Source organism: Gopherus evgoodei, chromosome 1 (genome assembly GCF_007399415.2).
Source record: "Gopherus evgoodei ecotype Sinaloan lineage chromosome 1, rGopEvg1_v1.p, whole genome shotgun sequence".
NCBI classification, from domain to species: domain Eukaryota; kingdom Metazoa; phylum Chordata; order Testudines; family Testudinidae; genus Gopherus; species Gopherus evgoodei.
This window is the reverse complement of record NC_044322.1, coordinates 325,852,958-325,925,046: the sequence shown is the minus strand read 5'-3', so window position 1 is coordinate 325,925,046 and position 72,089 is coordinate 325,852,958.

Here is a 72,089-nt window from a genome sequence, read left to right as displayed (position 1 = left end):
ACCTGTTGGAGTTTTTCTTTAGTGGGGAACTTCAGGGAATTGGGTCTGCAGCTCACCAGGGAATTGGTGGGAGGAAGAAGTCAGGGGGGGGTCTGTGTGTGTTAGATTTACTAGCCTGATTTTGCATTCCCTCTGGGTGAAGAGGAAAGTGCTTTTGTTTCCAGGACTGGAATTACAGAGGGTGGACTCCCTCTGCTTAGATTCACGGAGGTTGCTTCTGTGTATCTCTCCAGGAGCACCTGGAGGGGGGAAAAGAAAAGATTTATTTCCCTTTGTTGTGAGACTCAAGGGTTTGGGTCTTGGGGTCCCCAGGGAAGGTTTTTGGGGGGACCAGAGTGCCCCAAAACACTCTAATTTTTTGGGTGGTGGCAGCCGTACCAGGTCCAAGCTGGTAACTAAGCTTGGAGGTTTTCATGCTAACCCCCATATTTTGGATGCTAAGGTCCAAATCTGGGACTAGGTTGTGACAATAGCCTCCACTGATTTCATTTGCAGCTGTGAGTGCTCAGCAATTCTGCAAATCTGACCCCAATTGTTTGAAGTTGAGCACCCAGAAAATGAGTAAAACACAAGTAGTGACCATCTATGAGAAGTCTGGTGCAAGTAACTTGCCCAGCAGCACACAGGAACTTTGCAGCAGAGGCAGGGATAGAATCCACTTCACCAGGGCAGCCTTCAAATGCATTCACTCTGAGATCATCCTTTCTCCTTCTATAATCCCCTGCTTCCTTCATGATGCATATCCCAGCTCCTGGAACAAACAAGGCAGTGATCCTACAGACAACATCCAGTTTCTCTAAACAACCTCCTTTGCACACAGTCTATGCAGTGAATGATGCAGGAGTCCTGTGGAAATAACAGTATGTGATCAGATTAAAGATATAATAGTTCATACACAAAAGGGGGCCAAATTAAGATTGCATGTGCAAGCATTTCCTAGATTTTTAATGCTTGACTTTGCTACCTTTTTAACATAATTTTGTGATGGGGTATACAAAATCCACACTGGGCAACAGGAGGTTAAGGAGCTGCTCTAAACTCCACCAGCCCCTCTTTGCCACACCTATAAGAGATTACAGACTACAGGAGGAGCTAAAAGGGAGCAGAACATTTGGGGGAAGGACAGAGAAGAGAAAGGACCTTTACCTTCAAGATCCTGGGGAAAGGCAGGAATTCTCCCATCAACAACAGCCTGAAGATCCCTTCCTGAGTGAAGGACTTGCTTCTGACAGAACCTGAAAAGGAGGCATTTCTCCCTCTCACACACTAACCCAGTTTATCTGTGTTGATTCCCTGTGTCTTGTCCATAGACTACCTCTGAAGGGGAGGGACTTGGAACTGACCTGGCCAGAGGGCCAAGGCACAAGAGAAAGCAGCTTCTGTCCCAAGAGGGAGAGAAATATCACATGATACCTCCCATTTCCAGGCATGAAGAAGTCAACTGACCCTCCTCATACCCTCCCTTTACAGACTGAATTTTGGACAATAGCAAGGTTGTAGGAAGTAGCCCAGGGAGGATGGCATTAAGGTGCTCCTCTGTGTCACACCCTTTCGTTGCCCTCATGAGGACCTGGACCAGAACCCAGTGGAGTAGGAGGGCCAGAGCTCCCCTACCAAAGTCCCCCCTCTGTATGTTGAAGGGCCTTGACCACTAGGCAATGTTCTGCACGAGGAAAGACCATTACTAATTTCTAGAGTTTTTTAAAAGAGCAAGTGAAATAACAGATTCCCATATAGAATCATAGAATATCAGGGTTGGAAGGGACCTCAGGAGGTCATCTAGTCCAATCCCCTGCTCAAAGCAGGACCAATCCCCAACTAAATCATCCCAGCCAGGGCTTTGTCAAGCCTGATCTTAAAAACCTCTAAGGAAGGAGATTCCACCACCTCCCTAGATAACTCATTCCAGTGCTTCCCCACCCTTCTAATGAAAATTTTTTTCCTAATATCCAACCTAAACCTCCCCCACTGCAACTTGAGACCATTGCTTCTTGTTCTGTCATCTGCTACCACTGAGAACAGTCTAGATCCATCCTTTTTGGAACCCCCTTTCAGATAGTTGAAAGCAGCTATCAAATCCCCCCTCATCCTTTGCCCCTCATGTTATTCTCCCAGGGGATCCTGCCCATCAGTTTCCTGAGGGAGTCAAACTCTGCTTTTCTAAAGTCCATGGTTCATCCTCAGGCTTAGCATCTTTTGGATCCAACACAGACCTTTTTCCACTTGAGCTAATGGAGTAACTCATAACGGTAGTAGGCTGTCATCCTCTGTAGGCCACCCACTAGAGGGAGATAAGGCACGCATTTGGCCAGTTGTTTTCACAGGTATTTGCAGACCTTTAAGAAGTGTTGGTACATGGATTTCCCTGGGTACTGTTCCAGGTTAAGGTTGTGTACTCATCAGCCATATCATCCTCTTTGCTCAGGGTGCAATGGTGCAAGAAATCCTAGTCTCCAGCATTTCCTGCAGGGCATCTGCTTCTCCCTGCCCCTTCTGTGGCTCCACCATCAAAGCAAATCCCAAAGTTCATTCATTCATTTTGTTACCTATTCCAGGGTAACAAAAAGGTCCAACCAAAAGCTCATAAAACACTTCAACACAAGATAGCTTAAAAGGGGAGAGCAAAAGCTATTTCACAGCCTTTCTTTGGGATCAGTCATCAGCCCCACCCTGGGCTTCATTTTCCTTCCACTGGCTTTGCATAGCTCTTCTCAGAAACTAGTAGAATAACCCAAGCCCACTCTGGGTTCCAGTCCCGGGATCTTGTTTTAAGCAGTTAAATATGTTTCTTCAGACATACTTTTGTTTCCCTGGGCCACTTGCTACCTCCTAGTCCCCTCATGCTGCTCCCCCACAGCTTCTCTTTGCATCTCAGGCCGCTGGCTTCTACCTAGATCCTCCCCTCTGCTCCTTTCTCTGCTGAACTAACCACTCTTCCATCCCTCCTGGCCTCCACTGAAGTACTTTTAACTGGCCTTCCCTCAGAGGAGCCTAACCTACTGTCGATCCTTCTATTTGGTTTCTTGCCTCCATCAGGCCTCTCTCCAGGCTTACTCCAGAAAGGAGCCTGACCTGCTCTCTGTGGGATTTTTCTCCACAGGCAAGTCTCATCTCTTCTGAAGTCTCCCTCCCCACTGAGTTCCCTAATGATCCTGACCTAGCTCCACCCACTCCACCTCCCTGACAAGAGACAATCAATCACAGGTGAATTGGCTGGCTCTTAATGTCTTATAATGGGAAATGTCAAGGAACTTTAACTTTAGAGCATTGCAATGTGCATTGCCTGCAATAAATGTGAACCTTAATATTTCTTCTGCCATGGTTTCTTAATCCCCTCTTTCACTCTGTTTTTCAGTCTCTCTTATGTAGCCTTCAACCATGATTAAGAACACAAAACTTCAGCCAGGCCCTGCTTTAATTTTTGAGTTGCATTTCTGTGGCATGGTGAAATCTGCTTTCTGCCACTTTACACTCCTTACCTAGGTGCATCCTCCCTCCTCTTTTCCTGATGTGAAGTTTCTTTTCTTTGGCCTGTTCAGACTATTATTTTACTGATTTCCCTGCACACACTATAAAATACTTTGCTTCTCATATGAAATGCTGTTGCAAGGATCTATCTCATACCAGAAGGAACATGCTCAGGGTTTAGCTGGTTGCCATATTTGGCATCGGGAAGGAATTTTCCCCCAGGGCAGATTGGCAGAAACTGGGGGGAGGGAGGGATTCACCTTCCTCTGCAGCATGGGGCACGGGTCACTTGCTGAAAGGTTCTCTGCACCTGGAAGTCATTATATCATGATTTGAGGACTTCAATGGCTCAGACACAGGTTTGATACAGGAATGGGTGGGAGAGATTCTGTGGCCTGCATTGTGCAGGAAGTCAGACTAGATGATCATAATGGTCCCTTCTAACCTTAAAGTCTATAATTCTATGAACACACATATCCTAGTGCTGACTCAATAATACTGTTTGCCACTGTGATTCCAAATCAGCTTCACAGCTGCCTCTTGATTTATAAAGTATTTTAGAATCTTCACTTAATTTCTTTCTGCAGTCCAGTCACCTCAGGAGCCACCACCAGTATCAATACATCATTCATTTACCTTCTCTCTGAAAATGTCTGTCAGGAAAGGCCCAGAAGATGCTAATCTTTCAATCTTTAAATCATAACAGATAACCCACTTGTTTTTGCTTTGCTTCCAGAATTACTAAGCTTGGCACTGCAGACTGCATCATAAAATTATTGTGCCTCTTTTTTATGAAACACTTTGAGATATCTTGACCTGAAAAAGATTCTGTGTAAGTTGATGATGATGTGGTGTTAGGTAAGGACACATAATACATTTTTGTAACTAAGACCTCCAGTTAAAAATCAAAATACATAAAAAAAATACCAATGAAAGCTGACTGTCTACATATCTCTATGAATATGGGTTTAGAGTGAATGAATATCTGTTTCTTGAAACAATGGTTCCCAAAATTTTTCATGACCTGACCTCCTTTGGGCTTTGGGGAGTAGGAGGTCTTGAGGGGTCAGGTGTGGCTCCAGAGGCAAGGGAAAGCTGCAAAGTGATCTCACACCATACTCACCCTGCATTAGTAGTTCCCGAGGGCCTGGCTGGGTTTAACTCCCTGCTCTGGGTAGTGTGACCTGACACCGGCGCCCAAGTCATGTCATAGCACAGCTCAGGCTTGGCCCAGCATCCCTCTGTTTTTATGACTCCCATGAAGCTCATGATCCATAGTTTGGGAAATGTTGGCTTAAAATAAAGATTCTTCAGAAACCTGCCTAGCAATTGCTTTTCTTTATTCTAAATGCATATTTAAAATGACTTTACTGCCAGAGTGCCAGGGAACACAAGACTTCTCCCTAAAAGATTAAAGAGAAACAGAGAAAATGTTGTTTCACACCCTCAGAAGTATATTTACTCTTTGAATAGTTGGAAAGTCAGGGCTTAACCTCCCCCAGCAACTACCAATTCTGCCTCCTGACCTCAATCTCAGCCTTTTTCTACCCCAAGCCACTCTACTCTACCCTTAATAAGAGGTTCTTTTCCTACCTATCCAGGTTTAAGGAGGCACTGAAGCAACAGATCTTCTTATCCTCTCTCCCTAGTTTTTTGGGGGCTACATGGTGGGGTTCAGTTGGGATAGACTGGTGAGACTATATTCAGGAGGAGTTTGGCTTTTTCAGTTCTGGTTCTCCCCAGTCTCGCTCCCCTTTCCTCCTGATTCACTTCCCACCTCCCTTTTCCTAGGAGAAGCAGGTTCCCTCTATCTTAATGAAGAAGTTGGGTCAAGCTGCATCTGTCCCATCCTTCAGCTCCTTAATTAATTCTCACTGGACTGTAAGGCAGTCTAAAGCATGATCTGTGAGGCTTTGAACTTATGTGAGATAGATGCTATTTTTCAGTTGTAGAGCACAAGTATTATGTTTTTTAATGAATGAACAATTAAGTGTAAACAATTACCTACTTTTTTCCTGTATTAATTTTTTTTTGCTTTTGACTTAAAAAATTAGTACTAGCACCATTCAAGAAATGAGGATGCAAAGGGTGGATGAATTATCATGATCTGAGGACCATAGTCAAAATCCTCATTTCACAGCTAAAGAAAGTTACTTTTCCAGTGAAACCTGGCTTGAAGTCCAATCACTTGTACATTCAAACATTGAAAATCCCCAAGTTTCATTATAATATTTTTCTATACTGAGGTACAGATAAGTGAACCATTGTTTTTGTAGATGTGTGTCCTCCATATTTTTTCTTCTCTAGCTTCTTATATAACAAATAGCCTGTAGATAGTTTTGAAGCATTTCTGCCAAAGTGTCTATAAGCTCCATTGAAGTCTGTGGGCCAGTGCTAATTTACACTAGTCAAGGACTAGTACAATAGCATTTTCCAATTCTTATAACTTGCTTCTCCCAATTTAAAGCATCAGTAATGTCCATAAGAGTCTTGCAAGCGTCCACAAAAGCCACAGAAAAAGAAATGGATCTTAATTCATTTAAACTTTTCTGCCAGGGTTAACTGTTCATTTTAGGCATGTCTATTATAATAAAAATAGTACCCTGGAAGTAATCATATTATGTATTAATAAGCTGAAAAGTGGTACAGTTGTAGATTTTTAGCATGGTGAAAGGAAGACAAAGCTGACAGAATTCTGGTGTGTACTATGCACATACTGTAGTTTGCATGAAATTAGAACTCAGACATTTAAGTACAATATCCAGAGGATCTATTGACTCTGAATCTTTCACTTAGTTTGCAGGGTACTCTGCCTTCCTGATTCTATGATATACTATCTTCTCCTAAGTCAAAATGGTAAATACATTTTTGTTGCAAATGGGAAGACCTGATTTTTTTGTTATTCGGAAGCACTCTACAACCGCATACTTCGTGGTTTTGCTTCCCTATGACAAATTTCATTAGTACACGCAGAATTAGACTTGTCTTTAAAAGCCAAAGTGTCTGTATGACAGAAGCAAACTTACCTTGGAAATGACATTCCTCATTTCAGCAAGCTGAACTACTACAGCTGTCTGATAAGTTCCCTTCTTTTAAAGAAGTAATTTGTAAGAACTAGACAAGTGATCAACTTTTGTCCAAAAACTATTTTTGTAGGATTTCTGAAAGCTGGGCAAAAGAACAAAGGGAACTTTATATAAATAACTGACAGAAATGTTCATGCACTTCAGATTTCTATCTGGGTTCTTCTGAGATCATCATGATGTCTTTCATTTATTTTTTTCTGAAGTAATATAGTGTTGTCTTTTAAAACTAAAATATTTTGAACCAAAAACATAAGAATTTTGTAATAGTGCTGTATGTCTAACCACTTTACGAAGAAGAAGCAATGTAAGTGAATTTCAAACTTTATGTTTTAAAATAGCAGCATGGGCTTCATAGACGTATAAAAATGTAGGGCTGGAAGAGATCTCAAGAGGTCATGTAGTCCATCCTTCTGCCCTGAGTTAAGATTAAGTATACCTAGGTCATCAGTGACAACAGGTGTTTGTTTAACATGCTCTTAAAACCCTTCAAGGATGGTAATTCCATACCCTCCTGTCATAAACAGATAGCTAAGGGTTAATGTTCTTTTACCTCTAAAGGGGTAACACCAGTAACCTGAAACACCTGACCAGAGGACCAATCAGGAAACAAGACTTTTTCAAATCTGGGTGGAGGGAAGTTTTGGGTGTAAGTTCTTTGTTCTTTGTCTTGTGTCGGTGCCCTCTCGGCTATGAGAGTGATTTTTCTATCTCCAGCTTTCTAATCCTCTGTTTCCAAGTTGTAAGTACAAAGATAGGAAGACCATAGGTTTATATTGTTTTCTTTTGTATTTACATGTGTGTAGTTGCTGGAATGTGTTAAATTGTATTCTTTTTGGATAAGGCTGTTTATTCATTTTTTTCTTTTAAGCAAATGACCCTGTATTTGTCACCTTAATACAGAGAGACCATTTTTATGTCCTTTTCTTTCTTTTTTATATAAAGCCTTCTTTTTAAGACTTGTTGGAGTTTTTTCTTTAGTGGGGACTCCAGGGAATTGGTGGGAGGAAGAAGTCGGGGGGGAAATCTCTTTGTGTTAGATTTACTAAGCCAGACTTTGCATACCCTCTGGGTGAAGAGGGAAGTACTTGTGTTTTCCAGGACTGGAAACAGGAAGGGTGGAGTCCCTCTGTTTAGATTCACGGAGCTTGCTTCTGTATATCTCTCCAGGAACCCAGGGAGGGAACACCTGGGGGGGGAAGGGAAATGGTTTATTCCACTTTCTTGTGGGACTCAAGGAATCTGAGTCTGGGGTTCCCCCAGGGAAGGTTTTGGGGAGACCACAGTGCGTCAGGCACTGTATAGATTCCTGGCTGGTGGCAGCTTTACCAGGTCCAAGCTGGTAACTAAGCTTGGAGGTTTTCATGCTAACACCCATATTTTGGACGCTAAGGTCCAGATCTGGGAAAAATGTTATGACACCTCCCTAGTAAAAACTGCTTAAACTATCCTTATAGTAAAAAAATATTTCCTAATATCCAACATAAATCTCCTTTGCTGCCAATTTCTTCTTGTCCTACCCTCAGTAGACATGGAGTACAATTGATCGACCTTCTTCTTTATAACAGACCTTAACATATTTGAAGACTATTATCATATCTTTCTCACCCACCCTCAGCCTCCTCTAGGCAAAACATGTCCAATTCTTTCAACCTTTCTCATACAAAAAGTTTGCTAAACCTTTTATCATTTTTCTTGCTTTTCTCTGGACTCTCTGAAAGTTGTTCCCAAATTTCTTAAAGTGTACTGGCCAAAAGTTCTCCAGGTGATAGTTCTCCAGGTGATACCTTACCAGTGCCGAGTAGAGTTCTACTACAATTTCCAGACCCTTTTCGGCAGTATTGCTGCCTAGCCAGTTATTCTCCATTTTGAAGCTGTGCATTTGATTTTTCATTTCAAAGTGTAGTACTTTGCACCAGTCTTTATTGAATTTCATCTTGTTGATTTCAGACCAACTTTCCAGTGTATCAATATAACTTTTAATTCTAATCTTGTCCTCTAAAGTGCTTGAAACCTCTCCCAGCTTTGCTGCAAATGTTATAAGCATACATTCCATTCTATCATCCAACACATTGTTTAAAACATTCAACAGTACATCCTGATGTAGTTGAAAACTCACATTGACTTCTGTGTCTCAAAATCAGGGCCTATATGCATAAATGGAAAATACTATTATAAACTTTATATATTAGTGTATGCATCTTAGACTCAATTTACTTCAGTGTAATTAGAGTGACAACATTGATGATACCGGTGTGGAGTTTATAATGATATTTTTCTTTTATACATTGATTCCTCCAATGTAATGTAGATCATAATTTGGCCCATTGTGTTGCAGAACAAGTAAAATATTGGTATATTAATAAATGAAAGCATGAAAACAAGAAGTGGAGAGGATGGTCTAAGAAGGCAGAACCATGAACAATTAGATAACACTGAACAAAAAAGTTAGGGTGAGTTTCAGAGGCAGGTTCCTAATGGTGATAGATTTATTTAATCTATTTATCACATTAGTTCTCTTCACACATCCATTAATTCTGTTCATTAATGTCAATCAAAACATAAAAAACCTTCAGTCCACACTGACCATCACTACCTAAGGGTTTATACCATACCTGAAGGTGAACAAGCTTGGGCTCTGTTGAGCTAATTATAATGCACTGAAGTGGGGTGAGTGTGTATATTTTCATGTGGTGTTGCCCTGTACTGGCTGGCTGAGAGAGAGAGGATAAGGGACCAACTTCTAGTAATCAGTTAACAGGGATATCCTTTATCTCAGGTAGGAGAGACCTGTATTTTTGGAGTTTAAATCTACTCTCAATTCTGCAGATGTGTGTTTGGTTGATATGGCAAATATGTCAGTTGTCTACAGCACATGGCTTTTTTATCCATTAGTGGAAATAACCCTTTTCTGAAAATGTCCTACACCCAAATACTCAGCTCCTAGGGCTTGCAAGTGAAAACCTGGAGCTGAGAACAACTGTCATAGCAGCATGGGAGGAGAGAAGTGAATCCAGGATCCTGTGTATTTCGTGGCCACGTAATTTGCCTCAGAAGCCACCTCTTGCAACATTACAGTGTTTCAGAATCTCAGCTTTCATTTTTAAAACATAATTTTGAAAATGCGAACAGAGTATAAGCAATGGAATGTAATAGAGTGTAAAGTCTGTAACCAATGTGTTCCTACATTTGAAGACAACCTGAAACAATAGTTTTGAGTGTGTCAACAATCTCACTTAACTCATTCAGAGCCCTGAACACTCCATGATCCCATGGCTGCAGAATGTGACTGTAACCAGTCACCCAACATTTGTTTTCCATATATCTGTGCCCTGTTGGCAACTGCCTGATGCTGCTTCTCACTCTTTCTTGCTTTCCCCACATCCCTGCACTTTTCCACGTGAAATACTTGCTTTCTACCAGCTCTCATCCCACTGGGTTTCCCAAATATATACAAACCCTAGCCCTGCAAACCCCTAACAAATTTCAATTTGCCCTCTTGTGTATGCTGTGCCTATTCTGGAAACTAAATGACTTTCTCCATCCTTCAGTGCTTGAAGGAATGAGACATGGTCACAAGTATAATTCTGCAGGCTTTACTAGCATGCAGACAGCTGCCATGAGCACCTCGGCTCAGAGCTAGCTGGAACTCCTTAGAACAGCTCAGTTAAATACCTAACACCAGATCCTTACCTGATGCAAAGTGACTACTGGCAGCAACTTTGCTGCAGTGATGCCAATTTACAGCAGCCTAAGATCTAGCCTACATTAAGGCCTAAAAAGCATTTTCCAATTGAAAAACCATATATGTGTATTGTTAACATTAGACTAGTGGGACCAAAGGGTCAGTCAGGAAAGGTGAATTCTTATGTCATTCTCCATTAAGAATGTATCCCAGTTTTAACTGTTTTTTATTTAACAATTACAGAACATAGAATACTGATCCTTCTGTTCAATACTCTTCAGTCCTTTACTGCCAAAGAGATACAGCTCTTTCCCACCTTTTCTTTCTGGCATGTTCTTGTACTGTTCAAAGGCTGGTGAGATATCATTAGAGAGCATCCTGGGACCACACACTTAGCAACAGACAACATTCAGATGTGGGGTCTGCATTTCACCTATCTGTTGCCAAGGTAACAAAGGGTTTAAAATCAGTGATGTTCTGAAAGCCTGATCTAGCCTGTTATTCTGCACAGATAACTAACAGCAAAGTATGAGTTTGTTTTTTAATCTGCAGCATTTTTTAAACAGGGGCTGATACTAAAAATGCTAACTAATATTTAAATTATGTGGTAGAGTCACAAATAGGGATGGAAGAATATGCAACATCAGTTAATGGAGCCTAAAATTTGTTTAAAAGAAAATATGAACTGGTAAATACCTCTCGACAGTGCAATATAATGCTGTAAATGTAAGATTTAGAGGCTTTTGTTTATCTAATTTTATACTATTTCCCACCTCAGCATGAAATTAGGCAGGGTTGCAGATTCAAAGTACTGTAAGTAAAGACAATGATGTAAGTCAAACAGCTCAAACTAGATTATTTTTTTCTAGCAGCAGGGTGGTCTCTCCCCAATTCATCAGGTGTGGAATAATAATTTTGAGAGGAATTCAAGCAGATTATACATTACAAATGGGAACGCTCTGCATATCATTTTCACAAAACTTTTTCACTCAGAATGAAACACTTACACATGACAGTTTTGGTTGTAAACTTGAATCACAAAAGAACATTCCTGCTTCACAGAAAAAAAATAAAAGAAAATCTTCATATGTAACCCAGTCACCTCCTGGGTATGGTGTTCTGTCCCCTCTAGTGGCACCATGACCACTTAGAGATTAATGAGTCTGCTAAAGTCTTAGCTACCAGACACATAGCTTTTAGCTTTTAGCTCATGTGGTAGAAGCTCATGCATTTAGCACCAGAGGTCCCCAGGTATGATCCCGCTGATGATGATGGGGGTTTGTTGGTGTTACACATACATGGTTCTTAATCTTCACAGGACCAAGTTCCATTGATGTCAATAAGAATTTTTACCTCCCTCACTATTCCCAAAGCCATATGGCCACAAGAATCCAATCATACAAGGTAGTGATTGTCTCCTATGAGATACTGAACCAATAGGCAATATGCTGCAGTTCTAATTCATTCTGTCACATGCAAACATTTGCCTGGGTAAAGACTGAATAAAATCTCAGGACCAAATCAGCATCTACTATGGGAAAACCAGAAAACTCTATGAGGTTTCCCTTCATGGAATTCCCTCCAAATATTTCCACAAAGACCATGGACCTTTGAGATCTGCGTGAAATCATGGGATCTATAAGAAGCCCACGACAATTTACCTTGAAACCTTGTGACTCTGCAACAGCTCCAGAACTATCTGGGGCTTTTCTTGGTCCCATACATTGCAGGTCCGGTGAAGGTGTATTGCCAGGCCTTCTTGTATCTGTAACTGCACGCTGAAATCTGCTTGGAAGGGAAGTTCATCAACAGAGGAGGGGCTTCATGGGAAAGTTAATTCTCTGAGTCTGAAGTCAAAATCCCTGAAAATTACTCAGGATAAAGCATGACAAAATCACATCTTTTATCTGGACTCCCTTTCCCCATGCACAATTGTGAGGAGACACCATTGATTGACACAATGCTATGAAGCTTTAGGAGATCAACAGGTCTCTTCCATGCCTGGAGCTAATGGAGTACAACTTAGTCCAGAGCTTCAGGATTTGAGCTATTCAGCTAGATACTCATGATGCTCAGCAAATTCCAGGATTGAGTTTTAAATAACACTTGTACCAGAGATATGCAAAAATACCAGTTTTCATTACACAAATCTTTACCTGAAGCCATGGCTACACTGGAGAGTTGCAGCGCTGGTGATGGGGTTACAGCACTGCAACTCAGTCTGTGTCCACACTTGCAAAGCACAGCCAGCGCTGCAACTCCCTGGTTGCAGCGCTGGCTGTACACCTGGTCTGCCTCAAGTGTAGCGATTCCAGCGCTGGTGATGCAGTGCTGGTCATCAAGTGTGGACAGCAACAGGGCTTTTATTGGCCTCCAGGGTATTAGGAGGTATCCCAGCATATCTTTTCAGCCACTCTGCTCATCGTTTCACACTCCACTGCCCTGGGCTCAGGTGACCCCCCCTTTAAATGCCCCGGGAATTTTAAAAATCCCCTTCCTGGTTGCTCAGCCAGGTGTGGAGTGCAATCAATCAATCAATCAATCAATCAATCAGCGACCAGGCCTCCATGCCCCAAACGAGCCCCAGCATAGAACACTTCCGAGCTGCAGGACCTCATCAGTGTTTGGGGTGAGGAAGCTGTGCATTCACAGCTGCGCTCCAGCCGTAGAAATTATGATACCTATGAGCAGATATCAAAGTCCTTGCTGCTAAGGGGGCATGAACGGGACACGTTGCAGTGCAGGGTAAAAATAAAGGAGCTGCGCAGTGCCTATTGCAAAGCCCGTGAGGGAAATCGCCACTCAGGAGCTGCCCCCACGACCTGCCGTTTTTACAAGGAGCTGGATGCCATACTTGGGTGTGACCTCACTGCCAATCCGAGGAGCACGATGGAGAGTTTAGAGCAGGGAGAAGTGGGGGAGAGTGTAGAGGAAGCCGCGAGTGAGGCTACTGGGGTGGAGGGAGACAACCCAGAGTCCCAGGAGGCACACAGCCAGGAGCTCTTCTCAAGCCAGGAGGAGGCTAGCCAGTCGCAGCAGCTGGAACTTGTTGGTGAAGAAGAAGCAGAGGAGCGTATTCCCGGTAAGCAGATTTTATTTTTAGGATGGAAATATTTTGGGAGAGGAGGGTGGGGGTTATGGCTGCCTGCATGCATGCCTAGATGTGGAATAGCCCATTGATGTGGTCTATCACGTCTCTGTAATTGGCCTCGGTAATTTCTTGAAAAGTTGCAGCCAGAGCATGGGCAATGTGCTTGCGCAAGTTTATAGGGAGAGCCACCGTGGTCCTTGTCCCTGTCAGGCTAACTCGTCCGCACCACTGTGCCGTGAGGGGTGGGGGGACCATTGCTGCACACAGGGAAGCTGCATAGGGACCAGGGCAGAATCCACATTGCTGTAGAAGACCCTCCCTCTCTTGCCAGGTAACACGCAGCAGTGATATATCTGGCAGTAGAAAATCCTGTTGAGAATGTAGGGATAGTGTTCAGTGCAGGTCCCTGCTCTCTGCTTTCCCCAGTGCAGTTCCCAAAGTACCTGCTCTCTTCTTTCCCCAGTTCAGGTCCCTGCTCTCTGCTTTCCCCAGTGCAGGTCCCCAGGTCCCTGCTCTCTGCTTTCCCCAGTGCAGGTCCCTGCTCTCTGCTTTCCCCAGTGCAGGTCCCAGGTCCCTGCACTCTGCTTTCCCCAGTGCAGGTCCCCAGGTCCCTGCTCTCTGCTTTCCGCAGTGCAGGTCCCTGCTCTCTGCTTTCCCCAGTGCACAGAAACCCCAGTGAGCCCTCAGGCAGCTCCCCTTCCCAGGTGAAGTCACGGCAGAAACTCTCACCCTATTGCTCGCCATGCCTTCGCTGCCGTGGCCTCTCTGTGCTATGTTAGGTATGTGGGAATGATGCTACAAAAAGTCTACAAACTCCTTCACTGTGTGATAATAAACAATGTAGCCTCTGTGTATTAAATGTTTCTATTTATGTTTTTTTAAGTGACCTTGAATAATCCAGCACTATCACCACCTGCCCAACGGTTACAGAACTTGAGGAAAAATCCTCGAAAATCAAAAGAAGATTTGATCAAAGCAGTTATGAATCAGTACGCCAGAGAGAGTAAGAAGATGCAGGAATGGAGAGAGAAAATGCATGAGTGGAGGCAAACACAAAGCAGGAGAAAGGAATTGGCTACCAAGAAAAGCAAGAAGGAGCTGATAAGCCTCCTGGCTCGCCAAACTGACTGTATGCAGTCTCTCATAGCCATGCAGGCAGATCAGTACCGTGGTAACTCCCACCCCTCCCAAAGCTCTCTCTCTTGTTCCCCAGTATTTGCACAAAACACCTTTCTCCAGCAGCCTGTTTCTTACCACCCCCAGCTGCCCTCAACACCTGTACTATCATCTACCAGCCCTGATAACTACAACCCTTACCCTATGCACTCAACCCCCATCACGATGCAGCATATTAATCCTGAAGTGCAGCAGGCACTGAACAGCAATCCAAGCAGGATATATTCAAACCTCTGAATGTACAGTCCACCACCCTACCCCCCTGCCCTTTTATGTACTGTATTGGAATAAATGATTTCATGGCTTTTAAAACATTTTTTATTATTGCAGAAAGTGATAAATACTGTACCCCAACCAGCCCTGATAACTGCAACCCTTACCCTATGCACTCAACCCCCATCACGATGCAGCATAGTAATCCTGAAGTGCAGCAGGCACTGAACAGCAATCCAAGCAGGACATATTCATACCTCTGAATGTACAGTCCACCACCCTACCCCTCTGCACTTTTATGTACTGTATTTTGAATAAATGATTTCTTGGCTTATAAAACATTTTTTATTATTGAAGAAAGTGATAAATATTGTACCCCAAGGGAAAAACGAGCACAGCAAAGGCAGCAAACATTACTGTTGGCTTTCAGCCTCAGATTGCTCCCTAAGGCTTCCCTAATCCTTGAAGCCCTTTGCTGGGCCTCTCTAGTAGCCCTGCTCTCTGGCTGTGCAAATTCAGCCTCTAGGCGTCGAACCTCGGAGGCCCATTCCTCACTGAATCTTTCACCCTTCCCTTCACAAATATTATGGAGGGTACAGCATGCGGATATAACAGCGGAGATGCTGCTTTCCCCCAAATCTAGCTTCCTGTAGAGACACCTCCAGCGCGCCTTTAAATGGCCAAAAGCACACTCCACAGTCATTCTGCACTGGCTCAGCCTGTAGTTGAACCGGTCCTTGCTCCTGTCAAGCTTCCCTGTATACAGTTTCATGAGCCATGGCATTAAGGGGTAAGCGGGGTCTCCAAGGATCACAGTGGGCATTTCAACGTCCCCTACTGTGATCTTGCGGTCTGGGAAAAAAGTCCCAGCCATCAGCTTCCTGAACAGGGCACTGTTCCGAAAGATGCGTGCATCATGCACCTTTCCAGGCCATCCTGAGGAAATGCCCACAGTGATCCACAAGCGCTTGGAGAACCACAGAGAAATACCCCTTGTAATTAATGTACTCTGATGCCAGGTGGGGTGGTGCCAGAATAGGAATATGCGTCCCATCTATTGCCCCTCCACAGTTAGGGAAACCCATTTGTGCAAAGCCATCCACAATGTCCTGCACGTTCCCCAGAGTCACAGTTCTTCTTAGCAGGGTGCGATTAATGGCTGTGCAAACTTGCATCAACACTATTCCAATGGTCGACTTTCCCACTCCAAACTGGTTCGCCACTGATCGGTAGCTGTCTGGAGTTGCCAGCTTCCAGACTGCAATAGCCACCCGCTTCTCCACTGGCAGGGCAGCTCTCAATCTCATGTTCCTGTGCCGCAGGGTAGGGGCGAGCTCAGCACACAGTCCCATGAAAGTGGCTTTTCTCATCCGAAAGTTCTGCAGCTACTGCTCGTCATCCCAGGCTTGCAGGACGATGTGATCCCACCACTCAGTGCTCGTTTCCCGAGCCCAAAGGCAGCGTTCCACGGTACTGAGCATGTCTGTTACTGCCACAAGCAATTTAGTGTCTTGCGCGTCAGGCGAATCACTATCATCGTCTGACTCCTCACTGTCACTTTGGAGCTGAAGGAATAGCTCCACTGCCATGCGTGATGTGCTGGCAACATTCATCAGCAAGGTCCTCAGCAGCTCGGGCTCCATTTGTAACAGAAATCGCGCTGCAGACTCACAATGCTGCCAAACTGCTTGGAATGTGTAGCAAAGCACCACGGAGCGTTGGAACAGGAAGTGGAAAGACCCGCACCCTTCCATCCCCTTCCCACAAGCCACAGCGCCAAAATGGGACGAGGTGCTCTGTGAGATAGCCGCCCACAATGCACCACTCCCAACAGCGCTGCAAATGCTGCAAAAGTGGCCACACTGCAGTGCTGGTAGCTGTCAGGGTGGCCACGCTGCAGCGCTGGCCCTACACAGCTGTACGAACACAGCTGTAACTACCAGCGCTGCATAAATTAAGTGTAGCCATACCCTAAATTCAGGTAATATGTTGAACTGAAGAGTCATAACATTTTGCAATCCCCTCTAGAGAACAGAGCCCCTTTTTGCAGAACAAAAGTTGTGATTTTCTTTAACTTTGCCACAGTGTGAAATGTTACTAGTTTTTGCAGGAAAATTTTAGTATTTTCCTAGCAACATGGGAGGTTTTTGCCAATAGAACCTGTCTTACATTTCTACAGAAACAACAAAGTATTTGAGATGAAGATACAAAATGTTACATGGTTTTCCAAAGCCACTATGAATTCTTGCCTATTTGAGAAATATTGCCGCACTGCACTATTTAATGCATATTAGCCAGTGTAAGAATGGTTTAAAATGCAGACAATTTTACAGCCATATTATGAAGATATAAAGCCTTTTAAATATTTCATTTTTTTCATATTACTGTAATATTTTAGATTCATTTAATACTTTTCTTTTGGACAGGAATCACATTTATGTTATTTCACTAACCACTTTTTTGGGGAAACTTCTCTAAAACAATATTAGCAGAATTACATATTTTTAATAAAGACAAAGATAAGGAAGCAGAAAACACTTTAGGGTCAAATTTTGCTTTATTTGGGGGTGAGTTTCCTAATAAAGTGGAAATAAAATGTATGAAATGAATTGCATATATTATTTTTGAAGCTGCTTGAGATCTCCTCCAACCACTTTATCCTTTCACATCAAGGCCTGATTGCATCTGCTTCCAAATGTTGGCTCCAGTTCAGGTTCCTGGTACTCAGCTTCAGAGTTTTCAAAGGCATAAGGCCTATATACCAAAGGACCATCTGTCCCTCTGATGCAATCAAGAGAAACAATGAAGCTGAGAGAGACTGAATTGATTTGATGAATCTGGCCTCCAGGTGTTCACTGGAAGCTTCAAGCTAAACTTCAAGCAGGAAGTTCTATCCCAAGGGAAATTTCATATTTCAATAAATAAATACATAAATAAAACAAGTAAATAAATAAATAAAAGCTACACACTGGAACAAAAAGTCAGAAATGCAAAATTATTTGCAGAACAGAAATGGTTAAAAATATATTTTAGAAGACCTGAATTTTTATTTTATTTTATTTTATTAAACACTTATGGGCAGCTGCCAGCAGGTAGATCAGCCAGGAGAGTCAGAAGCCCACTCACCAGGCAGACTGCCAAGGAGACAGGGACCCCGGGGAAGAGGATGGGCAAGTACTCAAGCTGGTAGAAACCAGACAGGCTGGGTATCCAACAAGTTTTACAGTTTACAATAAACTGTAAAAAGTTTTGGCGGAATTGACACATTCCTGCTGTACATTTCAATTTTGTCAAAGCAGCATGTGCTGATGGAAAACTATTCTAAATGCTCAAACATTCACCCCTTCAAATCTGATAACTCAGAGAATCCATTTTCAGATGCAGGGGTCAGTACTGGCTTTCATTACCGTGCGTTTCAGCGCTGTACTCTAGCTTTGGCAGTCTCTTACTTTTCAAGGAGAAGAGGTCCCCTTTTCTTGAAAAGTGAATCATGGAAATACAAGGTGCCCACACATTTGTCTCTATTGAACTCTTTAAGAATGCTCCTCACTCAGATTACATCAATCCCCAGCTCAATTGACCCAGACACTTTATTAGTACTGGTTTCATCTGTTGGATTTTTCTAATTAAAACATTTCCACAGCATAGTTCGACATCTTAAAGTCAATTTTTTCAATTTTTTTTTTCAATAAACCCGATCTATATGCACATGTGTGATATAAACACATCTGACTGTATTTTTAATTTTCTAGGTAAGATACCTAGAGCCTGAATAGGTGTTAAAAATATTTTTATCATTATTCAGAATGTCTTGACACTGCCCTGGTGCTGGGCACTGTGCAAACACAGAAGAGGCGACGGTACCTGCCCGAGACCAGATGCTATAAATTGAAATATATGAGTAAATACAAATGTTTGCATGAGGAGTCCTAGGACTGGTTAACAAAACAAATTGCTGCTGCTAAATGGATGGTGCTGTCACAAAACTACCATGCAGAGAAGTCTGAATCTTCCTCTTGAAATAAAACTGTGGAATTTTTTCACTAGAATCCATTCCTGGTTGGTTAGCAAAATAAAATATTGTTGCCCTTTCTGGAAGAAAAAAAAAAAAGCCCAAAATAAAATCTTTCAATAAATTCCCTGCCTGCAGCTGATGTTTGTAGGATGAAGACTGGATAATTTACTGGCAGCTGAAAAGCCCAGGCCCTATAATCCAGTCCCACAGCCATCTAACCAGATCACCAGTGGCCAGCACATTCAAATTTAACAGCTTAGCCTCAGAGCTCAAACACAGCAGAGGCTTACACTCAGGCGGCATCAAATTGTGCTGCTGAGAGCTCCCTGGCCCTGCTCCTTTCCTGCAAGGCATTATGCATTGTGGCTGACAGCTTTCCCATAACCCTGGGAGCTCAATTCTGTTGCTGTTTTTTGGCTCATTCCCTGCTCCTGTACCTTCCCTCTGATCTCTGTGCTGCTGTGTCTGCCACTGACTTGGACAATCCCCATCTTCTCCTGCTGTTGTCCATCAGGCAAGAAACTTGATACTATTTGTCCAAATAGCACTTGTACTTGTCCTGGGCTACTAAGCAGTTAGCTTTCTCACAGATTTAAAATTTTTATTAAAGATAATGTTTAAAAAAAGTATATAATACATAGTTGGGGAAAGTGTCTGTACGTCTGGGTATAATGCTTAAATTATCCACAAATACAAAGTTTGTTTTTAAAATCATATGATACATAGAGTACATAATCAGCAATAACACAAATTTAGGTGAATACATTTAACAATACAGAAATTTGGTTGTGGAAAGAAAAATATATCAATGAGTGGAGATTGTCCCTCAGTAATTGAGAATTAGGTTGGTTGTCCATTTAGAAAATACAATCCACGAGGAAAGTATTTGTTCCTTTCCTGACTGCACTTCTCATCGGCACTCCAGCTCATCCATCCTGGTATTGCCGATGTCCAGTGATGTGTTCTATGTAGATGTCCCTTGACCACCTTATGGCATCCGACACCATGAGTTGCCACATCAGCCAAGCGTACCGTTGACTGATTCCACATTCTCTCAGCACTCGCTTGTTACACTACTAGAATCCATCCATTGCACATTCATTCCTTACATGAAGAGCCAGGAGAGGAGCTTGATATAAACTTGTGAGTGTGAAGGGATATGTAAAAGTACAGCTTCAGCTGAAAGGCTCCTCACATGCTCAAATTCCCACCAGCATGTTCCAAACCCCTCCATGCTGCCCCATCCCCAGAGGTCTGCCCTCCCATGCCCACAACAATATTGGATCTCCCATCTTATCTCCATTGCAAATCATTTTTCACTCTCAGTTGGGCCCTTACCTCCAAGTTAGCAAATCCTGATATCTTCTTACACCCTATGGGAGGAATGCAGAATGTTCTGCCAAGCAGCGAAAGTCTCCTGTGATTCCTTCTTCTCTCTCCTCACCAATAATGTGGGAAGTGACTTCTGTCCTCCAAGTGACAGATTATTTGAAAAGTGAGAGAAAAGAGGGAAGTATAAGAGAAAAGAAAAGTGATTAAGGAGGAAGGCTCCTTCTGTTGCAGTGGAATGGATGCAGAGCTTTAAAAATTGCTATAGCTCTTACCATGCTGCTGCATACATGGAGTGAAATCCGGGGAGAGCTAAGCCACTTCAAGCCACTGCTAAGACAGCCATTGTGAGATGATATCTTCTCTTGCATTCCTTGCTTCCACTTATTGGGTCTAATGACAGCCTCCCTATGAGGTCCTGTCATTTGCCCAGAGCTCAGCCCAGTAAAACACTTAAATATGTGCATAATTTTAAGCTGAACCTGGTTTTAGAATCAGTCTTCATCAAGGAAGTGATTCTTTGTGCTGTGTTTATACATACAGCAATAATAGATTGGTAGAATACTGTACATTTCATTGATACATATGATGTGTTTAGGAGTAAGTTATATATATAGCAACGCAACATCACGTTACAGTAACTGCTTAAGTATATGGCATGCCTTTGAAAATCAATGGGTCAGCCTTTAAAATTTCATCCCAGACATGCAAATTTATCATTTAATTGAATCAAATGAAAATTTTGGACTTCATATCAAATAACACAATGTCAAACTCATCGAGGCAAGGAAAAATAGTGGCACTGATTCAATTTTTTTAACTTAATCCTAATTTTTTTCCCTGCAGTTTTACAGCTCATTTCTTTTCATTGCTTCATATCACGTTTTCCTAGGATCAAATAAGGTCGTATTCAAATAAGGTCTATAAATCTATTAGGAGATTTTTGAAAGGATAAAAACTCCATTTCAAATGAATTTAAATGGGCTCAGACAATTCAAATTAGAGTGCAATTTACAGCAAATTAAATAGAATCTGAAACAGATTTTTCTGGCCAAAATAAATGGCCATAAAGTGATAATGTAGAACAATATGATACTATATATATGAATATATTATTTTAACATTTCAAAATCATTTTCAAGTGAATAGTGTTTTTAAAGCTTAAAAGACACAATTATATAAGAGCTAAAGTTCAAGAAAGAGCTTAAAAAATTTTCTGACAGACACAACCTGTCTTAATTTAGACAAGCAACAGAATACACACAAAGTCTCACATCAGTCATCTTTTGATTGGCATATTGGAGTGATTAAGAATTAAAAAAATGTCAGAAAGTGCTATCTGAAAACCCTACCCTTTTTGTCCTAAACAATATTGCAATGAATATTCTTCCTAATGTTTTAGCTATGTTGATTCATATATCATGTATGAAATATGAAGTGCAACTTTGGCTTTGAATATAGTGAAATAAAAAAATGGTTACAAAACAGTATTGATATGTTTATAGCTAGCAGACTCACTAGTGGTCAAATATGTATGAATGTATTGTGCTTATGGGCAGGATGCTTAGAAAAATCATTCCATGATTAGCTCAAAGTGAATGTGTTAGCTTGGTTGCAATTTCAAATAATATTTTATTAGTGTTAACCAGACTAGGATTGCTACAGAATCCCATACCTTTGTAAGTAATTCAACCTAAGGTAGAGTGTACATGGAATGTAGAAATATGAGCTTTTAATATCAAGTATTGGCAAGTACATACACACACTGATGATCCTAACTCCATTTTATATTCCACTCAAAACACTTTGTAGAATTAATAAAGGTTGAGAATAGAGGGAAGGATTCTTCCTTCACTATGGCCCTTTTATACAGCAGCTGCTAGAGCTCCAAATCCAGCCAACAGAAAATTCTCCTTGGCTCAGCGTTTGCACAAAGCTGTTTGTTACCCCATGTTCCCACTGCAAACCCCAGCATAACGGAGGTGGAGACCAGTAGTGAAGCTATAGTATATAGTCCTGAAGGGATTCCAGGCAACATTACCACCCATAGGCCCCCAAGGCCAGGCTGTTGTAAATCCTCCATGGCTGCCTAAGCTATGCCAGGGCAATGCTGGCCTCCGCAGCAGCAGACAATCAGGAAGGTACAAAGGTTGGTTAAAATCACCTCCCATCTCTGGGCTGGGTTCACCCACATTGCCCTTTAAAGCAGTTTAAGTAGAACATTATAGTTAAGACAAAAATTTCCATGGGCCTACAGAGCCCAGCTGCACATAGCATTATCCGTGCTCTCAGGTTACATCAATATGGTACCCTTACACAACTTCTTCTGCATGTATGCAGAGGAAAAACACCATATCAATACTTTTCTATATCTGATCTATCAGTCCTCATCCTCAAAAGGAACCTGCACACTTTCAGAAGACAAGCCCAGGAGCTTAAATCATAACTTTGTTAGACACCAACAATCATGAACTGAATAGAGACATTGCATTTATTGCTTATTACAACAATCTCTAAACCACTAACAACTCTCCCCCAATCGCTCCCCCCACCCATTCACCCATTCACTGGAGCAGTGTTAATGGGCCACTTCACTTTGAAGGGTCCCTTGAAATGTATGTTAACTACTTAGGCTAAACAATCTGTTCATTTTTTTTATTTAACAGTGACACTTTGAGTTAGCTTCCCAGACCTGAAGAAGCTGTCAGCGCCCTATCTGAAAAAGAGGTGTGGGTTGTTGTAGATAATCAGCTGAACATGAACTCTCTGTGTGACGCTGTGTCCAGAAGGGCTAACGCGATCCTGGGATGTATAAACACAGGAATATCTAGTAGGAGTAGAGAGGTTATTTTACCTTTGTATTTGGCACTGGCATGACCACTACTGGAATATTGTGTCTACTTCTGGTGCCCACAGTTCAAGAAGGATGTTAATAAATTGGCTAAGTTCAGAAAAGATCCATGAGAATGATTAAAGGGTCAGAAAGCACGCTTTACAGTGATAGAGTCAAAGAGCTCAATCTATTTAGCTCAACAAAGATAAGATTGAGGGTGACTTGATTACCTCTATGGGAAACAAATATTTGATAATAGAGTCTTCAGTCTAACAGAGAATACAAAGGTAAAATAACCTCTCCACTTCTACTTCAGATTCTTGTGATTATACATCCCAGGATCACACTGGCCCTTTTAAACGCAACATCAGACATGGTGCTCATGTTCAGCTTATTATCCACACAACCGCAAACAGTTTTTCAGAGTCAATGCTTCCCAGGATAGAGTCCTCCATCTGGTAAGTGTAGACTATGTTCTTTGTTCCTAGAGGTATATATTTATATTTAGCCATATTAAAACTTATTGTTTACTTGTACCCTGTTCACCAAGTGATTCAGATCACTCTGTATCAGTGACTTGTCCTCTTTATTATTTTCTGCTTCCTAGTTTTTGTGTCATCTCTAAACCTCATGGAGATGATTTTCTGTTTTTGCCCAGGTCATTGATAAAAATGTTAACTAGCATCAGGCCAGCAAAAGAGAGATGAAAAAATTTCTTGTCAGCTATATTTATTTCCAACTTCCAGAATTCAAACTAATGAGACAAGCCCTTTTGCCTCTTCATTGATGTGAAGGGGCAATTAACAAAGTCTTTGTATTGTGATGTCCCACAATGGCCCATTTAGTTTTGATAGGCCTTCTTGATGATCAAGAGATGATCTCTTCTGACAAGTTCACAGTTTCAGAACAAACATTTTTTACAGCTTGCACCTGGTTTGCCAGTATCACAACAAGGTAGATTACAGTACTGCTGCTAGTAGGTCAGGCTTCTGTAACAGATATGGATTGGCTACAGTGCTTACTTCCCGGAGAGATACAACAGTTGTGTTCACTATAAAATCTTTTAATGCACTGGTAGGAATGGGTATTGTGAGCTTATAAACACATAGTCTTTAAGGCCATAAGGTACTATCTCCTGCATATCACAGGCCACAGAACCTCATGCACCCACTCCTGCAATAGACCTATAATCTCTGGCTGAGTTACTGAAGACCTCAAAAAGTCCTGTGGCACCTTATAGACTAACAGACATTTTGGAGCATGAGCTTTCGTGGGTGAATACCCACTTCGTCGGATGCATGTAGTGAAAATTTCCAGGGGCAGGTAGCTTCTTGCTTGCATATATATACCTGCCCCTGGAAATTTCCACTACATGCATCCGACGAAGTGGGTATTCACCCATGAAAGCTCGTGCTCCAAAACGTCTGTTAGTCTATAAGATGCCACAGGATTCTTTGCTGCTTTTACAGATCCAGACTAACATGGCTACCCCTCTGATACTTGAAGACCTCAAACCATGATTTAGACGTCAAGTTACAAAGAATCCTTCACCATTTTACTCTAGTTCAACCCAGCAAGTGATCCATGTCCCACGATGCAGAGGAAGGCAAAAAAACTCTGGGATCTTTTCCAATATGACCAACCTTCCAGTCTGACCTGTTTCAGTGAACTGTTGTCCATTGACCATCAGTAGTTGTTTTGGAATACCAAAGTGAGCAAAAGTGCACTTCAGTTGCTTGATAATACTGTAACATGTTGTGTCTTTCAAGTACATTACGAATGTCTACTTGGAAAAATAATCCATTACGACCACATAACAATGTCCTCTGAATTCAGATGTATATGTCCAAAGTCTGTCTGATAGAGGTGGTGGTATTAAAGGGTTTTTGTGCAGTGTTGTTCTATTAGTTCTGCAATGTTTACGTGTAGACTTTTTTTTTTACCTTGCTGATGCCTACCCACCACCCTAATATTTTGGACCATTCATGGCATTTAGTTAGTCCTTGATGTCCTCCATGGATGAGGTTTCCTCATTTCATTTGCTATTACTATGCAATTGTCTTTAATCATGAGTCTTTTTAACTTGATTAATTGTCTCTGTACTTTAAAGTAGTCTCTTGTTACTTCTTTCAGAGACTTGAGCCAGTCAGCCCTAATGTAAGTCAGAACTTCTTGAAGTTGTGTGTCTGTCAATGTAGCTGGAGTAGTCTCTTTTCTGAAACTGGTCTGTATACATCCAGGATCCATGTACACCTTTATGTCACAGGTACTTGAGTGTGATGCTGAGTTTCATGATAGTGTGTCTGCTACTTCTAGATTTTTCCCAGAAACATATTTAGTAACCAGATTAAATTGCATGAATCTTACTAATAGACACTGCATCTCAGTGGTGCTTGATTCAGCTCTTTTCTGTTGATAAAGATTACAAGCAGTTTATGGTCTGTTAGTGTAAAAGACTCCAATCCCCTTGAACATCTATAAAAGTTCTCACATGCTCATATGCTTGCCAGGAACTCCTTTTTTCTGAAACCTGGACTCTGAAACCCGGTGAAGGGGGAAGCAGAAACTCCGCATGGATATAGTCCTGGCCTGGAGCCTTTCCTTGTTTCATGACCTATATGACATGGTCCTAGTCTTTGTCTGGAAAAGGAGCCATCAGGTTTCAATTCACACTAGCAGCCAACTACCTCTCTGCAGGGGCAGCTCTAGCTTTTTTGCCACCCCAAGCATGGCAGGCAGGCTGCCTTTGGTGGCTTGCCTGCAGGAGGTCCGCTGGTAACGTGGATTCGGCAGCTTGCCTGCAAGAGGTCCGCCAGTCCCAAGGCTTTGGCGTACCTGCCACTGAATTGCCACCGAATCCGCGGGACCGGTGGACCTCCCGCAGGCAAGCCGCCAAAGGCTGCCTGACTGCTGCCCTCGCAGGGACCGGCAGGGCACCCCGTGCAGCTTGCCGCCCCTGGAGCCACAGCTGCCTCTCTGTAACTTCAGTTTTGTTTGAATGGCTGAAAATTTATCCAAGTTCTCTGTATGGCCATTAGTCACTAGCTGGGATGCAATAGTATTTGTGTTTACTAGAAACTCCTTTTTATTGAGGCTTGAATCTCTATAAAGTCTTCTGATGATCTGCTAGGCTTTCCAGTCAGAATGAGTAAAGTCCAGGTTTGTAATTATCTCTCTCTATCATTCATGCCTGGTTTGATCCAGCAATTGAATATGTTCCTTGCTCTTATTAATAGTCTCCTGTTCATTACCAGAAGATTTGAATCCCTAGTAGAGCTTAATTGCCTCTGACGGCCATCTAGGGATATACTGTCAATGATAGGCTCCAGGGATTGATTTCTTAGCAGCTGCCTGAAATAATTTGCAGAAAATTTGGTAGGAGTCATTTATATTGGCTGGACATGTAAAGTCCAACTCAGGCAGTTCACTGACATATGTCTCCACTTCTGCTTGAAAGACCTCCCACTGAGCTTTCAGAAAACTCCATTGGGCCTTCTATAAGCTGTTAGTTGTTGCCATCCACAGGCCCGGGGTGATCAAAGATGACCAATGCTGAAACTTTAAGAAAGCTTCAAGCACCTTCTGTTCTATGATCACATGTGACAGTTGCCTGGAAGATGAAAAGGCAATATTGGGTGGAGAGCCTGCTGTCCATCTGCTACTGTGAAAGCATGGCATTTGCTTTGGTCATAGAGGGGTTGTAGATCAGTGGCTGATGCCCACTAGATTAGATTCTTTTCATCTGCATTGTTGCCAAGATATCACTAGTTAACATGGTAGGAATTAAAGTCACCACTTTAGATGTAAGAACCGGGAAAGGTGGGCAGATTGGGGGTTGGCCAGCTAGCTGTTGGAAGCTTGTTTATGTTAATCTGCCTAAGTTCATCACTTTTATTGCCTACCATTCACAATATCATTTGGACCAGATGTCAATATAGTGAGAGCGGACAGCCCTTCTCTAACATGAGCCGCCATCCCATACTGCCTGTGATGTTGATGAGCCATGACAGCTCCTGGCACTGAAAGTTTGCCTGTCAGTGGTCACTTGCATCTCCTGAAGCAAGCCTCCATGTGCTTCAAGGTTTGTAACTGGATGTCAGAGAAGAGTTTCTTTCACTGCCAATATCCCCTCAATATTAAAATACAGCATTTTGAGAAGTGGCCTCAGAGCTAGGGTTTGTGACACTGGCCCTGAAAGTGGCCCATTAGAAGACGGCTTTTTCAGGCTGATTGTCACTTAGGACATGAGTCCATGATCTGCATTTTGTTGCTTTGCTCTACTCACAGGGGATGCCACAAGACAGCAACATACATGTCCTCCATGCTTTTAGAGATACGCACCATTAAAATAACCCCACGACTTTAATTCCAATAGAGTTCAACAGATATCTGTGTGCTAGTTCTCACAGAAAGCTGGTACATAGACACTTGAAATCTTTAAAGTTTTGCAATAAGACTGGGTAATAAAAATGAGAACAGTGTCCCAAAAAGTGCATTAAACCGGGGTGGGGGGGAAGGAGGAGAGAAAGAAACCAAACCTCCACTGTATTTTCAGTCTCCGAATTTAAAAACAGCTCATCTGAGTAACATCACATTTTCTTAAAATTCTCCTCTGGGCAGACACTATACATGAGAAATTGCAGTAAGAAAGGAACTTTATCACAACATTAGAGTGTGATCAAGTTCACAATTTTTGTTATATTGAAATTGTTATTTTTTTCTGTATGAGTTTATGATGACTCCATAATTCAGTCTATTGTATTACTGAAAGAAATGAATTATTTTAATGAAATTAATTCACAACAATGCAAGAAACACTTTTGTGCATATATATACACACACATACACACAGTATACTCTTAATTCTCTGAAACCCATGCTGGGAGACAAAGAAGGAATCTGGATAAAGCAGATAATAGAGAAGAGATCCCTGGCCTCAGAAAGCCACACTGAATGGCTCTTAGGGCAGCAAAGAGAGTCCCTCTGCAGCCACACTGTTGCAGGACTCAGTGACTGGTGCTGTGACAGCAGAGCTGTGGAATGTCTGTGAACAGGCGCAGGGCAGGTGATCTACACTTCTTGTAGGCACAAGGTGTATGGATGGCTGTGGTTCTGGCAGGGCAGAGGCAGGTGTCTCAGCTCTGCCCCGCTATGTCTGCAGACTCTCCTGCTGAACCTTGCACCTGCAATTAATTGAGAGGGCAGATGAGGCAGTGCTGGAAGCCCTCTGCAGCCCCACTGCCACAGGAGTGAGCGAGCAGGACCATAATAGCAGATCTGCAGATGGCTCCTTCTGTGGCTGCTCCTCCCCTCCTCACTATCCAAACTTCCAGATTATCTGAATAAAATTGGTGTGTCCCCTGCTATTCGGAGAATCAGGACTATACGGTGCATGCATTTTTCCAGAATATCACAGGTTGTCTCAAGTCAAAAACTGTAAATAAAGTATTAGGGCTTGTCTTTACTATGGAGGTAAGTTGACCTAAATTAAGCTACTCCAGTTACATGAATAGCGTAGCTGGAGTCGACGTAGTTTAGGTCAACTTTCCCCGATATCTTCACTGCACTATATCAACAGGAGACACTCTCCTGTCGACTTACCTTAATCTTCTCGGGGAGCTGGACTACCAGGATAGGCCAGAGAGCACTCTGCTCTCAATTTAGTGAGTCTTCACTAGAGCTGCTAAATCGATACCCGGTGCATCGATTCCGCGTAGCGAAGACCAGCCCTTAGAATGCATTAGCTATTTTGAACAAAAGAAAGCATGTGTATTTGAAGGTCTTTCCCACATGTTGAGGCACTAGACTAATGACATATCTTAAAATCTATACAAGTGAAAAGATTCCTATATAGACTGATTCCACAACTCTGTCTTCCACCTAGCTGATGTTTCTTTCTCTGCTTTCCTATTGATTTTCCATTTAAATGGAATAGCCTTTTTAACTGCTGAAGCAAACACACACAAAAACCGCAAAAAAAGATACATATAAAGTGTTGATACAGTATATTTATTTGGAGTCTGTAAATCAAGTACAAATCAATTACAGATTTTCTAGTTAATTATTACAAAATGTGGTTCGATGAATCACGCATTTTAACTGTAACATCAAATAAAACTTGGCTTAGACAGCATGAAGTAAAAATCATTGCTGTGAAGGCTTGAAGAGTCTCTCTCCAACCAAGAAACTTGAGCGTAAGAAATTACAAACTTAGGATATGAACAAAAAATTTACTTGAAATAGAAGGTCAGATACTCAGCCCTGATATGATCCTTGCGCTCTCCTCTGCTGTCACAAAGGGGGCTGTGAAGATGTTTCAGTTAGGCAACCGTAGCTGGCTATATGCCATCTCTGCCTGCACCCCCATCCCCAGCACTGAAGGAGTGGTAGGGGCATGGTAATGCCATGTCTAAGAAAGAGGAGACATGCTGTGCTCCAGTGATCTCCGGTGAGTGTAGTGACTCCTGTGAGGTGCTTTACTGACACCATACATTAGGACAGCCAGTATTGTGCACAGGGTTTTCCAGGCCTCTCTCATACCCATCCCCCATCTAAAAAAATGCAATCACCACTCAGTACTTTTACAAAAGGATTTTCCTAGCCTTCTCTGAAGTAATCTCAATAAGTAACTCATCTCAGTCTATCTGGTTTGTGTCCAAGAATTCTACAGAAATAACTGTCAGATTGTTTAACCTTTCCTGCCCAAGCTATGTTCTTACATAGGTCTTGATTAATTTTAGTTGGTGAGATTGTTTTCATTAGCAGAAACAATTACAGGAAGACCACCAAATATACACAGTGCTGTTTCTGTGACAGGGGAAACTGGCATCATTTGCAAACACTGATGAAGAGCTCGATCTCATTCTGAAAATTCTCTGAGTTTAAATCCTTAGAGTAGCTGCTAGTAAAGTTTCCAGAATGCCTCTTCAGGTCTTCACTGCTGAGACTTTTCAGTTTTTTACCCATCAAAAAAGCAAATGTTTCTCCAGCTCCATCATACTTATGCATCCCTATCATTCACTTGTGTTAATGTTGCATCTAATACTTTTTAGGGACCAATCAGGGCTGGCACAATCCATTAGGCAACCTAGGCTGTTGCCTAGGGTACTAACATTTGAGGGGATGCTACTACGGCAGCCAGATCTTTGGCCGCCCCAGTCACTAGCAGTATTTCGGGGATGGGAATTTCTGCAGCCTCTGTTGGGGACGGCGTTTTGGGGGCGGGACCTTCTGCCACCACATCGGGGGCGGCATTTTGGGGGCCAGACCTTCCGCCACCTAGGGCGGCAAAAAAGCTGGTGGCACTCCTGGGTCCAATGACCTTTCATCCTTTGGGAGTTCCTCCTTACTTTCCTCTTTCAAGATCATTTCTCTTTCAACACTGTGTATATTCCTAGTGTTTTAGCTAGTAGCACTTTCCTTATATGCAATGAACCAAAAAACCTGTCATTCTGATAAAATGTCAGGCCACCAATTAAACTAGGATCTGTTTCAATGTTAAGATCTAGACTCCGTAACTTTATGCTCACAATGTGTTTTGGTGTTTTTAATAAAATAGTATACCACTTCTCAGCCAAAACAAGAAATGAAAACTCTGAAATGTTCATTTGTAAGCTGTCACCTTCCAACTTAAGTTCTGGCATAAGATTGTGCAAAGCCTTGATGTCATGTAATATGTCAAGAACAACCTTGATCTGATTTTGTAATGAATGGATTATCTCTTGATCACCTTATCATACTTTAGCATTTTATTGTAATGCTAGAACATCCTTTTCAAATAACTATTAGAAACAGAAAACAGGGTATACAATTGTTGATTTTTTTTTTAAAAATAGAAAAATAGCAGCTTCTTCAACAAGATTCATAGAGCGTGCAACATGTGAGATAAAAAGAAGTATAATGATTTACCTGTTGAATTCGATTTTGAACACCTTTGTAAGTTGCAGCCATATTAGCTCTGTTGTCATAGCTATGTCACCACCAGTCAGATTTAAAATGTCTTTTTGTCAGCTTCTCTAAAATAACTTCCATAATACCCTACCCTGTTTTGGTGTGGGTAGCAATGAAATTTGCTCTGTCTTTTGGAACCTCAACATATTGTAATGCCTGAGATGTTTGTTTCATTCAGGAACGACCTTGAGTGCAATCAGACATAACAGAGATGTATTTAGCTTTCCTAACCTTGTTGAAAGTAGTTTGCCATACTTTTCCTGTGATCTTACTGATATATTCATTTTTAATTCTGTAGGCTAAGTATATCATCTTCATGGTACCAGCTTTAATAGTTTAGAACAGGCAGTGGAGAAGTATTTTGTACACTACATAATCATTAGGGGAAATGTACGTAGGTAAAATGTAATTACCACTTTGGAATTTGGACAGGACATCAGATCTCACATCCCTCCTCTTGAGAAAAATGCCATTTACTCCTCTCCAAATTAATATATTGCTTAATGAACCATTAGTCTTCAGAAACACATCTGGCTTGTTCTTAACTAAAATAATAGCTTCTGTCTCTATACTTCTAGATAGATGTTTATTCAATCAAGCTATTACATTCTGAACAGAAAAATGTACCTTCATAAGAATAATAATGTCAAAACTATTGTACTTCTGTACATAATGGTCCATCCTTTTGGAGCAGAATATTGATTTTATGGAAATACATGCTTATTTCAGCATTTGTGTCATAGTGTAGGAGCTTAGATACTATGCTATTAAGCTTCTTAGAAATTCCTAAGACAGATACATGGATGCTGGAAAAAAGAGGTTCCTCACTAATTTTCATATTTGAAGTTAGTTCACTCTGAGAGGTAGTAGATTGAAAATGACCATAGTGCAGAGCATGCATAAAATATGAATCTCCCTACTATAGAAAGGTAGATGAGTCACACTTTAATTAGTGCATCAAATTCCAATGGAACTGTCAGTAGGTTCCCACTCTGTAATCAGATCTCCTTGTGCCCTAGAAACACATCAGTTATTCAGTGCTGTTGCCTTTAAATTCTAATTAATATTTAGATTCACATTTAATTGAATTTGCTAATGGTTGTCTATATGCTAATTTGTTTGTAGTGGCTGGCCATCTGTTGTCGTGTAGGAGCTTCCCATCTGTATTTAATAATTTACAGAGAAGTGGACTTTCTCTTGCATTTAATTTTTCTCCTTCTAATTTCTTTGTTTTAGCTCATAAAGAAGCTGTGCTGTAACTAAAGGACTGACGATCAGCTTCACCTTCTCACAGAGCCAATATGTACTTGTATAACTATTTGAATAAAAAAAATAATTACGAGAGGGAATTCAATCTCCATGTAATTTCTCTAATTATTATTAAATTGTAAAAGCCATTTGTATTGTACCATTTATAGCCAAGTCTGTGATTCAGATTACATGAACTCCACATGCTTTTATTCTTTTACCAAATGTTTTAATGATAACATTTTAAGAGAATAAAACAGTTTGACCTCATTTTCTGTATGGGGAGATGCTTTTAACCTTTTGGGATACATTCAATAGTACATCTTTGTCTTTAATTATCTGAGTTACACAAACTTCATACAGTCTTTAGAAGGGCTTTTTTAAAATTCTTCTCTGTTTTATCTTGTTAAAGGCACAAATATCAGAGAAACAAGATGGCTCAGGGAACAAGATAGTGAGGGTTTCACTTCTGGATCATTGATCCAGTAGCAGTCACTGGATCAAGTCAGTATGCAAAAGGCACAACTTCTATACCAAGTTGCCTAGAATCGAAGAGCTCCATCGTGAGAGGCTTGAATCTCTAGTCACCTTTTAACTTCTCTCCCACCAGCTCTCTGTCTTATCTGTTTAGATCATTAAACTCTGTCTATTACAATGTGTATGTATTGAACCAAACACAATAGATCCCACATTTCAGTTAGGGCCTCTAGGCACTACTGGTAATAATTATAATAATTCTAGGATCTGGCTTCCTATTAGACAAACAATACAGTTCTGACATACAAGGCTTCAAAAAGGCAGATGATGGTGTGATCTCAAAGGAATGCAGTTTGGGAGCCAACTGCTCTGCTTGTGTCAGTGGAGGTACACCAGTTTCCACCAGCAGAGGATCTGGCTCATTGTCTTGCATATTCCTAGGCTTCAGAGCATAAATATGTTTTAGGGAGGGAGGTGAATGATGTGAGATTGTCTGTTTTGCTTGAAACCATATTCTCCAATTATTTAATGTTTAACCATTTGGTGTTTCCATCACTAAAAACCAATCGACACAAACAAAGCCATTTGCAAGATGAAAACCTTATGCCATTGGCCCCACATATTTTTGTGCATCTAGGATTTTCAATATTAATCTAGTTTCCCCCCCCACATTATTTTTGTATGATAAACTGACGCTGGGTTTTATCCTGTGGTTCACAATGAACTATAGTCAACTCTGGTCAAAGCACATTTTTACTATGCTAAGGCCTGATCCTGTGAGGAGCTGACTATACCTAAATCCGACTGGAAATCAAAGGAGACACTCAGCACCTCACAGGACTGAACCTTTACAAGGCAGCAACCCAAATATTGCACAGAGTGGGCAGACTGCTTTGCACTGTGCACATGGAGTTGGTGGTGTTGACTGACTTTTTATTTTGGGAGCCATGCTTAAAACCATAAACTAAAACAAATAATAAAATAAAGTAGATGAAGCAGTTCTTAATTATCCTGCAGAATTTCTGAAACAACCTTTCATTCAGTATCTCAGGCCCCAGTTCAGAAAGATACTTAAACACATCTAACTTCAAGCACAAGAGTAGGCTTACTGATGCCCTTAAATCTAGGCCCATACTTAAGTACCTTCCTGAAGTGGTGCCTTAAGTAGCATGATTTGGACTTGTGGTTCTTCAGTATACTGAACCAGATAAAGTCCTGGTTCTGTTAAATTCCCTGCCTCTTGGCCTTAGGCCACAAGCTGAGGTTCTTATTGTACATTTACTCAGTCTTTCCTGTAGAAAACTCCCACTAACAGCCATTAGCTACTTTGTCCCCTTCAGATACCCATAGATTTATCCTCTTTTTAAAAGGACATAGCTTTCTTTTTCTTAATCCCTCAGGTCATTTGATATGGCACAATAACTTGGTATTATTATTTTTGCTTTATTTAGATTGTGTTTTTATAGTGCTTTAATTGCTGTTTTAATGATCTATGTTTTACATGATCTGCCTTGAGAATTATAGTGGCTAGACACCACAGAAAAGATATGTATTATTTTGCTTGTGCATTATATTGGTACTGAGCAGACTTTTGGAGTTAATGAGATTAGTTGTAGTTCTCAAAGAAGATATAATAGAAATGGGGAGCAGGAATTAAGAGAGTTGAAAAATGACTAGAGCCATGAAGAGATTTTGCTATGGTGAGAGATTGAAAAGACTAGAACTGTTAGCTTAGATATGTTGAGGAAAAGAATCTTTCCCCCAAGAATCAGGCGAGCATAGACAATACTGATGAGGGTTTATTCATGGTACCAGGAAGACTGTTCAACAGCTTTGTGCCATAGTGGCCAGTTGTGAATCATTTCAGAAGAGAATGTATATATTTATCTATAACAATGTCTGTCTCTGTATGTACAAGTCAAGAGGGAACCCTGAACAAAGATAAAAATAAGAACAGTAGGTATATATAGAGGTCATCCTGACTGCATCAAGCATTTATGGCTCCCTTGCGGGGGAAGAGGCCCGGGGCAGGGGTAGGGATGAGTGCTTACATATATCCAGTGGGCTGTGAAGGGAGGGTTTGTTCTATTCTAAGAGCTGAGTTACTGGATAGGCATTGACCGTATAAGTTTATCAGCTGTTTACAGTTGTCAGTGCCCTTGGGCTCCTGAAGCATTCCTGCTTGATCTGTGGTTTGATTCTGTCTTAGCTGTTAAAATTTAGCTAACACTTGCCTAACCGACAGGAGACAAAAGTTGGTATATGTGTAAAAAATAACGAACGGTATAGACAAGGTTAATCAGACATTTCTGGAATTACCTAGTTTCACAATATAAGTAAAAGGGAACAGACAATACAACTGAAAGACAAGAAGTTAAAACTGCTAACAGGAAATGTTATTTTACACTGCTTATAGTTTATCTATAGAAATACTGCCAAAAATTAACGTGTAGGCTGAGACCTTAATAGGAGTCAAAATAGGACAGGATGTTTCTGGATAGCAAGAACAAGATCAGTTACATTCGAACATGCACACGTTTTTTAAATATGTTTTCTTTCAATTTTATGGTATGTGTTCTTGCTCTTATCTCATAAGAGGGTAATTCTTGGAATGGCTGATCTACCTTATCTATACCATTAATTTTATACCCCTCTATCATCAATGGTGCAAGTAGATTTTAACTCTTATGGTACGGCAACTATATGAGGGACCCAAAGTGGGGCACCAGCTAAATGGTGGGCACGTGACTGGGATGGGTTTGGTCACATATACCCCTTTCAGACTGTCACCTGATGTGCTGACACTACCTCTGAGTCTGTGTTCTCTTCCATTTTGGGCCTTCAGAACTCTGCCTTGTTGAGCCAGACACGCAAGCCTGCTGCAACACAGAACTACGCCCCCAAAGCTGCAGACTTAATTGAAAACAGCTTAAGAAGTGCTCCTGTCTCCAGCACCCAGAAACACAGCTCCCAATGGGATCCAAACCACAAATAAATCTGTTTTACTCTATATAAAACTTATACAGGGTAAACTCATAAATTGTCTGCCCTCTATAACACTGATAGAGAGATATGTACAGCTGTTTACTCCCAGGTATTACTCACTTACTTTGGGCTCAATAATAAACAAAAGTGATTTTATTAAGAATAAAAAGTAGGATTTAAGTGGTTCCAAGTAATAACAGAACAAAGTAAGTCACCAAGTAAGAAAGCAAAACCACACAAGTCTAAGTCTAATACATTAAGAAACTGAATACAGGTAAAATCTCACCCTCAGAGATGTTCCAATAAGCTTCTTTCACAGACTAGACTACTTCTTAGTCTAGGGCCAATCCTTACCCCTGGTACAGTTCTTGTTAGTTCCAGCGCAGATAATCAGTAGGGGATTTCTCATGACTGCATTCCCCCTTTGTTCTGTTCCACTGCCTTTTATAGCTTTGGCCCAAGACAGGAATCCTTTGTCTCTCTGGGTTCCCACTCTTCCTTCTAAATGGAGAAGCACCAGGTTTAAGATGGATTCCAGTATCAGGTGACATGGTTTCATGTCACTGTAAGACCTCATTCTTCATTACCCACAGGCTGGCCCCCACATCCACAAGAAGGCTAGCAGGTAAAAAAAAACATCTACAGACAACTGTCCTAGTCAATGGGAGACATCAAGATTCTAAACCACCATTGATGGCCCACACTTTGGATAAATATAATAGGACCTCAGAGTTAACTTCATATTTCCAGTTTTAGATACAAGAATGATACATATATACAAATAGGATGAACACACTCAGTAGATTATAAGCTTTGTAATGATACCTTACAAGAGACCTTTTGCATACAGCATATTCCAGTTACATTATACTCACATTCCAAGCATATTTTCATAAAGCATATGGGGTGCAACGTTACAACAAAGCGGGGCACCAGCTAAAGGGTGGGCACATGACCTCCCCACGTGACCCTTCAAATGACCCCCACCCCACCCCCAGCCCAGGGCCCCAGCATTCTCCCCATCCCATGTTACCTGGGGGGGGTGGGCTTTTTCCTCCTGCTGCACCAGCTCCCTCCCACATTTGCCTGCTTTTCCTGGCAGCCAGGCCCTGGAGCCGCTCCTGGATGCTGCCTGGTGCAGCTCAGCAGCTGCCTGGAAGAGTGCGTGGCTCTCCCAGGCAACCGCTGGGCTGCGTCCCAGGCAGCATGGCTGGAAGAGGAGAGAGACTAGCCTTCCAGCTCTGGCCCCACCCCTTCCTCTCTCCACCCGGACTAGCAGGAGCACTTGAACCTGGGGAGGGTCACTTGACCCTTTTTGCCCCTCCCACCAATTGCCTTTAGTCCCCTCACAAAAAATGTTCCGTGACGAGAGCCCTGTGTGGATACAAAAGTATACCTGCAGAGGCAGATATCCACAGACAGAAATCTGTGTCTGCTGAACACCACAGGGCTGTCCCGGGAACTGCAGTGACAAAAGGAGCAGAACGTGGGGCCTCCAGGTGGCCCTATGCCGGCAGCTTCTCCGGCACATCTGTACTGCCCCCCAGCCCCGCTCCCAGCATGTCCTCTGGCAGGGGTCTACAGACCCCAGATAGGAGATGCAACTGCATGGAAGGGCTGGGGGTGGTACAGTCACGCTGGAGGGACTGCTGGCATGGGGCTGCCTGGCGGTCCCATGTTATGCTCCTTTCACTGCTGCGGTTCCCGGGAGAACCTTGCAGTGTACAGTAGATACCGAATGTGTATTTCTGGTACAGCATACTGGCAATAAATGCCTTAATGGTACAGTGTACCTGATTGTACTGGCTTACTTGCACCACTGTCTATCATGTTTCCTGTTATTTGTCTCCCCTGTGACTTAATAGACTTGATATTTCCAGTCTTTCTTCAAACTGACCTCTTTCCATTCCTCTAACCTTTTTATCTGTATCTGAACACCCTCTATGTCTGATACTATATACTGGAAGGAACAATATTTCCTTATGTTTCTGAGCATGACAGCCACAAAGGGCATGTCTGAAGTTGGAGATGGTATGATTTCCAGCTTGAGGAGAAATATTCATGCTAGCTGTCATCATGCTTAAAATAGAATGTAGCCAGGGGAGCATGAGCTGTGGGAGGAAGTAGCTTCCCTGAGTTTGTACCTATCTAAAACCCTAGGTACATACTCGAGGCAGCTAGCTCATCCCACCACTTGCACCACTGGGCTACGCTCTATTTTTAACATTCTAGCTCTCATGAGAGCTAGAATGAGTAGATCTCTTCAAACTGGAATCACCCCAACTCCAAGTGTGGGCATACCCCAATTGACAGATGAAGAAATTTATCCGATATATGTCCTCTAGAGCAGTGTTTCCCAAACTTGGGACACCACTTGTGTAGGGAAAACCCCTGGCGGGCCAGGCCACTTTGTTTGCCTGATGCATCTGCAGGTCCGGCCGATCGTGGCTCTCACTCACCATGGTTCACTGCTCCAGGTCAATGGGAGCTACTGGAAGTGGCGCAGGCCGAGGGATGTACTGGCCGCCACTTCCCGCAGCTTCCATTGGCCTGGAGCAGCGAACTGCAGCCAGTGGGAGCTGTGATCGGCCAGACCTGTGGACGTGGCAAGTAAACAAACCAGCCTGGACCACCAGAGTGCTTACCCTACACAAACGGTGTCCCAAGTTTGGGAAACACTGCACTAGAGGACTTCTTGAGCCTTCCCTTATGCAGCTGGGACTGGCCACATGCACTGCTTAGCAAAGCTTCTCTTTTAATTTATTTAAATATTTCTATGCTCCTGCTAATTTAATTTAAATATTTCTATGCTCCTGCTAATATTTACAGCAAAACCCATTACTGGAAACTGAACAAAGGAAAAATCAGCTTCCCTACTTAGCTTCTACTCTTTCAGTTTCCTCAGGGAAACCGTTCAGTACATATGCAGACGCCTCCTTCCAATTAACCCATTATCTCTACTTACTCTCTCTGCTTTAGAGGTAATCTCTTGCTTGGCTGACTCTGGCACAGCTAAGCCCTTTAGCAAGCTCTTCTCCACTGCTATTTCCGAGCCTCAATTTTAACTCTTCTGTATCTATAGCCAGCAGGATGTGATGGCTCCGTCCTTTAATATTTTTGTGATACCTTGATGGTACTCATCCTAAACTGTAGACCCTTCAGCAGAGCATAATCAGGTTACCACAAGTATGTGGCTTCAATAAGATGCACTAATATTTCTGTATTATCAGCCAATAACAGCTTCACTAAATCATGTCACCCTGTGACCACTCTGGTACCTTGTAGGCATATGCTGATTCAATTCTTTCTGTAGGAAGATAAGGATTTTGTCAGATACTAAAATCAAGTCAAGAACTGAGACAATATTATACAGCAAAATCTCAGTGGCTAGTAATGAAATATAGTTACATCCATTTAAGTAGTAATTAGGCATCCAACCCTGCAAGCCGTCTGCAGAGCTCCCACTGAATTCCAATTGAATTCATTGGCAGCACCATGCATGGCAGCTTTTACAAAATTGTGCCCTGGATGCAGATACAGTGAATATACATAAAAACTTCACATAATGAAGTCAATGGGAGAGATCTGCAGCTGGCATAAATTGGCAGAACTGCAGTGAAGTCGGTGTAGTTCTGCTGATTCACATCACCTGAGGATTTGGCCTTGCTTGCTCTGAAGTCCATGATGAGCAGGGGGACTTCCATGAATAAATACTTTAGCACATAAGGACTTTATGTACAGTAAGACTATAGCTACATTTAGCTATCATTTAAGTGTATGGACTATAACTATATTTATGATAGTCTGATAGCTGTATATTTTGAGGATCATTACCTGAGCAATTCCAAATGCTTTCAAAAAGGCTGGATTTGTGCACAAGTCAAAGTCTGAGTCAGGCATTCATCACAACCCTAGCACTTACACTTTTGGTGCTCTGTATGCTAAGGATCAATTTCCTGAGAACCCAGTCTCCGAAAATCAGGGACCTTAAAGAAGTCTCAAGCTGGGTACCTGAAATTGTGATATAGGCTTATGATCACCAGCCTCTATCACCCATAACAATCATTTCTTGAGAGCTTTGTTTCTCCTAATTTTAAGAGTGCCCTTAATAGCACCAATGCTGTCATGGACAAGTAATACCAAATATGTCCTTATATGTGCTCATAGAGGCAGGAAGTTGGCAGCAGAGAGGAGGCTGTAGGGAAGTAGTTTGCTGTCACTTCCTCTCTACTGCCAATTTCCTGTCTCTATAAACCCAGCCCAGCACATTCCTCCTCAGCTGGGCTCCCTCATTATTCAGTCAGAGAGTAACTTAGGCCACAGCTGAGGAGAATCAGGTGGCCTATCTGGTTAACTGGCCCCCTTCTTAGCCTACATTAACCCCTCAGGGCAAAGGTGAGGTGAACATGCCATCATATACCTTCCCCATCAAAACCGCAACCACTAGGGGTAAGGATGCCTCCTGCTTTGGAGCTGCTGAAGCTAGGGAACCCTTGACTCCACATTTCAGCTCAGGGACCCTCTAACCAACAGCCAACGTCTGGTCCATTCTGGACCTTACTGCCTTTTCCCTGAGCTTTTCCTAACTGTCTTGCTCCCCCATCCCCTCTGGGTTTGCCAGCCACAAATCTCCCTTTCCCCTAGGAAATAACTATAAGTTAATTTGGCTCCATAGCTCATTAACACACCTCCCTTCTCCCAGAGAGAGGACGTTGGCCAAGGAGGTCTGCTGCAACTATGGGGCCTACTTCCGTTCCTCTCTCCATTCACGTATCTGGGCAGAGTTCCTCTGGGCCCTGTCTACTGGCAGCTCCCTTGACAGCTACTTCCCTGCAGCCTCCTTGTTACTGCTAATTCCCTGTCTTTATAAACCCAGCCCAGCTCATTCCTCCCTCATTATTCAGTCAGGGGATTACTTAAACCACCTGATCCCCTCAGCTGTGACCTATCTGGTTAGTTGGGCCCCTTCTTGGCCTACGTTAACCTTATCAGGCAAGTGAAGGAGTAAATATCCCATCACAAGCCCTTCATCAACTTTCAAGGAGTATGATACGAACAGTCATTCCATTCACTTTTCCATAGTCTCAGACAGAAGGCAGGAAAGTTGATTGTGGGATTATTCCCCGTGCTGTCTGATATATTATGTAGCATAAAGAGCACTGGACAAATAGACTAGCAAAGACTATATTTGCCCTCTCCCTATAGAAGGTTGAAGGAAAAGTGCTTTCCTTCCACACAGCTGCTAGGTGTTAGAGAGGGAATGATGATGTTGTAATGATAGTATCATGTTGTGTCAATGTGCAATGATCCTAAATAGTTTAACACAATGCCATCTGATACTCTTGCTATATCATGATGAAATCATTGCAATGTACCCTTAGGATACTCTTCTGGCTTTCTGCAAGTATATTTTATGACCAAATGGTTTTCTATCTTCTAAAGGTAGGTTGTTTGGTGAGCAAATAAAATGGGTAATATTATATGAGTTTCCAACTAGTCACTAGGAGTTAGTTATTAAGGGTCTGATTCTGCAAGTCCATAAATGGAACCCATAGGATGTTTGCAGGAATGTTATATGGATAGTAGATCTGTTTTGTCTTATTAGTCATTATAAACCCAACCTGTACTTTTTCAGCTTTGAAAAGACATGACATTTCATTATTTTTCTGATCAAATTCTTTAAAACTACATATTTTATTTTCCTAATTCTTGGCAATATCTCACAGAAAAGGCATCTAAATATAGGTGTTCTGAGGTGAAATAGCAGCTATTTGCTTGATTGGTTAAGCAATGTTCCAGGAGGAAAGCATTGGAAATATCACTTTAAAAGTAAAAAAGAAAGCTAAATGTATTGCTAACTTTATGCAAAGTTGTATGGTTGTATAACTTTTTATGCATATTATGTGGGAATCATAAAAATTAATTCATTTCCTCCTTAAAGATGATAGAATTTAGAATTTGCCATGATTTCTTTCATATTTTTTATATAATTTGTTGTAGCAGCTGTCAGATTGTAGCAATTGTGAAAGAAAGTAATGGGGAATGGAGGAAGTAGAGATCCTATGTGATACATTTATTTTGCATGAGGACTGTAACGCTACTAATGACATTTTCCAAACGAGAGTGAGATATAAAGATCTGAGAAATGACAATTCCCCAGTTAATTCCAACACATAAAGCAAATGTTTACCTTCAAATCTTTTTCATGTTATTTTTTTCCTGTAAAGAACTCTGAAAACCTGCTGCCCAGCTCACTTTAGCATAAGGTTTAAAAAGTCCATCTTTAGCTCTTTTTGTTTTCTTTTAATGATGCACTAATTCAGCTGCCATTTTTCTCTCCATTAGAGCAGATTTTAGCTATATAAGAGGTTGATTTTTCTTTAGTAATCAGCATTGCAGTAGGTGAAATTCACCTCTATGCAGAGAGCCAGCACACAGCCTATACACTTAAGCTCTCAAAATAGGATTTAGGACTTGATGCTACAACCAGCAAAATAAATATGTTTCCTTTAATGGCTTCAGATGAGGATCCATAGGAAATTTAAGTGGTAAATGCTTCTTGTGGTGGACCTCTTCTTGCACAAAAGTGACTTTCACTCTGTATTATCCCACTATATATTGTGCCATATTATGTCTTAAGATTCTGCTGTATTCACATTTCTGCTAGACAATAGTTCTATGGCACTGAATTTTTTATATCTATATTTTAAAATATCTAGCAGAGAAACAAAACCATGCATACACAATATATTAAATAGCTATGTTGACATTTTGATTTGCTTTCACAAATTGCTGTTGATGAAAAAAAGCATATACAGACTACTGTATCCTAATCAGACAGCTACATACCCCTGCTCTGTGCTTCAGTGAATCACATTGTACATGGTGTGCTTGTTTTGCTGCAAAATTGACAACTCACAACTCCCCCACTTTGTTAGTGGTAATATAATTGCATAGGAGAGCTAAAAAATCAAGGTGACTTCTACTCTGAATGCAAAATATGTAATTTTAAACTCCTCGGCCATTATGCTTTGTATCATTATGTGCAGCAGAACTCTGAGAGGCTTTCCCTTCCCCAGCAATGTATCTATCTTGCATGGGAATAGTAGACAGGCCACAAGCTGGCACTTTGGCTCTTTGTCACACATTGTGTTGCACATTTGGGCATTGGCAAGTTGAAAGATACAGCTCTAGGCCTTGGGAAGGATAGTTTTAATAATCTAAGGTCAGTGCGAGGTTTCCTTTTTGTTATGAGGTTTGTTATATTTAGTGAGGTTGGGTGAAGTGTTTGGATAGAAATTTATTATTCTTAGTTTGCTTGGAGGCATAATATGAATTCTGTATCCATTTCTTTATTCCTGGCTTTTTCTTTCAAGTATCATACTGTGTATAAATGACAATACTACTTTATTTTTAAAACTGCCCTAAACTGCAAATGCATGTAATTTATATTAAAAGCAGTTACTCGAAGGGGAAAAATAAGCACTTTTTAAAATACTTGAATCTCGTCTTTACAAAGAAACCCTGATTCCCTCGACGCTTTAGCAAATGTATGATTCATGGATTGGAATCTTTCAATTTTCAAAATGGTTTCCTTGGCAAAATGATTTCTCAGCAAACCACAGAGCTGTGTGTATTTCCCTACATGTTCCTTTTCAATGATATCATGATTTTGAGGAGGTTTATCCACTGGTCACAAACTACCTTCTTTTATATTATCCAAGTGTGATTTTTCAGAACAGTGATATTTCCATAACATTCATGTAGTTATAGATGTATAAAAATGATTACTGCTTCATGTACCATCACTTAATTTGACATTTAACGGCCATCCTCATGTAAGAACCTTGGCAAAGAGCTAAGAACCAGATTATGTATTAGAGCTGGGTGAACACTGCAGAAATACCCACTTGTGAATATTCTCCCATATAAAAAATCTTTATGTGTTTTACCCATGTTTGTATCTCTGTTTTGTTTGCTTTCTAGAAACAGTTTAGCAAACACTAACATTGGCAGGAAGGTCCATGAAAATAGCAAAATTTAAGCTAATATTAGTGGAAAGAAAAATATGAACTTTTAATGCAAGTATTCACATTCACATTCACATTCACAAACCTTATAAGGAATAAGTGTTACAATTCTCAAATCAGGGAACAGGAACATCACAAAGTGACCGCTGTCTCTACTCTAAAGTAACCAATGTAGCCTGAATTCTGGATGTCCAATGAAATGAGTCAGAATTAATTCATTCCCAAAAGTCACATGTGCTTCCAGGAGTAACAAACCATGGAGAATATCCTGTTCCATCCCAAACTGTTCATCTCAGATCCTGAGGAGGCCCCATGGAGGTGCTTCTTTGGTTGGGCTGGGGAAGTGGAGAAGGTTACTGGGAAAGTGACACTCCACATTCCTTCCTCCTAGATATACAGAGTTGACATCCCTGCAGTGACAAAACATTTGATAGGCCCGATGTTTTCCTGTTGTAACTCTGGAATATTAATTGCCACTTTAAGGAAAAAAATGGGATTAGTTTGGAATTCCTCCATACAATGGTGTCTCTTTGCAGTACTAATATCAGTATATTTTATATATATTTGAAAGGTGTGAACGCAGAGAGAGGGAAATGAATAATTACTAGTGTAGAAATACGAGTAATTGGATTAAGTTAATATGGGGGAAATTTGAGCTGAATGTCAGTGAAACTTCTTGAGAGAGAGATCAATTACATAGTATGCCATTACTTTAATTGCCACTTTAAATCTTAGGAAAGTTGTGGTCACTATAGCCCCGGTGGAATGTAAAATTAAACTGGACCAAACATTAGAATACTTCTATCCTGTGTTCCTTCCTTCTGCATCTTTTAGGGGTTAGCCTTTAGTTTTCCATAGTTTTCATGTTAAAGATGGTCCCTTTTCTCATGGGGATAGCTATCCACAAGGAACTGCACTGAGATTCCCAACCATTTCACTTAGGTCTAGCTTTGTTGAAGGCTTACTGTCTCTTTGAGTAAGAAGCAGGCTTCTGATGAACTGCTACTCAGTGAGCTGTGCCACACTTCAAGCTTTTTCTCAACTTTAGGCAGGCCACACAATTAAACATGAGCTTGGCTGATTGACAAGACATCTGGCATCCCAGAAATCGCAACAGTTTCCATTTGATGTAAGAGGGACACAGCTAACCATTGTGCATTTCTAAACAGGCCATATGGAGTCCCTGTTTTTAAACATGGTGCCAAGCATTTTTGTGTGTGGCTTCATATAAGTCCAGCATTGGGTCACTTCTATTCCCACTTCTCTCCTGTGTTTATTGTAAATTACCCGTTATGTTTGTGTTTATGTGTGTCCTTCTCTTTTCTGGGAACAGGAATTTTAAATTGTGATGAGGCTATTGAATCCTTGTTATAAATATAACATGGATAGAGTTTTCTGATGAATTATAGTACTAAGTGCTCATGTGTTAAATAAAAGAAGACCTCCACTGTGTGTATCCATACACAGGTGATAGCCAAAGCCCAGCAAGGAAGTTTTTAAAAAAGTTTAAATATCAACTATGAGGACACAGAGCTGCATCCATCTGTCATTTTTATCTAGATAGGACTAGAGGTGATGTGACTGTGCACTCAATACTGTTATAACCCGAAGCAATACATGTTCCCAGTAGAACTCCCACACACATTTTCTAGTTTGATCCCATACTAGTCACGCTTCATGAGCATACATATAGCTTTATAATAATCCTTCCCTGAAGCAACATTTGAATCATAAACAGAAATGTCTTGGCTAAGAATACAATGTAAACTTACTGATAATTTTTATATAGCAGATCAAGAGGAAACATATGTATATTTCATATAGGAATGCTCTAAAAAGAGTATCCAACTCTTGAAGTCCAAAGGGAGTACCTTAGCACTGACACTGCAGTGCTGGATTCACAGATGGGTTAGAGACTTTCCCCTGCCAGTAACACAAAGGAAAGAGTAACAAGCAAGACTAGTAACTTTCTGTCTTATTTGGATTCCTATATGCTGGGTCAGATTCCAGTGTTTTATTTCATCAGTGATTGAGGATCCACTTACATGCCCCATATCATTTCCAATGGTTCTCACAGGGTTGGGAGCATTGGGCGAGGTGTGACTTTTTGGAAACCTTGCAAACTAACTCTGGTTTGAAAACAAATTCAAGTACATGCACTTTTTCTTCTGTCTGCAGTTTAGACCCTTGTTCTATTTCAAGGGAGATTCATCTTTAAAAACAGGTTTTCAGCTAAAGGAAAGAATTCTACCTTGTCTCCCAAAAGCGAAGTTGGCATAATGTGGTATCCTAAAAATGTAGGGATATTAAAGAAGGTACTAACAGTGATTCCCCCAAGTGACAGTGACCCCCCAGTTTCACCAAGTACAAAAATCTTTTAGATCTTCTTTTAAAACTTGTAAGCTAATGTCTGCAGAAACCACTGATTGTATCTGTCCTGTGAAAGATACTCTATTATTATGTAAAACTTACAAACAAGTTAATGGACTTTGTTCTTGAAGTAATCACTATGTTAACCTTAAGCGGTCCGGAGGGCTCTGCATTTTAATTTAATTTTAAATGAAGCTTCTTAAACATTTTAAAAACCTTATTGCTTTACATGCAACAATGGTTTAGTTATATATTATAGACTTATAGAAAGAGACCTTCTAAAAACATTAAAATGTATTACTGGCACGCGAAACCTTAAATTAGAGTGAATAAATGAAGACTCGGCACACCCCTTCTGAAAGGTTGCCGATCCCTGGCCAAGAAAATACTTTTTTGCCAGGAGAAGAAAAGGGATGATCCTGGCAAGAAAGGGATGTGCTCTCCTCTCAAAGACTGATCCTGCTGTGAGATGGTCTCTACCGTCTCCTCCAAAAGACTGCTCCTGCCATCCCTGGAAGGAGTGGCCCCAACAAAATTATCTAGGTAGAGGTTTGATCTATCTAAATATAGTATTCTTTAGGTATTTGTTGGGCATCCATCGTCATAGAATCTGACCACCGTACACAGGAATTATGGTTTCACAGAGAATATCCATAAAGACTTGATAGTGAAAACACAGCAGAGAGGGAAGCTCACTAAGTCTTGGAGAGCCTAACAATCATAGGGAATTTTTTTAGGTTTTCCTAATAAATTTATGGGGTGAGGGCATGTAAGTGCGTATACATTAATATATGTATATACAACCATACAAAGAGATGTTTTCCTTAATGGTGGAAGATAATTTAGCCATTGAATTTAGTACTGTATTTTGCCTGGGAATAATCCATGAACAGGCTGTGATATTTACATAGGTTTGTCATATGCAATTATTAAACAAATAGTTTCTATGAACAAATGTTAACGTATGTCCTGTTGATAAGCCCATTGCTATGAGCCTTCATTTTTTATTGTTTGCTATTCACAACATAGCCACAAGATTGGTCACCTTAGTCACTAGTTGAATGACATATGCTTTATAAAACTAAAAGGTATCCCTTTTTCTGTTCACAAGTTCTATGAATATCTGTACAGCAATTCTTCACTGCGCAATCTATTGTGTGAATAATAAAGAGTTTTACCAAACAGCCATGTGAATAGTGTCAGTATGAATTCTGCCACAATTATATTCATTCATGATGGTAACAGAAAAATAGTTACTTTCCAGGAACATCCTTAGGAATAAAATCTCACACAAATGTATATATAAAAAGGAAGTCATGAGTAACAGGGAAGAAAATTAGCTGGCTGTATTTGCAAGAATACCGACAAATGATTTTTCACTATGTTTTCTCAGTTCAAATATTGGACAATACATACTACTGTCATAAGGCACTCCTCCTGGCACAGTGTCTTGTGGCAGGCTGTGGCATGCCTCAGTTTCTCCTTTCAGAGTTCCCAGTCACTTCAGTTTCTCTTGACACAATAATATCCTCTTTTGGGCTGGTTTATTATAGAACATTGTACAAATGGTCCAGAACATTATTTCCAGCACACACAGTTCATTACTCACCCCAGTGCAAACAGTCATCGAGATCAGCCTATGTCTTGTCCCACAATGCCCCACATATCACACAAGGGCACCTTCAAGCATGGCTGGACTCTCTGGCAAGTCCTCACCCGTTCTTGTACCAGACAGCCACCCCAGCCCTTCCAACTGCAGTGTAACTGTACTCTTGCCAGTGAAGACCCCCCGACAGCCTCTCTGTTGGGAGATCATCTTTACCTGAAAAACATCCCTTACTCTGCCCGGCTCTAGCTCTCCAAGCATCAGTGGGTAATCTCCTCCGCCATTCTCCTGCCTTCAGCCTCTCCAGCTCTAGGCACTGGCTTGGGGTCATCAGCCAGCAAACCGTTTTTGCTCTTCTTCTGCCTTCAGGGTTCTCCCATGTCCCAAACATACAGTCTCCAGCAGCTCTTACTTGCCTCTGACTCACTGGAACTACCCTTCACCAGGTCTTTTCCTGTCCCTGGGTCTTTTCCTAATCCTTTATAGCCCCCAGTGCTGCCATGCTCTCAGAACTGTCCAAATGGCAGCACCTACTCCAGCACAGGGGAGCTGGACCTGCTTCATTTACCAGCCTTAGCCTCCCTGTGACAATTACATACATTCATAGCCAATAATAGCTAATCTGTTGAACTTTTCAGTAAAACACAAAGGCTGGGAAATACTGCATAAAAATGTCATTTGCCTACTGAAGCTTTTAAAAAATGAAGAAATCCTTTTGACGTATTTGACCCAATATCTGTTATGACTTTATCCTTGCTGATGTGGACCTCCATGTAGTATAAACCACAGGATTAAACATTCCATTCTTTTAACTTTATTATTAACAGTTTTAGGCTATTCCTAATTCTGTTCTAGTCAGGTTCATGCACCACACCATCACTGTGATGTTTGAGTGCAGTCTACTGGTGTGTTAGGAAACATGACTTCCATCTGGTATGTGTGGGTCTTTTCTCCAATAATCTCTATAATAGGGAAATTGCACATGTGCTTTTGAATATATCTTTGTTTAGTGACACTGTGCTATATGTTTTATTATCAGCTCAAAGACGTGTGCTGTGCACTTTTAACAGAAATTAGGGAGGTACATGATGGATGTCAGATACTGTGGGAACTATATCCATATATCTTGGACTGGGTCTGAGAAAGCTCCGATTCCCACACTCTTCCTTCCAATGTCGCAGAGGAGTGGAGTTGTCCATGGCAGACCTCATCTAGGGTGCTCTAAATTCTCTTCCCAATGCAGAGACTAAGTTAATGGGCTGTGCTCAGGGAATGGCTGCAAGGGGCAGAGAGATAGAATTCTCTATCAGATAGCAGAGTGGCAGCAGCGCCACTCTATGGACACTAATGTATCTGCTGTGTCCTTTTCCACCAGGGCATTAAGCCAACTGGTGCATCTGTACAATTATATTTCCACCAGCTATGCTTCCAGCCTGCCCCTTACCCTGGCATCTCTTCTGTGCAGTAGGGCCAGGAGAGCTGTTGTATAACATGTGATGCATAGGGTTGTATATGCTTTGTGTGAGCTCCTGTCTTGTAGAATCACTGTCATGTAGAATCCCATCAGTTCTGCTGTTTTTAGTTTCTTCTACTACCACTCCTTGTTTTGGAGATTGTGTTCTTACCAGCTAAAGGTATTCACCACTGTACCTTCTTACACAGCAGCTGGCCTTCAAACAAGATAAAGCTAGTGCAGAGACTAACCACACAAACATGATTCTCTCATAGACTGCTATTGATGACACAATTCCATGTCCTGAGCCTACTGTTCAATTAGCAATTCTGCAGATAACTATTCTTCTTGTATATTTGTTCCTGATGGGAAGATGAAGCTCTGATCAGAACATTCTCATTTACTTAAAGAAAAAAATAAGTCTTGACAGGCAGCTTGTTGGCTGTGTTTAGCAGGATGGAAATCTACGTTTAATCAGTGCTGCCCTCGTTACTGCAGTTAGTGGAAATTATAGTTGGCTGCAGAGGACAGGGGATAATTGGTCCACCCAAGTAAAGAAATTAAAGATGGAAAAACCAAAAATGATAATATTACATTATGATTTTATGAGCAGATTAACCATCTCAAAAATAGGACAGAAAATAGTGATGGTGCTAAAAAGAAACAAAAAAATATACAAGAACCAGGTCATGTTTTATATATCAACTCCCAGTTTTGAGGCAGAGACTTTTGCAGAAACACGGCCATCTTATTCTGAACTATAATTTTTTTATTATTCTCCATATGTTTTATTTTCCCTTATGTTAACATTCTTGCATACTGCTTGGCATTCCATTATAAAAGGCATTTACAAAACTGATACACTTTCAGACAAGCTAAGATGCCTGAAGCACTGAACTCCATTTGAGAGATACATAATAAACTGTCTTAATTTTTAACCTGAAGCAGCTAAACCCAAAGTTAAAATGCCATTGGGATCAATCTATTGTTGAAATGTGCTTTTCAGATAGACCTATTTAAGAAAAGTCATGTCACATAAACACAAGGATTTCTGATATAATAATAATATTAAACCATAAAAGCTGTCTTCTGATTCTCTTATAGGTCTGGCAAAAAAGACACTTCAGAGTTGAGGTTGAAACTCTGTTAAAATTCCATAATATTACACATCCATGTTAAGTTAATTTGGATGTGTCCTTGGCTTTCACAGACACCGACGTCTACAAGGATACATGGATGATATATGGGAAGGAGACAGCACTGAGGAAATAAGATGGATAATAAGATTTTTTAAAAGAAGTATTCATGTACTTAAGTGTCTATACACAAATGCAAGGAGTTTGGACAATAAATAAGCTTGATGAGCTACCAGCAGTGATTGCTTCAAGCTGTAAAATTCAGATCCTGACCTCCAATGCACAAAGTATAGACATGCTTGGATACGGATTTCATCACTTGCAGCAGATGATACTAAATGACGGATGGCTTGAACTAGTGATCACAAATGAAGCTTGATGGGAAGGTTTAACTGAAATGTTATACTGTGAGGTCTGATCATATTGAAGAGACAGAGGGAAGATGAAGGGGAAAAGTTAACTTCAGCTAGGTTTGCTGGGCACTCATGCAGGCTTTTGCAAGACTGTCACAATTTTAGTGAGGAAATCCCTCTTGATGCAAAACTACTGCTCTTTTGCAAAACAAATATTTCAAGCATGCCTGATATATATGTTAGCTCCTGGTTATACACCACTTAAATACTTGGTGCTAGCTAAATGAATCACCTCTCTCTGTGCAACTGATTTGGAATCTCCTTCCTCCCAGCTCTCTGTGTGATAGGCCATCCCAGACTGCATAGACCTGCATGCTGCTACTGTCATTGTCCTGTGTCCATGTCTTCCAAGCACACTATACCAGTTGAGGCACTGTAGAATAACTGTTTAGCTTTTCCCAATATGTACTGAGACAAGTGCGGTTAGACAGTGTGGTAGGTGTAGATGCACAAATATGATTGCAATTGCAGAAAAGTTGCTGTGAGGACATGCACTTGCAAGCAGTTAACAGTGCCTCTGACTGGTTACAAAATCACACCTGAGGCATGTAGGGTGGACAACGTCTAGATGGGGCTAATAATAACATTTTACATATCTATAGTGCTTTTTCCTTTCCATATTTCAGATGAAACACCTGAGACAGACGTTAAAAGACATGTTTAATGATATAAAGCAAGTTGGTGTCAGAGTTAAAATTGAGACATCTGTCTAATGATTCCGAGGCCCAAACCTCCTGAGAAACGTCACTTTACCACCATGTTTCTGAATTTTGCCATCTACATACCTCCTACTTCCCAAGTACACTAAGGTACTCTGCAAGACACTGCCACATTATCAAAATCAGACGCTTATCTGAGGGACCTTATACATGCAGTTAGGTAGAGCCCTTGCTATTCAGCATTTCCGTATCTGTGGAATTCACACCAGAATGCGCCGCATGCTGCAGAATTCTGCTCTGGAATCTAGGCTTTCCATTTTTAAAAAAAATATATGGCCCATATCTTGGTGTCTGGCCAAAGGGCACATGGTTCAGACCACGGGCAGTACATGCAAAAGTGGTGAAAAGCTTGTCTTTTTACTGCCCAGCTGCTGGGCTCTCAGACTGCTCTAACCTACACTAGCTGGAAGCCAGGGAATGGTACAGTATCCTGGCCATACCCTGTTACACTAACAGCAGGCCAAGAGGTGGCCTTTACAGTAGTTTTAGGTCACTAAAAGATTCCTCTAGCACTGGAGAGATCCTTCCGGGTCTGGAAGCCTGACTATGGCCAGCTTCCACTAATGATTCAGTAAAAAGCAGATGATCTGCACTGAAGGAGCTATCTCTAAAATTTTAACATTTACGGTTGAAAAGATAACTTCTCAAATGTGAAATAAGCTTAAACCGATGCATCTTCATTTTATTGACTCCCTAGATGGCCTAGCCCTCCAACAGTATGGCTACCCAATAAAACTCCATGAATTATTGAGTCTGAAACCTAATAACCACAATATAAAAGTTCAACATTTTAGCAGAAATATCTGGAAAGATCCATTAACCTCAGAGGAACTGTGTGCAAGTACAGCAGTGTGCCCATGCAGGATACAGACTAAATGGATGAAGAGAATGCAATAGATGTACTATATTTGGGGAAAGAAATGTGGTGCACAGGGCTAGAAGAATATAATCTAGCTTGCACTGGAAACAGGGGTCTCCAGTGCCTGGGGAAAAAATCCATGTCTGCTTGGATATGAGCATATGACGATTCTCATAATGACTATATGAAGCATGATGATAAATAAATAAATGACTAGCAACATACCAAGCTGAAAGATGTTCAATAGGATATTTTAGGAGCCTGTGAAGGATTAAGATTCTCATTGAGTTCAGTGGGCTTTGGATCAGGCCCTCTGTTAGGTATCTGAATCTGAATCCTTCCTGCATCATCAAACATTGCTTAGCGCATGAACAAGGCTCAGCCATTCCCATCTATCCTGAGCCACTCTTTGCTGTTAAATCTCATAGGTTTTCCTTATAGGAAATCCCAGTTGGCACTTTTAAATGGTCCTCCGGCTGCCCAATGGCAGGTATGGTTTTATTGAATGTTGTAATTAATTCTTTGGATACAAATTAAACAGGAATGAGGTAAATGCTCAGATGGTACAAAATTCAGAAGTATTGCCATTATCAATGAGGACAGAGAAACTATAAAAAGGGGCCTGTGTGTATCCATCCCGTGACTGACCCAGTCACAGGGGCCTCATTTTAATGATGTGTCAATGAGTGGTGTTTATGCCAGCAGTGTGCATCTCATCTTGGGGACCTCTATTTTGTAGATGGGAAAAAGAGACACAAAGAGGTTAGGTGACTTGCCCATCATTATATAAGAAATCTGTGGCAGAACAGAGAATTGAACATGGGTATCCCCTAGCTTCAGCTGGTGCCCGAACCACTAGGCCAGTCTTCCTCCCTGCAAAAGAACTTACAGACATAATTTAAATAAGAGCTGGAAGGAACCAGCTGACATTCACTCAGCCTTTAAAAATGCCAGCTAATGTCTCTGAGAGAAAATAAACTGCACTGCAAATTTTCAGTGGGGAGGAAATACTGTACCTGAAAACCAGTAAAGCAGTGTTTCTCAAACTAGGGTCGCCACTTGTGTAGGGAATGCCCCTGGTGGGCTGGGCTGGTTTGTTTACCTGCCCCGTCTGCAGGTCCAGCCAATCGCGGCTCCCACTGGCCATGGTTCACCGCTGCAGGCCAATGGGAGCTGCTGGAAGCTGCGGTCAGTATATCCCTTGGCCCGCGCAGCTTCCAGCAGCCCCCCATTGGCCCGGAGCAGTGAACCACGGCCAGTGGGAGCCACAATCAGCTGGACCTGTGGACGGGGCAGGTAAACAAACCAGCCCGGCCTGCCAGGGGCTTTCCCTAAACAAGCAACGATCCCAGTTTGAGAATCACTGCAGCAAAGCATAAAAAGACCTTAGAGTAATAGTGGACAGCAAAATGGATATAATCATGCAATTCAATATAATGAAAACAGAAGCCAATGTAATTTGTGGCCGCATACAAGATACAAAAGGTTTCTTGTTCAATGTTTAAAGAAAATGGCATTCTACTCTTTATCATTGTCACACGAGGAAGGTGACAGGCCCTTTCTGTAACGAGCCAGAGAGATTGAAACTAAAATATTTCATTCAGTTCTTAGTACCTCAGAGTCATGAGGATTATGAAAAATTGTAGGGAATTCAAAGAACAGGAACAAGAATAAATCTCTATTCCCTAGAGGCTGGATGAAGAAAAAACAAAAGAACTAAATACGATCTAGCAAAGCATTTAGGCAAATGCATAATTTAAGCACAAAAGTCCTTGTGAAGTCTTAAAGTTACACACATGCTTAAGGATTTTGCTGGACTGTGACCTAAAAGGAGAAATTAAAACTGTCTACAGTGATTTGAAAGATGCGAACACCAAGCCGGAAAGGGATTATTTTGGGTACAGGAAGAGGCCTTGTCAGGGAAAAAATGTATGACCTTACAAAGGAAATAATTAGGCAGAGTTTCAGGAGAAAATCCTGGAAAGAGACATGTATTAGAACAGCATTTCTCAAACTGGGGTCCGTGGACCCCTGAAGGTCCCCGAGAGTACCCCAGGGAGTCCATGGGCCCCACTGATCAACTCCTTCCCCTCTCTCCCTCAGCCGTTTGAATTGGTATCAACAACCACCTCCACCAGTCAGGTTTCAGGGGCAAGAAGAATATATAGTGCATAAGATCCTCTGCTGCTGTCTGCAGTGAGGCTGCCTGCAATACCTCAGACTGAGAAGGTTACAATTCTGAGAAATGACCCTGGGAGCCCACATCCACCAGCTATTGACAAACTTTCACCAAGGATTCCCCTAGCACAGTGCCACCCTGAGAAAAGTGCACCTGAAGGGTGCGTGGGGATCTGAACCCAGGTCTAGAACCTGCAGCATATCACTTGGAAGGGGTATCAACTAACCGAGGGAGTCAAAAGTTCAGATCATTCTAAATCATGACAACCCTATTTTCAGTTGTTCATAACTTTGCTAAGGAGGCTATTTGTTGAAAGATCATAAGTATTTAAATATTGAAAGATGTACATATGTGGGTGTGATGTGAATTTATGTTTACAACATACACTGTTTGTTCTAAGGTGAAATGATTATGCATTTTGAGTATTTTTCAGTTGCAAGTCTTAGCTTGCTTTCAACTGCCATGACCTCAAACATAATACAAAGTTTATGGAGAGATTATCAAGAAGTCAAGGGAGGTAATTGTGCAAAAATTAAAGTATTTTAAATTCAGTCTGTAATTTCCAATGCCGTTTGAAATCTCTCTAAAACCTTTGGGTATGTCTAAACAACCTGCAGAAGCATCCAAGCCCAGGCTGATGGACTCTGGGTTGACCTATCACTCTACAAACAGCTGTATAGACAGTGCTTTAGAGTTGTGGCTCAAGGGCTGAAGCCTATGAAGGGGAGGGTGGGCTACAGGGCCAAGCCGCAACTTCAGAGCACTATCTACAAATGTATTTTTATAGCACGAGCATGAGCCCCACTAGTCCAAGCCTATCAACACAGGCTGGCAGGTTTGCTGCTGAGTAGATACCCTTTTAGGTCCCTGTGAATAACACACAGTTTTTGCCTAAATACTAGTTTTTGAATTCTGAAACAAAATTCCAGATAATAAAATAAGTATCTGTAACCAAATAAATCCCTCTTAGGACTGCATCGTAGGCTGTCCTAGCAGATTCTGCCAAGATATATAAATAAAATAGGTACCATTAAGAAAAGGGAATTGTGGCAAAGAAATCAGGGTGAAAACAATGTCAAAGCAAGATCAGGAAACACAGCAAAAGTCTTGCATGACTGATAATGGAACAATATGAAACCAACTGAATGATCTGTAAAAATGCTTTAATAATATTTTAAAGACCATCGATCATAGATATGAAAAACAGTCAGATGTTCCCTTTTATAACAGTGTAACACAATAACACCTTTATGGAGGAGGTGGGTAATTTACTAGTTTGGGGAAGGATCCTACAAGGTATTGAGTACTTTGGCCTTGAACCTGAAAAGCACTTAAGCATATATTTGACTTTCGGCATGTACTTTTGTCCATCCCTGTTCTGCACAGCACTTAAATCAATGGGACTTAAGCACGTGCTTAAATATTTGGTTGAACTGGGGCCTTGCATGGGAAGTGTGTGAGCTCCCCTTTCAAGGAGGCTAGTCACATGGCCTGCCCTTGGGCCCTTCCGTCCATGACCCTGCCCTACCACCCCTCCCATGGGCTGGAGCCACAAGATGCCACCCCTCACCCCACAGCCAGAGGAGCCCTGGCCAACCCCTCCATCCCCCCAGGCTTCTGGTCAACCCTAGCACTTGGTTTCCCGCTGGCTCCAGCACCAGGTTGCCCACCGGCCCCAGTGTCAGCCCACCTGCAGCTCCCAGAGCTAGCCCAGCACCAGGTTGCCCACAGCTAGGGTGACCAGACAGCATATGAGAAAAATTGGGATAGGGATGAGGGTAATAGAAGCCTATATAAGAAAAAGACCCACCAGCCTCAGCACCAGGCTGCCTGCCATCCCCAGTGCTGGGCCATATGCTAGCCCTTGCTGCCCGCTGGCCTCCAGCCAGAGCTAAGCTTGGGAGAGAGGGCGGAGCCTGGTTGGGGCTAGAGCCAGGGCTTGGCTTAGGGAAGGCTTAGCCTATTTTAGTCACCAACCATGGGGCCTTGGACATTAGACAATCCTCAGAAACAAGAGAAAAAATATGCCCAAGATATCAGCAAAGATAATATGAATGATTTGCAGTTCATATGGCAGTTTCACATTGACCAGAATCATAAGCCTGTAGATCAGTGGTTCTCAACCAGCGGTTCAGGGCCCCCTAGGGGGCACCAGCAGGTTTCAGGGTATCTGCCAAGCAGGGCCAGCGTTAGACTTGCTGGGGCCCAGGGCAGAAAGCCAAAGCCCTACTGCATGGGATTAAAGCCCAGGGCCCTGACCCCCACCACCAAGAATTGAAGCCAAAGTCTGAGCAATGTAGTTTTGCAGGGCCCCCTATGACAAGGGGCCGCAGGCAATTGCCCCACTTGCTATCCCCCAATGCCCTCCCTGACTTTTATATGCAGAAAACCAGTTATTGTGGCACAGGTGGGCTGTGGATATTTTATAGCATGTTGGGTGGGACGCAGAAAGAAAAAGGTTGAGACTCCCTGCTCTAGATTACTGACAGAAAGTAGGAGGTCTATGTTTTTCTTTAAATGAAAATCAAACTATCCTTTACTGATAAATTAGATAACCATTAAGGACTTGATCCAAAGCCCGAAGTGAGCCTTCCAATGAACATTGAATAAGGTTCCAAGAACTTTAATTGTTAAAGGAATGTAGATTACTGGAAATGGCAGCAGTTCAGATAAAGTTGTACAACAAGCTTAGGTTCTTAACCTATCAAAGTCTGTTATGTCTATGAAGTCTTTCAAAATATAGAAAGATATTGTTGCAGCCTCAGGGAAGTGGTGTGAAAAACCCAGCCTTCTTTTTCAGGAATACCTTGGTGCATGCCAAGTGAAAGGATAATGAATTTAAAATTGCATTTGTTAACCTGTCCATGGCTTTTCACTTTATTTTTTCATGGGTATATGATACATATCCTCAGGCATCTTACAGTCTGATGGGTACATTGAGGTAGTGAAGGAGCCTTACCAGGTAGCAATATGAATCATGTTTAGTAGAGACAGCACCAGCCTCATACTTACCTATAAATATTTGTTTCATCCCCAAATGTGTGGGGAAGGGGAGAGTGTAGTACTTTCAAAAGCTTTCTCTCTGGGCATTTTGTACTGAAAGAAGAAAAATAAATGTTCTAAAGGTCAAACTTCTGGGAGTCCAATGAGATATATCTATGTGTGTGTTTAGTTCCTTGTATCTGCATTTTCTCTCTCTCCGATGGCAATCTCTCTGTCTTTTATTTTCCTTTCTTTCTTATTTTAGAACTGTGTCTGAAATGATATATATCAAAGAGTCCCTTATCTTAAAAGAGAGGGGAAGAGGGAGCTTACAAGCTAAGAAGAAACCTGTGGTTTTTAGAACTAATAAAACAGCTGTGGGACTCCTCTAGTTTCTTGGCTGAAAAGGAACTAGAACAGATTATCAAAAAGGTTATCAATTTCAATCTCAGAGGTAGAAAAGTGTTTGCTAAATTCTTTTCCCTGGAGGTTGGAAGGTGTTTAGATCTTCCCCATTTTGGTAGCCTTGATTAAATTGTAAACCCTAAAAATTTTATGTGTTATATATTTTTATTAGCTAATCAAGGTTAAAAGATATAATTTCCTCAAGGAAATGGTGTTTAACCCGATGTAGTCCATCCTCATTCTTGAGTTCCAGTTATTAGGAATACCAGAAACAATTTACAGTGCCACTCATGGCTGAAGAACTAGCAAACAGACATTGCTGAGGAAACACGTTTTTCATTTTAATATTAATACCAGTGCTTCTTACCCAGATATAAAGATGTTCAGCTCTACAATCTTCACACGCAGCCACTTTTATCAGATGCACCTGTCAGATTCCCCTGAGAGTCTGAAACATTGTAGCGAGGTTGACATATTATTTAGTTATCTCCTCCAGCCTTGCCCTCAAATAGAGGCAACCTGGATTAGGTAGCTGATAATATATCTTGTTTATTTCAACAACCAGTCCTTTTAAGACTTCTCATTCTTTTATTTGTTGGCAATATTTCACAGTGCCACATCCCATGAGCCATTCAGGCCCTGGCAATTTTCACTGTTAACTGTCCCGTGACTGAAAGTTATTCTTTCTGTTTGGAAGAGTGAGGCACTCTGGACTACTAACAACGAGGCACCTCTGACTCTTAGTAGACTGAAGTTGTTGGCTGCGAGAATTTAGCAGTCTTAAGAGAGTTTTGGGGACAGCCGACATTGCGCTGGTTACTTCTTTTATGTTGATTTAAGTATTCAAATTTTAATAGGAGCACCTAAACTATTACAAACAAACAACCCTTCTTCCCCCATTCCCCTCTGCCCTAATAAAGTAATCATCAGTGTAGAGAGCACTTCCACCAGCAGGTCGTGCTGTTCTTTTTTGTTTTGATATTTCTTTGATCTGACGGGGTTGGTAGTGGTAGGGAGGTTTAATCTTCCCTGTGTGTGCTGGAATTGTTATGTACAGAATTTATCATATTAATCCTTTCCAAATATTGCTGCTTTCTGTAAGGAATTGCTGTATGCAAATGGGATTATCAAAAGTGTTCAATATAAGTAGAATTAGGCTAATGCAAAGCACTTTTTTGAAAATTCCATATAGTTGCCAAAGTGATGTCATGCTGACATGAGTGGATGGGAGGTAGATAACCTCTCTGCTACAATGTGGCCCACACTATGAGAATGTTCGTAATATGTGACCTAATGCACTTGATGTTCACCCTTTGATTTAGAAATCCATTCTGAAATTAAAGTTTTACCGCTCATTTTAAAATAGACTAACAATAACAAAATAAAGCGTATGATCAAACCTGATCAACTAGACCAACCATATTTCTCATGTTTGTAAAATGACAAAAAGATAACTGCGCCCCTTGGGCTTTGGAAAAAATAAAGGCAGAATTCTTTAAAGATAAAATTATCAATCAAAAAAATTAATTAAAGTTAACCTAGTTTCAATAGTCTCAAAAGGCAAGAGAACTGCATGCAGAAGGTTATATATGAAAGTCTTAATATTGTAAAACGTCCAAAGCCCCAAGCCTGTGGTTTTCAATGTCTGGTCCGTGGATTGCTGTGGGTTCACAGACTACGTCTAAAATTTCCAAAGGGGTCCACACCTCCATTTGAAAATGTTTAGAGGTCCACAAATGAAAAAAGGTTGAAAACTACTGCTCTAAGCTACCTAAGATATGTTTTGGAAAACCTGATTTTTACCATTAACAATAATTGTGATATTGAATTGTGCTCAAGGCAGAGTAAGTCTGAATTGAAAAAGAAAAATCATATATTAATAATGGATTATTCATTATATTGAAATATGCCTTGGTAAAAGAGGCCTAATTGAAAATACCTGATTGGATATAAAATACAAAACCCATCTAAGTTAATCACTTCAGATAAACAAGAAAATATTATAAAGAGATTTTGGGTGCATAAACTTGAGCAAGGTATTTAACCTCTGCGTGTTTTCCTCTGCTGCTCTAATGCCCATCTTACGTGGGGGGAGGAGTTGATATATTTAATTCATGTTTAATAAAGCACTCTTCTTCTTTTGATAGTGGAACAGTGAAAACAATGGCGTGATTACAGTTAGACCTTAAGGTCTCTTATCCAGCCCAGAGCAAAAGGGGTAGCCAAGAGAATGGCAGCGATACCTCCAGGATGAGCATATATGAGCAATCTTCCATGATGTGTCTGACAGTTTACACTACACCACAGGCACAAATCAGAATTTCCCTCATTTTCCATCTATGGAGTAAGTAGTGCAACTTCCGTGTCAGGTGCAAATATGGTTTAAAGCTGTCCACATGTGCTGTGGGGAGGAAAATAAAGCATTCTGAAATTCTAGATGAAATAAAGAATAATTGTTATTAATTATTATCATTGCAGGCCACTTGCATGATGGATGATAGCATGATACCTAGACCGACAAGACTGGACAACAGTGCATTTGGTGGATTATGGTTTACAGTTTATTTAAACTCTTTTAAATTAGAAAGCGATGAATTAGTTTGTTTTATTAAATTTTCTTTTGTGATAAACAGCCGTTCTCAAACTATGGAGAGGTGCAGGAATGTGTCAAGGGAGGCATGAGCTGTGTGGTTTTGTTTTTTTAGAAGAGCTCTGGCTGTCAGCCCTGGATGGTTGGGGCTCATACAGAAGGGCTATGCACACCCTTGAGGCAGAGATAAAGGGGACAGCCAGAGCCCTGTCACTGAAGCCCTGCCACTCAGGCGCTCCTCCATCCCCAATCCCTCACCTGGAGGTGGTGGGGTTCCAGCTGCCAGCCCCAGGGTGACAGCAGCAGTGCAGAAATAAGGAATGGGGCGCTATATTTGCTGTGAAAAGTGATATTGACAAATACCACTTTTCACATTGCCCTCATTACTTCTGTGCTGCTGCTGGCCTGGCGCTACCTTCAGTGCTGGGTGAGCAGTATATGTATTTGGGGGGGGGGGTCATAAACTACTACAAACACAAAGAAGTGGAGGCCCAATCAAGTACGTCTGAGAACCGCTGCAACAGATGTAGCACTAACTCAATGTGTGGTGGAAATTACATTGGAAGAATCTCAAGCAAAATTATATATATTAAAATAATATAGCAAAACGAATCCTCGAACTTACAACTGTTTGTGCACAGACACTAGAGTCTGCCTACCTGTAGTCAATTTCAGTATCAGAATCCTTTGGTGTGCTCATGCAAATCAATGGCACTATTCACATGTTAAGTACATATTTAAATATTTTGCTGGATCAGGACCATAGTATTCAGCACCTTGAATGATTGAATCCTAAATTAATTAGTAGGTTTGATGTGTTTGTGACAAGGTATTCTTTTTCTCCTAGAGCTGGGTGAATCAGTTTCTTGGCAGTTCCAAGAACATAGGGAGAAAATGCAGTTGGACCCAAACTGAAACTGAATTTTTTTTTCAGAATCTTTGACAAATTGAAAGTCAACACAAATTTTATTTAGTTCAACCTGGAACAAGCGGTTTCATTTTTAGTCATTTTTTACCTTCTTTTTATGAAAAGCAAAGGAAGTGAAGGACTAGATTTATAAAACGTGCAGAGAAGGAGGTGATCCCTTTATGCCCAATAGCCCAGTGCTTAGGGCACTCACCTGCAATTTAGGAGACTCATATATGAATCCCTGCTCTGTAGTGAGGCCTTGAACCCTGCCCATCCAGGCAAGATCCCTAACCACCAGGGCTTTTGGGTATCAGGGTGGTATTGCCACTTGTTCCTCCAACTGTTTTGTGAATAGTGCCTAACCCCTTGTGAATCTAGTCAGAACATTTTTTTGGTCCAAAATTATTTGGCAAATTCACATCCAATACACAAGTATCTTTGGATGACCTGAAATTGCATTTTTCGGCGGATAAGCAACTAGTCCAAAAAGCTTTGCCTGGCTCTACTCTCTCCTTTCTTTCCTCACTCTGCAACAGGGTTTTACAACTCTTTCATTAATTTTCCCATCATCTGATAACACAGGAAGCAATTAAATGGGATCAGAACTTAGATTGAGAATAGCTTCCCCGTGTAAACAAATTTCCTTTATTAAACTTGGCAAAAACAAAAAACAAAACCTGAACAAATCTTTAGCAGTACCCCAGAGGGGATGCCTTTTGTTGGATGTGTGTTTGCAAAATAAACTGTATGTTCTCAAATTTTGTCTTTGAGAAAAATGGATGCAATCATTCCCCTTTTTGTCAGTTGCATAATTTACTCTCAGGGAAATTCTTCAAACTGCAGCGCATCAGCAGAATGCCCCCTCCCACAGATTTCCTTTGCTTCCTTGCAGAAAATTGTTTCTGCTGGGAAGCAAAGAGAAACTTCACCAGTACTTGCTCACCCCTCCCCGGCAGCTCAGCAGCTCAGACGCGTCTGGTCCGGCAGCCAGGGACAGGTAAATCACTGTGGGAAGGTGGGTCTGGGGATGCCCAGGCCACCAATGATGTTAGTCCCAGCTGTGGGAGGAGGAAAAGGAGATCCCCCTCTCCATTCCCTTTAGCTGCCTGGAGAAGCTGGGGCTGGATCAGATCAAGCCCCAGAAATTTGGGAAGTTCTGCACTGTGGAGGGGGTGGGGTTGTTTTGATAATTTATTTCAAAATCACTCACTCACTCACTCTAATTGAAAATGGTGTGATTATCTTGTGTTATTTTGACAAATAAAATCTGCAGAATTTTGCAGAATTTTAAAATATTGTGCACAGAATATTTATTTTTTTGGCAAAGTAATAATTGTAACCAGGGGAGGTATTTTTATTGTGTTAGTATTAGTTTAAAGAGGATCTCCAAGCCTCAGACTGTATTGTTATGTATTTAATTCAAACTTGAAAATTATGCAGGTATCCTTGAAAGATGTTGCTAGAAAATATTACTCTAAAACCTCTATAAAAACATCAGTATTCTACAGTTACTGCCTAAAATGCTGAAATATCCATTTGCACTTACAGTAACTGCACATGCAACTACAATAACTGGATGCATAAAGATGTAGAATGGCATGATCATGCCAATCTCAACCGATTGAAAATGTGACTCTCTACATACCTAGTGGCCAAGTAGAAAGAGAAAATAAGAGAAAAAACAATAACTATCTAATTTAAGGTACAATAAGAATGGTCACAGGTATTCTCCCCCACCTAGAGACAAATTCAGACGTTGACACAGAATTTGAACCCACTAGGCTATCATGCAATATCTGATCCAGATCCCACTGAAGTTATTAGGATGTTTCCAACTGACTTAATAGGACATGGCTTATACCTTTACACACAATACAACTTCATTGATTTCAATGAGGCTGTATAGAGTGGAACCAGAATTTGACCCATTTATTTTAATGAGAGATATGGGTCCCTATCAAAGGGTAGAATTTGATCCAGTGGACCAGATTTTATTCCGCTATATAGGCATTAATTCAGAGTAATTCCACGGAAACCACTAGAAATACTCCATATTTACATTGGTCTAACTGAGCATAAATTGTCTCAACAACATGTTTACTTTCAAGTGCAAATATGCAATGAACTGTTTTATTAGTGTAGAGATAGATAGTTCTTTAATAGCCCTCAAGATATTGCAGAGTGAAGGTTAAAATTAGTCTTCAATTTAAAAGGAAAATGATACTGTCCAGGTGGAATTTTTTTTCAGCTCTAATCCAGTTCCCAAGAATCATGTCTTTTCACCATTCACAACCCACAGAAATGCCCATGGAAGTGAAGATGGCTATCTTGTCTGAATACTATAAAAGTTCCCAGGGGAAAAACAGCTTAGCATACAATCTTGATACATTTTTAAAAGAGCTGTTCATAGGAGATTTGACAAGATAACGCTTGCGTTTACCTCCTGTTCACACGTAATTCTCATTAGTTTTACTTTTTGACAAAGGAGATAAAAGCAGAGGCCAGTATTTTTATTAAATAATATGAAATTTCAGTAAAAATATTATTTAATCAATTTAAAAGGTAAAGGATCATGCCATAATAGTACAAAAGCCATCCTGTGACACAGAATGAAGAAACATAGCCAATAATTGTGCTTTAGAGAAGTAGAGGCACTAAGGAAAGATGAGTTCCTTAATTTTATGTAGTCTGTCAGAATCAAAGAAAATCTTTTGATTTGGTCAATCCTTTAGCCCAATTTGAAGTGCTCAGATTTTATGGAATCCCTGACACTTTCATCTGATGGGTAGCAGCTTCATATGTTTCTTCTGGTTTCCTTCTTGTTAATGGCTGGATGGGGAGCACTTTCTTTTAGAATTACAGACAGAGGCAAGAATGTCCTTTAAGACTCTTGCTTTATCTATTTTTCTTAGGCCTCCTACTAACTCAGATTCTAAATCAGTAATCTGATTTATAGGATTGCCACAGATTCAGAGGGAAGGAGAAGATAAGAAGATATTAACATTTTCTTCATATGCAAATACATTACAATTAGATAAAAGATGTTCTTTCTCTTTCCATTTTTGTTTTTTGTGCTGTAGGAGGAAGGCTCTCTGATATTACAGTTTTAAGTCAATCAAAACTCTATTCAGCTGCAACTGAACCCTTTAAAAGTCTTCCTAAACAGCCTATTGTTTTATCTATGTATTTATTATGAGAAAGCAGCAAAGAATCCTGTGGCATCTTATAGACTAATAGACTTTTTGGAGCATGAGCTTTTGTGGGTGAATACCCGCTTCATGCATGCATCTGACGAAGTGGGTATTCACCCACGAAAGCTCATGCTCCAAAATGTCTGTTAATCTATAAGGTGCCACAGGATTCTTTGCTGTTTTTACAGATCCAGACTAACACGGCTACCCCTCTGATACTTATTGTGAGAAGTCACTAGATTTGAAGATACACTTACAGAAAGTAAAGTTTCATGGGTAGATGATAGAGAATGTGTTGGTTTAGTTATGGATTTATCATCCTCGGGAAACAAAAATGTAATATTTATTTTATTTCTGTAACTAAGTTCCATAATGCCCATTGCTGGAGCATGATGTTAAAATTGTTAACAATGAGGAAAGAGAGAGAGTGCAGTATATTAACACATAGAAGCATCAAAAAGTCGGAATTAGAAAAAGCCCAAATAATAAAGAAAGATGCAGAAAGAAGCAACAAAAATATATGTGCATTGTAGTTCTTCTTCTAATGGAAAATCTAGTCATTAATCTTAATTACATTTCTCAAAAAGACTGTTATGGAAAAGCAAAGTGCATAAAATGAGGCAGAGTCTCAGGTTCCTTCAGAGGAATAAGGGTGGGCTATCCATGCTTAGTCCAAATTTTCTCCTCAGTATCATATGTTTTTAATGTTTTACTAATAATTTGTGCATGTGGTTTCAAAAGGCTTACAGGCCATGCATATTAAGGATAATACTAGAGGAGAGTGAAAATACTGATGGTTACTTTACAAAGTGTAAGAGCAGTGGTGTGATTCATGTCAGTGTCCTAACCACTAGGAGTCTGGAGAACTGGGTTCTATTCTTGACTCTACTGCTAACCAGCTGTATGACCTTGAGTCTATTATTCTACTGTGCCTGTGTGTCCCCTCCCATTCTGGGCATGTCTAAAGGTGAGTGAGTGAGCCTCCCAGCCCAGGTAGACAGACCTGAGCTAGAACTCTAAAATTAGCAGTGTGAACACTGTGGCTCATGCATTCAAGCCCACCCCATGTCCCAGACTTCAGAGCTTGAGGCACAAGCTTGACACTGCTACATTTAGTGCACTAGCTCAAACTCTGCTAGGTCGACTCCATCTACGCAGGCTGGCAGGCTCACTCCTAGTTACAGTGTAGACATACCCTCTTTGTCTACTTAGACTGTACATTTGACCAGGCAAGGACTGTATCTTCTGATGTGCTTGCATGGTGCTAAGAATATTAGTTGGATCCTCCAGATACTATAATAATACAAGTTGATAATAATTTAAGAACTTATACTACATATTATTTGTATTGCTATAAAATAGCTTCCATTTATATTAGGGATGTCAAGTGATTAAAAAAAATAATTGTGATTAATTGCACTATTCAACAATAATAGAATTAGAATACCATTTAATTAAATATTTTGGATGTTTTCCACATTTTCAAATATATTGTTTTCAATTATAATACAGAATACAAAGTATATAGTGCTCACTTTATATTTACTTTTGATTACAAATATTTGCACTTTGAAAAATTATATTTCTTTTATTTTTTTAATTCACCTATTATAAGTCCTGTAGTGCAATCTCTTTATCATGAATGTTGAACTTACAAATGCAGAATTATGTACAAAAAATAACTGCACTACAAAACAAGGTAAAACTTTAGAGCCTGCAAGTCCACTCAGTCCTATTTCTTGTTCAGCCAATTGCTAAGAGAAACAAATTTGTTTACATTTGCATGAGATAATGCTGCCCACTTCTTGTTCACGGTATCACCTGAAAGTGAGAACAGGTGTTGGCATGGCACTGTTGAAGCCAGTGTTGAAAGATATCTACATGCCAGATGCACTAAAGATTCATATGTCCCTTCATGCTTCAACCACCATTCCAGAGGACGTGCATCCATTCTGATGACGGGTTCTGCTCGATAACAATCCAAAGCAATCGGACCGATGCATGTTAATTTTCATCTTCTGAGTCAGATGCCACCAGCAGAAGGCAGATTTTCTTTTTTGGTGGTTCAGGATCTGTAGTTTCTGCACTAGAGTGTTGCTCTTTTAGGACTTCTGAAAGCATGCGCCATAGCTCATCCCTCTCAGAGTTTGGAAGGCACTTCAGATTCTTAAACCTTGGGTCAAGGAGCTATCTTTAGAAATTTCACATTGGTACCTTCTTTATGTTATTCTTAAGACGAATAACATGCTGGTTCATCATCCGAAACCGCTATAACATGAAATATATCTCAGAATGAGATTAAAATAGAGCTGGGGACATACAATTCTCCCCCAAGGACTTCAGTCACAAGTTTAATTAACGCATTTTTTTTAAACAAGTATCATTAGCATGGAATCATGTCCTGTGGAATGATGGCCAAAGCATAAAGGGACATACGAATCTTTAGTGTATCTAGTATGTAAATATCTTGCAACGCTGGCTACAAAAGTGCCATGTGAATGTCTCTTTTCACTTTCAGGTGACATCGTAAATAAGAAGCAGGCAGCATTATCTCCCATAAATGTAAACAAACTTGTTTATCTTAGCAATTGGCTGAACAAGAAGGATTGATGGAATTGTAGGGTCTAAACTTTTACATTGTTTTATTTTTGAATGCAGTTTTTTTTGTACATAATTCTATATTTGTAAGTTCAACTTTCATGATAAAGAGATTGCACTACAGGACTTGTATTAGGGGAATTGAAAAATATTATTCCTTTTGTCTGTCATTTTTACAGTGCAAATATTTGTAATAAAAATATAAAGCAAGCACTGTACACTTTGTATTCTGTGTTGTAATTGAAATTAACATTTGAAAAATGTAGAAAACATCAACAAATATTTAATAAATTTCAATTTGAATTCTATTGTTTAACAGTGCAATTAAAACTGCAATTAATCACAATTAATTTTTTTGAGTTAATCGCTTGAGTTAACTGTGATTAAATCGACAGCCCTAATAGTAGCCATATGTGGTAAAGACAGAAGAGTAGGATGTATGGAAGTTCAGCTGAGAGGAACCTCACTTGCATCCCATTGGCCCCAAGCAACAATGTGTACCTAAACATGGGAGTTTATATGAGAGAACAGAGGCATCCAGGTCTACAGTCTGTAGAGCAGCTTCTACATGGATCCAGGCTTAAAGCCCCTTATAAACAGGAATGCAAGGAACACAGAAGCTTCTGCAGCCCTATATCTGCTGTAATGTCCGTGGAGTTGTTGGCTGATTATTTATGGCCTCGTTCTGTGTCCCATTGAGAACGAATGACTGAGCAATGCCCTGTCAATGGACTTTACATAAGGTTCAGGACTTGTCCTGGCAAGAATACAGAAGCCTTAGAAATGTTTACTTTCCCAGAAGCGTGGCTGTTTTAGATGATGTAACATTAGTGTTGTCATTGCCATCCCCAGCTCCCTGTGTGCATAATCTTATTTTTGCCTGGGCTGGTAGATTTTAATGATGGTTTTGCAAGATCCAATTTGCAGCAAGTATCCAGAGCGTGCCATTAGTTTTTAAAAAAAGTTCTCTCTGATTTCTTTCAAATTAGTTTATGCTGTTTGCTTTAAGGTTGAGACCCATAACAGTGCAAAAAACCTCACCATTGTGAATTCATCATGATTATTTGTTATGACATTGAATGCCACAGGATTTGCCCCTGTCTAGAATGTCTCTGAGGATTTCTTTTTTAAAAAGACTCTTCTTTACTGCATCTGAGGAAGGCCACAGAAATGGAATCAACAAATGAACTACCTCTGAGTTTGTTTATATAGCTAAGTTGGAATTCAGGAGAAGAAAAAATACTCCTAATCCAGTGTAAAATAAAATACAGCACAAGCCATATGTAACCCGTTCAGATGCACTTTTAACCAGACCTGGTTTGGATGGTCCGGGCTTTGCTGTGGTATAGCAAGTTTGGTTTGACTGAGACTTTGTTCCATCTGATGAAATGTTGTTTGGGAGTTTTCTGGAAGGTTGGCTATTGATGGTGCCATCTTTGTTCAGGCTAGATATGAGTGACTTGAGACATTACTGCCTTGACAACTTCTAGTTCAAGGTGTTTTGGGCTAGATTACAGGAGGGTGATTTTAAAAAAAGTAGGTCTATGATATTTAGAGAATATTTGAGTATAATAGAATTATTCTGGCTTAGTCTAGAAATATTCAAACAATGTAGACATTTTAAAGATGTTTCCAGTTCAGCTTGCAGTTTTCAGAGACTACCATTAAAACAAGAATAATTGCAGGATGCTTCGGGAAAAGGAGGCTTTCAAGTGAGCCCTAGAGTGAACAAACAGAGAAAGAAAATAAAGCTAAATGTGCAAATCAGGCTTGATTCTGCACCATTCAAGTCACTAGGAGTTTTTCCATTGATGTCAGTGGGAGCAGGATCAAGCCCATTTGTAGGAAGGGCAGGAGGGGCATGAAAATATTAATTCAAGAATGGGATGAAAGGGTCAGCTACAAAGTGTCTTCTAAAAATAGAAACCTTATGACTGAAGAAAATTTTAAGCTAATGTTCTTGAAAACAACAAACTAAAATTAAAGAGTAATGCAATGAAGAAGAATGCATAGAACACAGGGACTGACTGCTTTAGTTAAGGTCGTGTTAGTATTTGTATTCCAAACCTTTGTTTTTAATTGCATATAACTTTCCAAAACTTTCACCTATTAGGCTGATGTTTTCCAGTCGTAGCCTCTGCCCATCAGTGATTTTATTTATGTATTTATGTAAGCAAAATAAATTATTCAGATGGTTTTGTTAGTGTAAAGAGAACAAATCAAAAATCAACTTTTTTTTCCAATACCAAGAAAATGAATAAGTGATTGATTTTAAAGACACAAAATGCCTATTGAAAGAAGATCAGAATACACTATTTCCACTTCAAAAAAAAATTAGCTCTTCCAATGAAAGACAAAATAGAAAGTTGCAATTTGCCATTGTAGAAGCCCTTTTTCAAGAGAAATGCCTTGGGGTGTTGTGCTGAAAATTGGGGCTTCTATCACTGACTTATATCAGGTGAAAATCATATTCTGCTCATTTACGCGGTTATTCCTCCCAAACTCAGAAAGTTGGCATGCATGGCTGTCATAACATTTTTCCCAGATTTGGACCTTAGCGTTTAAAATATGGGTGTTAGCATGAAAACCTCCAAGCTTAGTTACCAGCTTGGACCTGGTAAAGCTGCCACCAGCCAGGAATTTATACAGTGCCTGGCGCACTGTGGTCTCCCCAAAACCTTCCCTGGGGGACCCCCAGACTCAGATTTCTTGAGTCTCACAACAAAGGGGAATAAACCATTTCCCTTCCCCCCTCCGGGTGTTCCCTCCCTGGGTTCCTGGAGAGATATACAGAAGCAAGCTCCGTGAATCTAAACAGAGGGACTCCACCCTCCCTGTTTCCAGTCCTGAAAACACAAGTATTTCCCCCTCACCCAGAGGGTATGCAAAGTCAGGTTAGTAAATCTAACACAAAGAGATTTTCCCCCCTGACTTCTTCCTCCCACCAGTTCCCTGGTGAGCTGCAGACTCAATTCCCTGGAGTCCCCACTAAAGAAAAAACTCCAACAAGTCTTAAAAAGAAGGCTTTATATAAAAAAGAAAGAAAAGGACATAAAAATGGTCTCTCTGTATTAAGGTGACAAATACAGGGTCAATTGCTTAAAAGAAAAATGAATAAACAGCCTTATTCAAAAAGAATACAATTCAAAACATTCCAGCAAATACACACATGTAAATACAAAAGAAAACAATATAAACCTTATTGTCTTACTATTTTTGTACTTATAACTTGGAAATAGAAGATTAGAAAGCCAGGAGACAGAAAGATCACTCTCAGAGCCGAGAGGGTCAGACACAGGACAAAGGACAAAGAACTCACACACAAACTTCCCTCCAACCAGATTTGAAAAAGTCTTGTTTCCTGATTGGTCCTCTGGTCAGGTGTTTCAGGTAAAAGAACATTAACCCTTAGCTATCTGTTTATGACACGCCCCCCAAATTGCAGACAGTGGGGAACCTCACTGGCAGCGATTTCTTCCTAGAACTTTAAAATAAACAGATTAATACAACACATGCACCTTTACATATACCACTAAGTATATAACTAACAGACTTGTACATTTTAAGAACACTTTTTAACTACTGGATTCTGGGAAACTCTCACTGGAGAGAGCATCAGCTACTTTGTTAGAAGCTCCTGAAATGTGCTGAATTTCAAAATCAAAATCTTGGAGAGCTAAACTCCAATGAAGAAGTTTCTTGTTGTTTCCCTTGGCAGTATGAAGCCACTTTAGCACAGCATGGTCAGTTTGTAGCTGGAACTGCCGTCCCCAAACATATGGGCGTAGCTTTTCCAGGGCGTACACAATGACATAGCATTCCTTTTTACTGACTGACCAGTGACTTTCCCTCTCAGATAGTTTCTTGCTGAGAAACACGACAGGATGGAAGTTGTGATCCATTGCTTCCTGCATGAGAACTGCTGCTAAGTTTATCATACGTGCACAATGATGGCCTGATAAGTTGAAGTCAACAGAAAAAGCTCCCATTGACTTCAGGATCTGAAGGTTGAATGAGGCAAGGCCTCATCAAAAACCCTTCCCTCTGGCACTACATGTCTAGAATGGTCAAAGTTGCACAGCTCCTAAGGTTCAGAGGAAAATGGCTTTCTTCGGTATAGAGACAAGGGCTCCGTCTTCATACTTCTAAACTATGTAGGACAGGTTGCTCCTATGTTGTCTAGTCAAACGTTTGCATATTACGGCATTTTCATGGACTATTTATTTTTATTTAGCAATCTCCCCAGTCAGAAGTTTCTGTAAAAACACTGTTAAGAGAACACTATGGTTTCATGATGATGTAGTCAAAGTCAACTAATGTTGCAAACAGACTTAATTGTGTTCCTTTGTGAGTATGCATGAAAATACAATCTTAATTATGTGGTCACATAATAGTTCTCAGATAATACAATACTATATCATGCAGTTCAGCTAGAAAATTCTGAATGACTGAAAAGTAAAAGAATTATATATATTTTTTTGTAAATGAATGAAAACATATCTTATTTCTAAAAGGTTTAATTCATTCTTTTTTTAGTCTGTCAATGATACTAGCAATCAAATATCTCAAATAATTTCTGGCAAATTATATATATCTATTACATTCAATCTCACTTTTATCATAGAAAACATTAAAATTATCTTTTCAAAGCTTATATTTTCACATCGTAATTCTAAGTATTAAAATATGGAGGCTTGAATAAATCTGAAAAATTCAGGTTATTATTTAATTTCTTATCTTGGAAAAATAATGAACTGAACTTTTGTTTCATTATTCTATTTTAAATACTTGTTCCACTCAAAGTAATACATATAATCATTACTCCAAATAAGTCCCACAATAAGCAGGGACTCAAATGAAGATAGAATTCTACTCATCAGCAAGACTTCTGTTGTCCTGTAGTGCTGAGAACCAAATATCTGTGATTTGTCTGCTGAAGTGATATGGAAGTCTTGTGCCATTCTAATGGCATTTCTTGTCAGTCAAGGCCAAGTGTTCAGATGTGGGATGTGCGTATGTGTGTGTAAAAATGGTATGAGAAGGTTGGGCTGCTATAAAATAAAAGATGCTTGAAAGTCAAGGTTAATTTTATGGG